Below are 72,089 nucleotides of genomic sequence, written 5' to 3'. Positions count from 1 at the left end.
CCTCGGGTACCCCCAATTAAAAAGCTGTTTCAGAGACCTCTGTGCTGTATATAATTAACCATTTACTGCTCAATAATCCCTGGGAGCAGGGGACAGGCAGTGTGGCCTCGGGAGCCCCCAATTAAAAAGCTGCTTCAGAGACCTCTGTGCTGTATATAGTTAACCATTTACTGCTCAATAATCCCTGGGAGCAGGGGTCAGGCAGTGTGGCCTCTGGAGCCCCCAATTAAAAAGCTGTTTCAGTGACCTCTGTGCCGTATATAGTTAACCATTTACTGCTCAATAATCCCTGGGAGCAGGGGACAGGCAGTGTGGCCTCGGGAGCCCCCAATTAAAATGCTGTGTCAGAGACCTCTGTGCTGTATATAGTTAACCATTTACTTCTCAATAATCCCTGGGAGCAGGGGACAGGCAGTGTGGCCTCGGGTGCCCCCAATTAAAAAGCTGTTTCAGAGGCCTCTGTGCTGTATATAGTTAACCATTTACTTCTCAATAATCCCTGGGAGCAGGGGACAGGCAGTGTGGCCTTGGGAACCCCCAATCAAAAAGCTGTTTCAGATACTCTGTGCTGTATATAGTTAACCATTTACTTCTCAATAATCCCTGGGAGCAGGGGACAGGCAGTGTGGCCTTGGGAACCCCCAATCAAAAAGCTGTTTCAGATACTCTGTGCTGTATATAGTTAACCATTTACTTCTCAATAATCCCTGGGAGGAGCGGCCGGATTGCAGAAGATCCTCTGGAGCAGCGGCAAGGAAGGGAAGCTCGAAGCAAGATGGCGTCGGAAGGTGGCCGCTTGTTATGGGGCCCGGAGCAACAAGAGTTCCTACGGCGCTGTGTGGAAGAGCTGAAGAAGGAGCTGAAGAAGGAGCTGTTGGCCCCGATATTACAGGCGATTGAAGGGCTAAAGGAGGAGCAGAGGACCCAGGAGCTGGAGCTTCGGGTCGTGAAGGCAAAGACTGCTGAAAATGAAGATGAAATACAGGGCCTGGTGGTGAAGACAGAGACGCACGAGGCACAGCACAAAATGTGTGTGGAGAGGTTGCAAGCACTGGAGAATAATTCGAGGAGGAAGAATGTAAGAGTCTTGGGTCTTCCCGAAGGCGCAGAGGGGGCGGACGTCGGGGCATATGTAAGCACGATGCTTCACTCGCTAATGGGATCGGAGGCCCCGACGGGCCCCTTGGAGGTGGAGGGAGCTTATCGAGTTCTGGCGCGAAGACCAAAGGCTGGAGAAATACCTCGAGCTATAGTGGTGAGGTTTCACCGCTACAACGACAGAGAGACGGTCCTAAGATGGGTCAAGAAAACTCGGGGCTGTAGGTGGGAGAATGCGGTGATCCGCGTATACCAGGATTGGAGTGCGGAGGTGGCGAGAAGGAGGGCAAGTTTCAATCGGGCTAAGGCGGTGCTTCACAAAAAGGTTCAATTTGGAATGTTGCAACCGGCGAGACTGTGGGTCACATACCAAGGGAAGCACCACTCCTTTGAGACGGCAGAAGAGGCGTGGACATTCATTGTGGACGAGAAGCTGGAATAGTCTGGCGAGAGAAAGAGCTTCTGGGATAAAGTGGTGGGGTGACTATGTGGGACAAGGAGGGGGAAGGGGGGGGATGATTTTTCAATTTGTTAATTCTTCGACCCTGTAACTTTTCTCTCTTCCCCTCGTTGGGGGGGGGGGTATGAGGAACTGTGGGTGCCATGGGAAGGAAAGGGGAAGGAGAAGGGAAATGCGCCAGTAGGGGCGGGGCCGAGTGTGAAACGCGGGCTTTGTTCCCGCGCTATGGTAATTGTGGCGGGAACGGGGACGCAGGAAGGAGGGGGCCTCGCACAGTGAGGGGCCGAGGACAAGGGGGGAAGCCGAGGTCAGCCAGAGTTCGCTGACTTCTGGGAGCAACATGGGGGGTGCAACTGCGCTAGAGGGGGATCTGGCGGAGGGGGGGGGTCAACTGGGTTGCTGCTGCTAAGGGGAAGGGGGAGCTGTTATGGGATGGGGTGGTCGAGGTGGGGGGGGCACCGTCGGGGGGATATACGGGTACGTGGGAACCGGGTGAGGAGCTGGGTTAAAAAAGGGGATGGCTAGTCGACAAGGGGGGGGGTAAAGAGCCCCCCAACCCGGCTGATCACGTGGAACGTGAGAGGGCTGAACGGGCCGATTAAAAGGGCACGGGTACTCGCACACCTAAAGAAATTAAAGGCAGATGTGGTTATGTTGCAGGAGACGCATCTGAAACTGATAGACCAGGTCAGACTTCGTAAAGGATGGGTGGGACAGGTCTTTCATTCGGGTTTAGATGCGAAGAACAGGGGGGTGGCTATCTTAGTGGGGAAACGGGTACTGTTTGAGGCAAAGACCATAGTGGCGGACAGTGGGGGTAGATACGTGATGGTGAGTGGCAGATTGCAAGGGGAGGCGGTGGTTCTGGTGAACGTATGCGTCCCGAACTGGGATGATGCAAACTTTATGAGCCGTATGTTGGGACGTATCCCGGACCTGGAGGCGGGAAAGTTGGTAATGGGGGGAGATTTCAATACGGTGCTTGATCCAGGGCTGGACCGATCGAGGTCCAGGACCGGAAGGAGGCCGGCAGCGGCCAGGGTGCTCAAGGACTTCATGGAGCAGATGGGAGGGGTAGACCCCTGGAGATTTAGTAGGCCTAGGAGTAAGGAGTTCTCATTTTTCTCCCATGTTCACAAGGTATACTCACGGATAGACTTTTTTGTCTTGGGAAGGGCACTGATTCCGAAGGTGACAGGGACGGAGTATACGGCCATAGCCATTTCGGACCACGCTCCACATTGGGTACACCTGGAGGTAGGAGAGGAAAAAGAACAGCACCCACTCTGGAGAATGGATATGGGCTTATTGGCGGATGAGGGGGTATGTCTAAGGGTGAGGGGGTGCATCGAAAGGTACTTAGAGCTTAACGACAATGGAGAGGTTCAGGTGGGAGTGGTCTGGGAGGCGTTGAAGGCGGTGGTCAGAGGGGAACTGATATCCATAAGGGCACATAAAGGGAAGCAAGAGGGTAAAGAAAGGGAGCGATTGCTGAAAGAACTTCTGAGGGTGGACAGGCAATATGCAGAGGCACCGGAGGAGGGACTGTACAGGGAAAGACAAAGGTTACATGTGGAATTTGACCTGCTGACCACGGGTAAGGCAGAGGCACAGTGGAGGAGGGCACAGGGTGTACAGTATGAGTATGGAGAGAAGGCGAGTCGGCTACTGGCCCACCAATTGAGGAAGAGGGGAGCGGCGAGGGAGATAGGTGGGGTGAGAGATGAGGAGGGAGAGATGGAACGGGGAGCGGAGAGAGTGAACGGGGTGTTCAAGGCATTCTATGAGAGGTTATATAAGGCTCAGCCCCCGGAAGGGAAGGAGGGAATGATGTGTTTCCCGGATCAGCTGGAATTCACGAAGGTGGAGGAGCAGGAGAGGGCGGGACTGGGAGCACAGATTGAGATGGAGGAGGTGGTAAAGGGGATTGGGAGCATGCAGGCGGGGAAGGCCCCGGGACCGGATGTGTTCCCGGTGGAATTTTATAGGAAATATATGGACCTACTGGCCCCGCTTTTGACGAGAACCTTTAATGAGGCCAGGGAAAGGGGGAAGTTGCCCCCGACTATGTCGGAGGCGACGATATCGCTCCTTTTGAAGAAGGAAAAAGACCCGCTGCAGTGTGGGTCCTACAGGCCCATTTCCCTTTTGAACGTAGATGCTAAGCTCCTGGCCAAGGTGATGGCGACGAGGATAGAGGATTGTGTCCCGGGGGTGGTCCACGAGGATCAAACTGGGTTCGTTAAGGGGAGACAGCTGAACACGAACATACGGAGGCTGCTAGGGGTGATGATGATGCCCCCACCAGAGGGGGAGGCGGAGATAGTGGTGGCAATGGACGCCGAGAAAGCATTCGACAGAGTGAAGTGGGACTGTCTGTGGGAAGTGTTGAGGAGATTTGGCTTTGGAGAAGGGTTTATTGGATGGGTACAGCTGCTCTCTAGGGCCCCGGTGGCAAGTTTGGTCACGAACAGGCAGAGATCTGACTACTTCCGTCTTTATAGAGGGACGAGGCAGGGGTGTCCCCTGTCTCCGTTACTGTTTGCATTGGCGATTGAGCCCCTGGCCATAGCACTGAGGGGCTCCAGGAAGTGGAGGGGAGCACTCGGGGGAGGGGAAGAACACCGGGTATCATTGTATGCAGATGATTTATTGCTGTATGTTGCGGACCCGGTGGAGGGGATGCCTGAGATAATGCAGACGCTCGGGGAGTTTGGGGAATTCTCAGGGTACAAATTGAATACGGGGAAGAGTGAGTTGTTTGTGGTGCATCCGGGGGAGCAGAGCGGGGGAATAGATGCTTTACCGCTGAGGAAGGTAACAAGAGATTTCCGGTACTTAGGGATTCAGATAGCCAGGAGTTGGGGAACCTTACATAGGCTTAATCTAACACGATTGGTGGAACAGATGGAGGAGGATTTTAAGCGATGGGACATGGTGCCCCTGTCACTGGTGGGTAGGGTGCAGGCGGTTAAAATGGTAGTCCTCCCGAGATTTCTTTTTGTGTTTCAGTGCCTCCCGGTGATGGTCACGAAGGCCTTTTTCAAGAAAATCGAGAAAAGTGTCATGAGTTTTGTGTGGGCTGGGAAGACCCTGAGAGTGAGGAGGGGGTTTTTGGAGCGTAGCAGGGATAGGGGGGGGGGGCTGGCACTACCGAGCCTAAGTGAATACTACTGGGCCGCCAATATCTCAATGGTGTGTAAGTGGATGGGAGAAGGGGAGGGAGCGGCGTGGAAGAGATTGGAGATGGTGTCCTGCAAAGGAACCAGCCTACAAGCACTGGCGACGGCGCCGTTGCCATTCTCCCCGAAGAAATACACCACAAGTCCAGTGGTGGTGGCAACACTGAAAATTTGGTGCCAGTGGAGACGGCATAGGGGAAGGACGGGAGCCTCGGTGCGGTCCCCGATAAGAAATAACCATAGGTTTGTCCCGGGGAGAATAGACGGGGGATTTGGAGCATGGCAGAGAGCTGGGATTGTACAACTGAGGGATCTGTTCCTGGACGGGACGTTTGCGAGTCTGGGAGCACTGACGGAAAAATATGGGTTGCCCCAAGGGAATGAATTTCGATACATGCAACTGAGGGCTTTTGCGAGGCAACAGGGGAGGGAATTTCTGCAGCTCCCGACGCAGGAGATTCAGGATAGAGTGATCTCAGAGACATGGGTGGGGGATGGTAGGGTGTCAGTTATATACAGGGAAATGAGAGATGAGGGGGAGATAATGGTGGATGAGCTGAAGGGGAAATGGGAAGAAGAGCTGGGGGAAGAGATTGAAGAGGGGCTGTGGGCAGATGCCCTACGTAGGGTAAACTCATCGTCCTCGTGCGCCAGGCTAAGCCTGATACAATTCAAGGTTTTGCACAGGGCGCATATGACCGGAGCAAGGCTCAGTAAATTTTTCGGGGTAGAGGATAGGTGTGGGAAATGCTCGAGAAGCCCAGCGAACCACACCCACATGTTCTGGTTATGTCCGGCACTGCAGGGGTTCTGGGTGGGGGTGGCGAATGTGCTTTCGAAGGTGGTGGGGGTCCGGGTCGAGCCAAGCTGGGGGTTGGCTATATTTGGGGTTGCAGAAGAGCCGGGAGTGCAGGAGGCGAGAGAGGCTGATGTTTTGGCCTTTGCGTCCCTAGTAGCCCGGCGCAGGATACTGTTAATGTGGAAGGAAGCCAAGCCCCCGGAGGTGGAGACCTGGATAAATGACATGGCAGGGTTTATAAAGCTGGAACGGATAAAGTTTGCACTAAGGGGTTCGGCTCAAGGGTTCACCAGGCGGTGGCAACCGTTCATTGACTACCTCGCAGAACGATAAAGGAAATGGGAAGGTAGCAGCAGCAACCCGGGGGGAAGGGGGGGGGGGGGGAAGGTTCGAGCGGGACCTCAGGGGTGTTTATGTATAGATATTTGTACTTGGTTATGTATATTGGATTGTTTGATTTTATTATTTGGGAGAGTTATTATTTTTATTATGGCAGTTGCCATTTAGTATATATCATATCTACTGATTTGTTAAAAAACGGTCGCTGTTATTTACATTGTTTTGTTGCTGTAAAAAGGGAAAAACCTTTGTACTGTTTTTGGCCGGAAAATTTGAATAAGATATATTTTTTTTTTTTAAATCCCTGGGAGCAGGGGACAGGCAGCGTGGCCTCAGGCGCCCCCATTTAAAAAGCAATTTCAGTGACCTCTGTGCTGTATATAGTTAACCATTTACTGCTCAATAATCCCTGGGAGCAGGGTACAGGCAGTGTGGCCTCAGGCTCCCCAATTAAAAAGCAGTTTCAGTGACCTCTGTGCTGTATATAGTTAACCATTTACTTCTCAATAATCCCTGGGAGCAGGGGACAGTCAGTGTGGTCCGGGAGCCCACAATTAAAAAGCTGTTTCAGAGACCTCTGTGCTGTATATAGTTAACCATTTACTGCTCAATAATCCCTGGGAGCAGGGGACAGGCAGTGTGGCCTCGGGAGCCCCCAATTAAAAAGCAGTTTCAGAGACCTCTGTGCCTGTATATAGTTAACCATTTACTGCTCAATAATCCCTGGGAGCAGGGGACAGGCAGTGTGGCCTCGGGAGCCCCCAATTAAAAAGCAGTTTCAGAGACCTCTGTGCCTGTATAGAGTTAACCATTTACTGCTCAATAATCCCTGGGAGCAGGGAACAGGCAGCGTGGCCTCAGGCGCCCCCAATTAAAAAGCAGTTTCAGTGAAATCTGTGTTGTATATAGTTAACCATTTACTTCTCAATAATCCCTGGGAGCAGGGGACAGTCAGTGTGGCTCCGGGAGCCCCCAATTAAAAAGCTGTTTCAGAGACCTCTGTGCTGTATATAGTTAACCATTTACTGCTCAATAATCCCTGGGAGCAGGGTACAGACAGTGTGGCATCAGGCGCCCCCAATTAAAAAGCTGTTTCAGAGACCTCTGTGCCTGAATATAGTTAACCATTTACTGCTCAATAATCCCTGGGAGCAGGGGACATGCAGTGCAGCCTCGGGAGCCCCCAATTAAAAAGCTGTTTCAGAGACCTCTGTGCTGTATATAGTTAACCATTTACTGCTCAATAATCCCTGGGAGCAGGGAACAGGCAGTGTGTCCTCGGGAGCCGCCAATTAAAAAGCTGTTTCAGTGACCTCTGTGCTGTATATAGTGAACCATTTACTGCTCAATAATCCCTGGGAGCAGGGGACAGGCAGTGTGGCCTCGTGAGCCCCCAATTAAAATGCTGTGTCAGAGACCTCTGTGCTGTATACAGTTAACCATTTACTGCTCAATAATCCCAGGGAGTAGGGGACAGGCAGTGTGGTCCGGGAGCCCCCAATTAAAAAGCTGTTTCAGAGGCCTCTGTGCTGTATGTAGTTAACCATTTACTGCTCAATAATCCCTGGGAGCAGGGGACAGGCAGTGTGGCCTCGGGAGCCCCCAATTAAAAAGCTGTTTCAGAGACCTCTGTGCTGTATATAGTTAACCATTAACTGCTCAATAATCCCTGGGAGCAGGGCACAGGCAGTGTGGCTCCGGGAGCCCCCAATTAAAAAGCTGTTTCAGAGGCCTCTGTGCTGTATGTAGTTAACCATTTACTGCTCAATAATCCCTGGGAGCAGGGGACAGGCAGTGTGGCTCCGGGAGCCCACAATTAAAAAGCTGTTTCAGAGACATCTGTGCCTGTATATAGTTAACCATTTACTGCTCAATAATCCCTGGGAGCAGGGGACAGGCATTGTGTTCAGGGAGCCCCAATTAAAAAGCTGTTTCGGAGACCTCTGTGCTGTATACAGTTAACCATTTACTGCTCAATAATCCCTGGGAGCAGGGGACAGGCAGTGTGGTCAGGGAGCCCCAATTAAAAAGCTGTTTCAGACACCTCTGTGTGGTGGTATGTATTAGGGGTATTGCGGTACCCTGTGATGTCGAGTGGCTATTGGTGGATAGACACTGTGTCCCGAGTGGATAAGCTGCCTACTGGCTCCACCCAGTAAGGCGGAGTATAAGAGCCCGGGTTCTCCCAGCAGCCGCATTCTGTAACTGTGCTGCTGGGGAACAAGTCTGCGTAATAAAGCCATCGATCGACTCCTTCTCTTCTCGTCTCGTGAGTGATTGATTGTGCTGCAATTTATTACGCAGACTTAAAGGACATGGAGCTCCGACTCACTCCGGAGTGTCTGCGAATCAGCCCCCACGCGGCAGACTCAGCGGGCACTTTTAAACACTGGCTAGCGTGGTTCGAAGGATACCTCCGAACGGCCCCTGGCATAGTTACAGAACCAGAAACTGCAGGTCCTGCCAGGGTGAGCCCGGAAATCTACACTCTCATAGAGGTCGCGGACGATTTCCCGACGGCGATCGCCATGCTGAGAGGAATCTACGTCAGCCCCGTCAACCAGGTCTACACACGCCACCAGCTCGCGGCGAGACAACAAATCCCCGGGGAATCGCTGGACGAATTCTACAGTGCGCTGTTAATACTGGGGAGAAACTGCAACTGCCCATCGGTTTCGGCTAACGTACACACAGAGCTGCTGGTCTGAGATGCGTTCGTGGCAGGTATGCTTTCGTCCCAAATTCGCCAGCGCTTGCTGGAAAAAGACACACTAGGCCTCAAAGAGCACGGGCCCTCGCGGCCTCGTTCGATGTGGCATCGCAGAACTCCCGTGCCTACGCCGCCGACCGCGCGGCAGCCCCCCCCCCCCCACAGGCCTGCGCTGCCAGAGCAGCAGATCACCCAGGGGGGCCCCGCTGCTACTTTTTGGGCAAGGGAAACACCCCCGAATGTGCTGCCCGGCCCGCTCGGCCCCCTGTAAAGGGTGCGGCAAATAGGGGCACTTTTTAGCAGTGTTCCAGGCCCGGGAGGTAGCCGCTATCTCCGGGGGAGAACCCCAAACTCAACCCCCCCCCCACCTCCCAGCAATCCATGTGCGGCCAACCGGCGCCGCCATCTTGGGTCCCGGACTCCATGCGGGAGGGATGGGCGCCGCCATTTTGTGCTCCTCTGGCAACGTGCGATCCATGGGCGGTGCCACCTTGTCCACCCCCGACCGTGTGCGACCCGTGGAAGCCGCCATCTTGGCTGTTGGCTAAGGACCCCGTGATGGACGGCCCCACGGGGCCTGAAGAAAACGCCCCAATGCAGCAACTACGACTGGCTTCTGTGACCCTGGACCAGTCGCGGCCCCGAAGGCTCCAAACAGCAACAACAACAGTATTTATAAACGGGTACGAGACCTGCCTGATCGACTCTGGGAGCACGGAGAGTTTTATACATCCCGATACGGTAAGACGCTGTTTCGATCCACCGAGTAATCAAAAAAATGTTCTGGCGGCAGGGTCCCATTCCATAGAGATCAAAGGGTTCTGCATCGCAAACCTCACGGTGCAGGGGTGGGAGTTCAAGAACTACCGGCTTTACGTCCTTCCCCACCTCTGCGCTGCCACACTCCTGGGGTTGGATTTTCAGTGTAACCTCCAGAGTTTAACGTTTAAATTCGGCGGCCCTATACCCCCACTCACTATCTGCGGCCTCGCGACCCTCAAGGTCGACCCACCGTCCCTGTTTGCGAACCTCACCCCGGATTGCAAACCAGTCGCCACTGGGAGCAGACGGTACAGCGCCCAGGACCGGACATTTATCCGGTCAGAGGCCCAGCGGCTGCTGAGGGAAGGCATAATCCAGGCCAGCAATAGTCCCTGGAGAGCCCAGGTGGTAGTTGTAAAGATCAGGAAGAAGCAGAGGATGGTCATAGACTATAGTCAAACCATCAATAGGTACACGCAGCTAGATACATACCCTCTCCCCCGCATATCCGACATGGTCAATCGGATTGCACAGTACAAGGTCTTTTCCACCGTGGACCTTAAGTCCGCCTACCACCAGCTCCCCATCCGCTCGAGCGACCGCAAATACACTGCTTTTGAAGCAGATGGGCGGCTCTATCACTTTTTAAGGGCTCTATTCGGAGTCACTAACAGGGTCGCGTTCTTCCAACGGGAGATGGACCGAATGGTTGACCGGGACGGTTTGCGGGCCATGTTCCCGTACCTCGACAACATCATTATCTGCGGCCACGGCCAGCAGGACTACGACACCAAACTCCGCAAATTCCTCCAGACCGCAAACGCCCTGAATCTCACATACAACAGGGAGAAACACCAGGTGTTAGATTTGGAGGTAGGTGAGCACTTTGGGGACAGTGACCATAATTCGGTGACGTTTACGTTAGTGATGGAAAGGGATAAGTATACCCCGCAGGGCAAGAGTTATAGCTGGGGGAAGCGCAATTATGATGCCATTAGACATGACTTGGGGGGTATAGGTTGGAGAAGTAGGCTGCAAGTGTTGGGCACACTGGATATGTGGAGCTTGTTCAAGGAACAGCTACTGCGTGTTCATGATAAGTATGTACCGATCAGGCAGGGAGGAAGGCATCGAGCGAGGGAAACGTGGTTTACCAAAGAAGTGGAATCTCTTGTTAAGAGGAAGAACGAGGCCTATGTGAAGATGAGGTGTGAAGTTTCAGTTGGGGCGCTTGATAGTTACAAGGTAGCGAGGAAGGATCTAAAGAGAGAGCTAAGACGAGCAAGGAGGGGACATGAGAAGTATTTGGCAGGTAGGATCAAGGGATACCCAAAAGCTTTCTATCGGTATGTCAGGAATAAAGGAATGACTAGGGTAAGAGTAGGGTCAGTCAAGGACAGGAGTGGGAAGTTGTGTGTGGAATCTGAAGAGATAGGAGCGATACTAAATGAATATTTTTCGTCAGTATTCACTCAGGAAAAAGATAATGTTGTGGAGGAGAATGCTGAGACCCAGGCTATTAGAATAGATGGCATTGAGGTACGTAGGGAAGAGGTGTTGGCAATTCTGGACAGGCTGAAAATAGGTAAGTCCCCGGGGCCTGATGGGATTTATCCTAGGATTGTCTGGGAGGCCAGGGAAGAGATTGCTGAGCCTTTGGCTTTGATTTTTATGTCATCATTGGCTACAGGAATAGTGCCAGAGGACTGGAGGATAGCAAAAGTGGTCCCTTTGTTCAAGAAGGGGAGTAGAGACAACCCCGGCAACTATAGACCGGTGAGCCTCACGTCTGTTGTGGGTAAAGTCTTGGAGGGGATTATAAGAGACAAGATTTATAATCATCTAGATAGGAATAATATGATTAGGGATAGTCAGCATGGCTTTGTGAAGGGTAGGTCATGCCTAACAAACCTTATCGAGTTCTTTGAGAAGGTGACTGAACTGGTACACGAGGGTAGAGCAGTTGATGTTGATTTCAGTAAAGCGTTTGATAAGGTTCCCCACGGTAGGCTATTGCATAAAATACGGAGGCTGGGGATTGAGGGTGATTTAGAGATGTGGATCAGAAATTGGCTAGCTGAAAGAAGACAGAGGGTGGTGGTTGATGGGAAATGTTCAGAATGGAGTACAGTCACACGTGGAGTACCACAAGGATGTGTTCTGGGGCCGTTGCTGTTTGTCATTTTTATAAATGACCTAGAGGAAGGTGCAGAAGGGTGGGTGAGTAAATTTGCAGACGATACTAAAGTCGGTGGTGTTGTCGATAGTGTGGAAGGATGTTGCAGGTTACAGAGGGACATAGATAAGCTGCAGAGCTGGGCTGAGAGGTGGCAAATGGAGTTTAATGTAGAGAAGTGTGAGGTGATTCACTTTGGAAGGAATAACAGGAGTGCGGAATATTTGGCTAATGGTAAAATTCTTGGAAATGTGGATGAGCAGAGGGATCTCGGTGTCCATGTACATAGATCCCTGAAAGTTGCCATCCAGGTTGATAGGGTTGTGAAGAAGGCCTGTGGAGTGTTGGCCTTTATTGGTAGAGGGATTGAGTTCCGGAGTCAGGAGGTCAAGTTGCAGCTGCACAAAACTCTGGTACGGCCGCATTTGGAGTATTGCGTACAGTTCTGGTCACCGCATTATAGGAAGGACGTGGAGGCTTTGGAGCGGGTGCAGAGGAGATTTACCAGGATGTTGCCTGGTATGGAGGGAAAATCTTATGAGGAAATGCTGATGGACTTGAGGTTGTTTTCGTTAGAGAGAAGGAGGTTAAGAGGAGACTTAATAGAGGCATACAAAATGATCAGAGGGTTAGATATGGTGGACAGTGAGAGCCTTCTCCCGCGGATGGAAATGGCTAGCACGAGGGGACATAGCCTTAAACTGAGGGGTAATAGATATAGGACAGAGGTCAGAGGTAGGTTCTTTACGCAAAGAGTGGTGAGGCCGTGGAATGCCCTACCTGCAACAGTAGTGAACTCGCCAACATTGAGGGCATTTAAAAGTTTATTGGATAAGCATATGGATGATAATGGCATAGTGTAGGTTAGATGGCTTTTGTTTTTTGATTTCCCATGTCAGTGCAACATCGTGGGCCGAAGGCCTGTACTGCGCTGTATCGTTCTATGTTCTATGTTCTAAATGCGTGTTTAGCCCCGACCGTCTAGCCATCCTCGGCTACGTAGTGCGAAATGGAGTGAGAGGCCCAGACCCCGAACGCATGCGCCCCCTCATGGAGATCCCCCTCCCTCACTGCTCCAAGGCCCTGAAACGCTGCCTGGGCTTTTTCTCTTATTACGCCCAGTGGGTCCTCAACTTCGCGGACAAGGCCCGTCCGCTAATCCAGTCCACGGTCTTTCCCCTGTCGACAGAGGCCCGCCAGGCCGTCAGCCGCATCAAAGCGGATATCGCAAAGGCCACGATGCACGCGATCGATGAGTCCCTCCCCTTCCAGGTCGAGAGCGACGCGTCCGACGTAGCTCTGGAGTCAACACTCAACAAGCGGGCAGACCCGTGGCCTTCTTTTCACGCACCCTCCACGCTTCCGAAATCCGCCACTCCTCAGTGGAAAAGGAGGCCCAGGCCATAGTGGAAGCTGTGCGGCATTATAGACATTACCTGGCCGGTAGGAGATTCACTCTCCTCACTGACCAACGTTCGGTGGCCTTCATGTTCGATAATGCACAGCGGGGCAAGATCAAGAACGATAAGATCCTGCGGTGGAGGATCGAACTCTCCACCTTTAACTCCGAGATCTTGTATCGTCCCGGAAAGCTGAACGAGCCTTCCGATGCCCTGTCCCGCGGCACATGTGCCAACGCACAAGTGAACCATCTCCGAACCCTCCACGAGGACCTCTGCCACCCGGGGGTCACTCGGTTCTATCACTTCGTAAAGACCCGCAACCTGCCCTACCCCATCGAGGAGGTCGGGACAGCCACCAGGAACTGCCAAATCTGCGCAGAGCGCAAACCGCACTTCTCCAGGCCAGATAAAGCACATGTGATAAAGGCTTCCCGTCCCTTTGAGCGCCTCAGTCTGGACTTCAAAGGCCCCCTCCCCTCTACCCACCGCAACACGTACTTCCTGAACGTGATTGACAAGTACTCCCTGTTACCATTAGCTATTCCCTGTCCCGAAATGACCGTGGCCACGGTCATTAGAGCCCTCGGCACCATCTTTACACTATTCGGTTTCCCCGCGGACAGACATAGCGATAGGGGCCCTCCTTCATGAGCAATGAACTGCGTCAATTCCTGCTCAGCAAGGGCATCGCCTCGAGCAGGACGACCAGTTACAACCCCCGGGGGAACGGTGAGGTAGAGAGGGAGAACGGAACAGTCTCGAAGACCGTCCTGCTGGCCCTAAGGTCCAGAGGTCTCACAGTTTCCCGCTGCAGGAAGTCCTCCCGGACGCCCGCCACTCCATCCGGTCGCTGCTGTGTACAACAACGAATCAAACAGCTCCCAAACGCCTCCTTGTCTTCCCGAGGAAGTCCTCCTCCGGAACGTCACTTCCAACCTGGCTGGCAGCCCCGGGACCCATCCTGCTCCGAAAACATGTGCGGGCGCACAAATCGGACCCGTTGGTCGAGAGGGTTCATCTCCTCAACGCGAATCCTCAATACGCCTGCGTGGCGTACCCCGACGGCCGACAGGACACGGTCTCCCTGCGGGACCTGGCACCCGCTGGAGCCCCACACAACCCCCCAACACCAGGCACCCCCTCTGGAGCTCCACCCCCCCCCCCACAACACCAATCACCCCTCCCTCCCACTGGCGCACCCCACAGCCGCCCCCTTCCCGGGTGGATCGGTCCTTCCCCCGGCTCCGAATAGGGATATTGGAGCGGGGAGAGGCATTGCGACGTTCCCAGAGACGACGGGGCCCGAACCAGCGCCTGCATCACCACCGGGGCTAAGCCGATCGGCGAGGACGACCAGGGCACCAATTCGACTCATCAAATCAGTATAGTAAAGCAAGAAATGTCTCTCGAAATAATTTTTTTTTGGTTGCCCAGTAAAAGCGACATTGTAAGTAGTACTAGTAGTTGATATCGGAGCATAGCCGCCGTGTTAGCGGCATCCTAGGTACCGACTCTGTAAACACCTACCACCATACGGCCCACGACCCCAACGTGTTCTTTTCCAACAAGGGGTGAATGTGGTGGTATGTATTAGGGGTATTAAGTTACCGTGTGAGGCCGAAAGGCTGTTGGTGGATAGACGCTGGGACCCGATTGGATCAGCCGCCTACTGGCTCCATCCAGTAAGGCGGAGTATAAGAGCCCGGGTTCTCCCAGAAGCCACATTCTGTAACTGTGCTGCTGGGGAACAAGTCTGCGTAATAAAGCCATCGATCGGCTCCTTCTCAGCTCGTCTCGTGAGTGATTGATTGTGCTACACCCTGTGACTGTATACAGTTAACCATTTACTGCTCAAAAATCCCTGGGAGCAGGGGTCAGGCAGTGTGGCTCTGGGAGCCCCCAATTAAAAAGCTGTTTCAGAGACCTCTGTGCTGTATATAGTTAACCATTTACTGTTTCTCAATATTCCCCTTCGTGTGATACAAGGAGCCCCTGCAGTGTTGCCTCAGACCCCCGCAGTGTAATGGTCACCATTACTGAGACGGGTTTTTAAATTCCGGGTACAGAAACGGACAATGGAACTGTGACGTTAACAGCCACTTACAGGCCCATCCACAGCCGGGTGTCAGGCTCCATGCCGTGCTGAAGGAGGCGACACCGTTCTCTAACCAGCACCTTGTTGTATCAGATTTGACAGGACCATCCACAGCCTGGTGTCAGGCTCCAGGCCGTGCTGAAGGAGGCGACACCGTTCTGTAAACAGCTCCTTGTTGTATCACATTTGACAGGACCATCCACAGCCTGGTGTCAGGCTCCAGACCGTGCTGAAGGAGGCGACACCGTTCTGTTACCAGCTCCTTGTTATATCAGATTTGACAGGACCATCCACAGCCTGGTGTCAGGCTCCAGGCCGTGCTGAAGGAGGCGACACCGTTCTCTAACCAGCACCTTGTTGTATCAGATTTGACAGGACCATCCACAGCCTGGTGTCAGGCTCCAGGCCGTGCTGAAGGAGGCGACACCGTTCTGTAAACAGCTCCTTGTTGTATCACATTTGACAGGACCATCCACAGCCTGGTGTCAGGCTCCAGACCGTGCTGAAGGAGGCGACACCGTTCTGTAACCAGCTCATTGTTATATCAGATTTGACAGGACCATCCACAGCCTGGTGTCAGGCTCCAGGCCGTGCTGAAGGAGGCGACACCGTTCTGTAACCAGCTGCTTGTTGTATCAGATTAGACAGGACCATCCACAGCCTGGTGTCAGGCTCCAGGCCGTGCTGAAGGAGGCGACACCGTTCTGTAACCAGCTCCTTGTTATATCAGATTTGACAGGACCATCCACAGCCTGGTGTCAGGCTCCAGACCGTGCTGAAGGAGGCGACACCGTTCTGTTACCAGCTCCTTGTTATATCAGATTTGACAGGACCATCCACAGCCTGGTGTCAGGCTCCAGGCCGTGCTGAAGGAGGTGACACCGTTCTGTAACCAGCACCTTGTTATATCAGATTTGACAGGACCATCCACAGCCTGGTGTCACGCTCCAGGCCGTGCTGAAGGAGGTGACACCGTTCTGTAACCAGCACCTTGTTATATCAGATTTGACAGGACCATCCACAGCCTGGTGTCACGCTCCAGGCCGTGCTGAAGGAGGCGACACCGTTCTCTAACCAGCACCTTGTTGTATCAGATTTGACAGGACCATCCACAGCCTGGTGTCAGGCTCTAGGCCGTGCTGAAGGAGGCGACACCGTTCTGTAAACAGCTCCTTGTTGTATCACATTTGACAGGACCATCCACAGCCTGGTGTCAGGCTCCAGACCGTGCTGAAGGAGGCGACACCGTTCTGTTACCAGCTCCTTGTTATATCAGATTTGACAGGACCATCCACAGCCTGGTGTCAGGCTCCAGGCCGTGCTGAAGGAGGCGACACCGTTCTCTAACCAGCACCTTGTTGTATCAGATTTGACAGGACCATCCACAGACTGGTGTCAGGCTCCAGGCCGTGCTGAAGGAGGCGACACCGTTCTGTAAACAGCTCATTGTTGTATCACATTTGACAGGACAATCCACAGCCTGGTGTCAGGCTCCAGACCGTGCTGAAGGAGGCGACACCGTTCTGTAACCAGCTCATTGTTATATCAGATTTGACAGGACCATCCACAGCCTGGTGTCAGGCTCCAGGCCGTGCTGAAGGAGGCGACACCGTTCTGTAACCAGCTGCTTGTTGTATCAGATTAGACAGGACCATCCACAGCCTGGTGTCAGGCTCCAGGCCGTGCTGAAGGAGGCGACACCGTTCTGTAACCAGCTCCTTGTTATATCAGATTTGACAGGACCATCCACAGCCTGGTGTCAGGCTCCAGACCGTGCTGAAGGAGGCGACACCGTTCTGTTACCAGCTCCTTGTTATATCAGATTTGACAGGACCATCCACAGCCTGGTGTCAGGCTCCAGGCCGTGCTGAAGGAGGTGACACCGTTCTGTAACCAGCACCTTGTTATATCAGATTTGACAGGACCATCCACAGCCTGGTGTCACGCTCCAGGCCGTGCTGAAGGAGGTGACACCGTTCTGTAACCAGCACCTTGTTATATCAGATTTGACAGGACCATCCACAGCCTGGTGTCAGGCTCCAGGCCGTGCTGAAGGAGGCGACACCGTTCTGTAACCAGCTCCTTGTTATATCAGATTTGACAGGACCATCCACAGCCTGGTGTCAGGCTCCAGGCTGTGCTGAAGGAGGCGACACCGTTCTGTAACCAGCTCCTTGTTATATCAGATTTGACAGGACCATCCACAGCCCGGTGTCAGGCTCCAGGCCGCGCTGAAGGAGGCGACACCGTTCTGTAACCAGCTCCTTGTTATATCAGTTTGACAGGACCATCCACAGCCGGGTGTCAGGCTCCAGGCCGTGCTGAAGGAGGCGACACCGTTCTGTACCCAGCACCTTGTTATATCAGATTTGACAGGCCCTTCCACAGCCTGGTGTCAGGCTCCAGGCCGTGCTGAAGGAGGCGACACCGTTCTGTAACCAGCTCCTTGTTATTTCAGATTTGACAGGACCATCCACAGCCTGGTGTCAGGCTCCAGGCCGTGCTGAAGGAAGCGACACCGTTCTGTAACCAGCTCCTTGTTATACCAGATTTGACAGGACCATCCACAGCCTGGTGTCAGGCTCCAGGCCGTGCTGAAGGAGGCGACACCGTTCTGTAACCAGCACCTTGTTATATCAGATTTGACAGGATCATCCACAGCCTGGTGTCAGGCTCCAGGCCGTGCTGAAGGAGGCGACACCGTTCTGTAACCAGCTACTTGTTATATCAGATTTGACAGGACCATCCACAGCCTGGTGTCAGGCTCCAGGCCGTGCTGAAGGAGGTGACACCGTTCTGTAACCAGCTCCTTGTTATATCAGATTTGACAGGACCATCCACAGCCTGGTATCAGGCTCCAGGCCGTGCTGAAGGAGGCGACACCGTTCTGTAACCAGCTCCTTGTTATTTCAGATTTGACAGGACCATCCACAGCCTGGTGTCAGGCTCCAGGCCGTGCTGAAGGAAGCGACACCGTTCTGTAACCAGCTCCTTGTTATACCAGATTTGACAGGACCATCCACAGCCTGGTGTCAGGCTCCAGGCCGTGCTGAAGGAGGCGACACCGTTCTGTAACCAGCACATGGTTATATCAGATTTGACAGGACCATCCACAGCCTGGTGTCAGGCTCCAGGCCGTGCTGAAGGAGGCGACACCGTTCTGTAACCAGCTCCTTGTTATATCAGATTTGACAGGACCATCCACAGCCTGGTGTCAGGCTCCAGGCCGTGCTGAAGGAGGCGACACCGTTCTATAACCAGCTCCTTGTTATATCAGATTTGACAGGACCATCCACAGCCTGGTATCAGGCTCCAGGCCGTGCTGAAGGAGGCGACACCGTTCTGTAACCAGCTCCTTGTTATATCAGATTTGACAGGACCATCCACATCCTGGTGTCAGGCTCCAGGCCGTGCTGAAGGAGGCGACACCGTTCTGTAACCAGCTCCTTGTTATATCAGAAACCCGTCCTCAGCATCTCCACTCACCCTCAATAACACAACCTGCAGACACCCATCCTCAGCATCTTCACTCAACTCCCAATAGCACAACCTGCAGAAACCCATCCTCAGCATCTCCACTCACCTCCCAATAGCACAACCTGCAGAAACCCATCCTCAGCATCTCCACTCACCTCCCAACAGCACAACCTGCAGAAACCCATCCTTAGCAACTCCACTCACCTCCCAATAGCACAACCTGCAGAAACCCATCCTCAGCATCTCCACTCACCTCCCAATAACACAACCTGCAGAAACCCATCCTCAGCATCTCCACTAACCTCCCAATAACACAACCTGCAGAAACCCATCCTCAGCATCTCCACTCACCTCCCAATAACACAACCTGCAGAAACCCATCCTCAGCATCTTCACTCACCTCCCAATAACACAACCTGCAGAAACCCTTCCTCAGCATCTTCACTCATCTCCCAATAACACAACCTCCAGAAACACATCCTCAACAACTCCACTCACCTTCCAATAACACAATCTGCAGGAACCCATCCTCAGCATCTCCACTCACCTTCCAATAACACAACCTGCAGAAACCAATCCTCAGCGTCTTCACTCACCTTCCAATAACACAACCTGCAGAAACCCATCCTCAGCATCTTCACTCACCTCCCAATATCACAACCTGCAGAAACCCATCCTCAGCATCTCCACTCACCGTCCAATAACACAACCTGCAGAAACCCATCCTCAGCGTCTTCACTCACCTCCCAATAACACAACCTGCAAAAACCCATCCTCAGCATCTCCACTCACCTCCCAATAACACAACCTGCAGAAACCCATCCTCAGCATCTCCACTCACCTCCCAATAACACAACCTGCAGAAACCCATCGTCAGCATCTTCACTCATCTCCCAATAACACAACCTGCAGAAACACATCCTCAGCATCTCCACTCACCTCCCAATAACACAACCTGCAGAAACCCATCCCCAGCATCGTCACTCACCTCCCAATAACACAACCTGCAGAAACCCATCCTCAGCATCTCCACTCACCTCCCAATGACACAACCTGCAGAAACACATCCTCAGCATCTCCACTCACCTCCCAATAACACAACCTGCAGAAACCCATACTCAGCATCTCCACTCACCTCCCAATAACACAACCTGCAGAAACACATCCTCAGCATCTCCACTCACCTTCCAGTAACACAACCTGTAGAAATCCATCCTCAGCATCTCCACTCACCGTCCAATAACACAACCTGCAGAAAATCATCCTCAACATCTCCACTCACCTCCCAATAACACAACCTGCAGAAACCCATCCTCAGCATCTCCACTCACCTCCCAATAACACAACCTGCAGAAACCCATCCTCAGCATCTCCACTCACCTCCCAATAACACAACCTGCAGAAACCCATCCTCAGCATCGTCACTCACCTCCCAATAACACAAACTGTAGAAACCCATCCTCAGCATCTCCACTAACCTTCCAATAACACAACCAGAGGGTGGCGGTTGATGGGAAATGTTCAGAATGGAGTTCAGTCACAAGTGGAGTACCACAAGGATTTGTTCTGGGGCCGTTGCTGTTTGTCATCTTTATGAATGACCTAGAGGAAGGCGCAGAAGGGTGGGTGAGTAAATTTGCAGTCGATACTAAAGTCGGTGGTGTTGTCGATAGTGTGGAAGGATGTAGCAGGTTACAGAGGGATATAGATAAGCTGCAGAGCTGGGCTGAGAGGTGGCAAATGGAGTTTACTGTCGAGAAGTGTGAGGTGATTCACTTCGGAAGGAATAACAGGAATGTGGAATATTTGGCTAATGGTAAAGTTCTTGAAAGTGTGGATGAGCAGAGGGATCTTGGTGTCCATGTACATAGATCCCTGAAAGTTGCCACCCAGGTTGATAGGGTTGTGAAGAAGGCCTCTGGAGTGTTGGCCTTTATTGGTAGAGGGATTGAGCTCCAGAGTCAGGAGGTCATGTTGCAGCTGTACAGAACTCTTGCTCGGCCGCATATGGAGAATTGCGTACAGTTCTGGTCACCGCATTATAGGAAGGACGTGGAGGCTTTGGAGCGGGTGCAGAGGAGATTTACCAGGATGTTGCCTGGTATGGAGGGAAAATCTTATGAGGAAAGGCTGATGGACTTGAGGTTGTTTTCGTTGGAGTGAAGAAGGTTGAGAGGAGACTTAATAGAGGCATACAAAATGATCAGGGGGTTGGATAGGGTCGACAGTGAGAGCCTTCTCCCGCGGATGGAAATGGCTGGCACGAGGGGACATAACTTTAAACTGAGGGGTAATAGATATAGGCAGAGGTCAGAGGTAGGTTCTTTACGCAAAGAGTAGTGAGGCCGTGGAATGCCCTACCTGCTACAGTAGTGAACTTGCCAACATTGAGGGCATTTAAAAGTTTATTGGATAAACATATGGATGATAATGGCACAGTGTAGGTTAGATGGCTTTTGTTTCGGTGCAACATCGTGGGCCGAAGGGCCTGTACTGCGCTGTATTGTTCTATGTTCTATGTTCTGTAAACCCATCCTCAGCATCTCCACTCACCTTCCAATAACACAACCTGCAGAAACCCATCCTCAGCATCTCCACTAATCTTCCAATAACACAACCTGCAGAAACCCATCCTCAGCGTCTCCACTCACCTTCCAATAACACAACCTGCAGAAAGCTATCCTCAGCATCTCCACTCACCTTCGAATAACACAACCTGCAGAAACCCATCCTCAGCATCTCCATCTCCTTCCAATAACAACCTGCAGAAACCCATCCTCAGCATCTCCACACACCTCCCAATAACACAAACTGCAGTAACCCATCCTCAGCATCTACACTCACCTCCCAATAACACAACCTGCAGAAACCCATCCTCAGCATCTCCACTCACCTCCTAAGAACACAACCTGCAGAAACCCATCCTCAGCATCTTCACTCACCTCCCAATAACACAACCTGCAAAAACTCATCCTCAGCATCTCCACTCACCTCCCAGTAACACAACCTGCAGAAACCCATCCTCAGCATCTCCACTCACCTCCCAATAACACAACCTGCAGAAACCCATCCTCAGCATCTTCACAAATCTTCCAAGAACACAACCTGCAGAACCCCATCCTCAGCATCTTCACAAATCTTCCAATAACACAACCTGCAGAACCCCATTCTCAGCATTTCCACTCATCTCCCAATAACACAACCTGCAGAAACCCATCCTCAGCATCTTCCCTAACCTCGCAATAACACAACCTGCACAAAATCATTCTCAGCATCTTCCCTAACCTCCCAATAACACAACCTGCAGAAACCCATCCTCAGCATCTCCACTCACCTCCCAATAACACAACCTGCAGAAACCCATCCTCAGCATCTTCACAAATCTTCCAAGAACACAACCTGCAGAACCCCATCCTCAGCATCTTCACAAATCTTCCAATAACACAACCTGCAGAACCCCATCCTCAGCATCTTCACTCACCTTCCAATAACACAACCTGCAGAAACCAATTCTCAGCATCTCCACTCACCTCCCAATAACACAACCTTCAGAAACCCATCCTCAGCATCTTCACACCTCCCAATAACACAACCTGCAGAAAACTATCCTCAGCACCTTCACGAACCTCCCAATAACACAACCTGCAGAAACCCATCCTCAGCATCTCCACTCACCTCCCAATAACACAACCTGCAGAAACCCATCCTCAGCATCTTCACTAACCTCCCAATAATACAACCTGCAGAAAACCATCCTCAGCATCTTCACTCACATTCCAATCACACAACCTGCAGATACCCATCCTCAGCATTTCCACTCATCTCCCAATAACACAACCTGCAGAAACCCATCCTCAGCATCTTCCCTAACCTCGCAATAACACAACCTGCAGAAACCCATCCTCAGCATCTCCACTCACCTCCCAATAACACAACCTGCAGATACCCATTCTCAGCATTTCCACTCATCTCCCAATAACACAATCTGCAGAAACCCATCCTCAGCATCTTCCCTAACCTCGCAATAACACAACCTGCAGAAACCCATCCTCAGCATCTCCACTCACCTCCCAATAACACAACCTGCAGAAACCCATCCTCAGCATCTTCACAAATCTTCGAATAACACAATCTGCAGAAACCCATCCTCAGCATCTTCACAAATCTTCCAAGAACACAACCTGCAGAACCCCATCCTCAGCATCTTCACTCACCTCCCAATAACACAACCTGCAGAAACCCATCCTCAGCATCTTCACTCACCTCCCAATAACACAACCTGCAGAAACCCATCCTCAGCATCTCCACGCACCTCCTAATAACACAACCTGCAGATACCCATTCTCAGCATTTCCACTCATCTCCCAATAACACAACCTGCAGAAACCCATCCTCAGCATCTTCCCTAACCTCGCAATAACACAACCTGCATAAACCCATCCTCAGCATCTCCACTCACCTCCCAATAACACAACCTGCAGAAACCCATCCTCAGCATCTTCACAAATCTTCCAATAACACAACCTGCAGAAACCCATCCTCAGCTTCTTCACAAATCTTCCAAGAACACAACCTGCAGAAACCCGTCCTCAGCATCTTCACAAATCTTCCAATAACACAACCTGCAGAAACCCATCCTCAGCATCTTCACAAATCTTCCAAGAACACAACCTGCAGAACCCCATCCTCAGCATCTTCACAAATCTTCCAATAACACAACCTGCAGAACCCCATTCTCAGCATTTCCACTCATCTCCCAATAAAACAACCTGCAGAAACCCATCCTCAGCATCTTCCCTAACCTCGCAATAACACAACCTGCACAAAATCATTCTCAGCATCTTCCCTAACCTCCCAATAACACAACCTGCAGAAACCCATCCTCAGCATCTCCACTCACCTCCAAATAACACAACCTGCAGAAACCCATCCTCAGCATCTTCACAAATCTTCCAAGAACACAACCTGCAGAACCCCATCCTCAGCATCTTCACAAATCTTCCAATAACACAACCTGCAGAACCCCATCCTCAGCATCTTCACTCACCTTCCAATAACACAACCTGCAGAAACCAATTCTCAGCATCTCCACTCACCTCCCAATAACACAACCTTCAGAAACCCATCCTCAGCATCTTCACACCTCCCAATAACACAACCTGCAGAAAACTATCCTCAGCACCTTCACGAACCTCCCAATAACACAACCTGCAGAAACCCATCCTCAGCATCTCCACTCACCTCCCAATAACACAACCTGCAGAAACCCATCCTCAGCATCTTCACTAACCTCCCAATAATACAACCTGCAGAAAACCATCCTCAGCATCTTCACTCACATTCCAATCACACAACCTGCAGATACCCATCCTCAGCATTTCCACTCATCTCCCAATAACACAACCTGCAGAAACCCATCCTCAGCATCTTCCCTAACCTCGCAATAACACAACCTGCAGAAACCCATCCTCAGCATCTCCACTCACCTCCCAATAACACAACCTGCAGATACCCATTCTCAGCATTTCCACTCATCTCCCAATAACACAATCTGCAGAAACCCATCCTCAGCATCTTCCCTAACCTCGCAATAACACAACCTGCAGAAACCCATCCTCAGCATCTCCACTCACCTCCCAATAACACAACCTGCAGAAACCCATCCTCAGCATCTTCACAAATCTTCCAATAACACAATCTGCAGAAACCCATCCTCAGCATCTTCACAAATCTTCCAAGAACACAACCTGCAGAACCCCATCCTCAGCATCTTCACTCACCTCCCAATAACACAACCTGCAGAAACCCATCCTCAGCATCTTCACTCACCTCCCAATAACACAACCTGCAGAAACCCATCCTCAGCATCTCCACGCACCTCCTAATAACACAACCTGCAGATACCCATTCTCAGCATTTCCACTCATCTCCCAATAACACAACCTGCAGAAACCCATCCTCAGCATCTTCCCTAACCTCGCAATAACACAACCTGCATAAACCCATCCTCAGCATCTCCACTCACCTCCCAATAACACAACCTGCAGAAACCCATCCTCAGCATCTTCACAAATCTTCCAATAACACAACCTGCAGAAACCCATCCTCAGCTTCTTCACAAATCTTCCAAGAACACAACCTGCACAAACCCGTCCTCAGCATCTTCACAAATCTTCCAATAACACAACCTGCATAAACCCATCCTCAGCATCTTCACTCACCTCCCAATAACACAACCTGCAGAACCCCATCCTCAGCATCTTCACTCACCTTCCAATAACACAACCTGCAGAAACCAATTCTCAGCATCTCCACTCACCTCCCAATAACACAACCTTCAGAAACCCATCCTCAGCATCTTCACTCACCTCCCAATAACACAACCTGCAGAAAACTATCCTCAGCACCTTCACGAACCTCCCAATAACACAACCTGCAGAAACCCATCCTCAGCATCTCCACTCACCTCCCAATAACACAACCTGCAGAAACCCATCCTCAGCATCTTCACTAACCTCCCAATAATACAACCTGCAGAAAACCATCCTCAGCATCTTCACTCACATTCCAATCACACAACCTGCAGATACCCATCCTCAGCATTTCCACTCATCTCCCAATAACACAACCTGCAGAAACCCATCCTCAGCATCTTCCCTAACCTCGCAATAACACAACCTGCAGAAACCCATCCTCAGCCTCTCCACTCACCTCCCAATAACACAACCTGCAGATACCCATTCTCAGCATTTCCACTCATCTCCCAATAACACACCCTGCAGAAACCCATCCTCAGCATCTTCCCTAACCTCGCAATAACACAACCTTCAGAAACCCATCCTCAGCATCTCCACTCACCTCCCAATAACACAACCTGCAGAAACCCATCCTCAGCATCTTCACAAATCTTCCAATAACACAATCTGCAGAAACCCATCCTCAGCATCTTCACAAATCTTCCAAGAACACAACCTGCAGAACCCCATCCTCAGCATCTTCACTCACCTCCCAATAACACAACCTGCAGAAACCCATCCTCAGCATCTTCACTCACCTCCCAATAACACAACCTGCAGAAACCCATCCTCAGCATCTCCACGCACCTCCTAATAACACAACCTGCAGATACCCATTCTCAGCATTTCCACTCATCTCCCAATAACACAACCTGCAGAAACCCATCCTCAGCATCTTCCCTAACCTCGCAATAACACAACCTGCATAAACACATCCTCAGCATCTCCACTCACCTCCCAATAACACAACCTGCAGAAACCCATCCTCAGCATCTTCACAAATCTTCCAATAACACAACCTGCAGAAACCCATCCTCAGCTTCTTCACAAATCTTCCAAGAACACAACCTGCAGAAACCCGTCCTCAGCATCTTCACAAATCTTCCAATAACACAACCTGCATAAACCCATCCTCAGCATCTTCACTCACCTCCCAATAACACAACCTGCAGAACCCCATCCTCAGCATCTTCACTCACCTTCCAATAACACAACCTGCAGAAACCCATCCTCAGCATCTCCACTCAGCTTCCAATAACACAACCTGCAGAAACCCATCCTCAGCATCTCCACTCAGCTTCCAATAACACAACCTGCAGAAACCCATCCTCAGCATCTCCACTCAGCTTCCAATAACACAACCTGCAGAAACCCATCCTCAGCATCTCCACTCAGCTTCCAATAACACAACCTGCAGAAACCCATCCTCAGCATCTTCACTCACATTCCAATCACACATCCTGCAGATACCCATTCTCAGCATTTCCACTCATCTCCCAATAACACAACCTGCAGAAACCCATCCTCAGCATCTCCACTCACCTCCCAATAACACAACCTGCAGAAACCCATCCTCAGCATCTTCCCTAACCTCGCAATAACACAACCTGCAGAAAGCCATCCTCAGCATCTCCACTCACCTCCCAATAACACAACCTGCAGAAACCCATCCTCAGCATCTTCACAACTCTTCCAATAACACAATCTGCAGAAACCCATCCTCAGCATCTTCACAAATCTTCCAAGAACACAACCTGCAGAACCCCATCCTCAGCATCTTCACTCACCTCCCAATAACACAGCCTGCAGAAACCCATCCTCAGCATCTCCACTCACCTCCCAATAACACAACCTGCAGATACCCATTCTCAGCATTTCCACTCATCTTCCAATAACACAACCTGCAGAAACCCATCCTCAGCATTTCCACTCATCTCCCAATAACACAACCTGCAGAAACCCATCCTCAGCATCTCCACTCACCTCCCAATAACACAACCTGCAGATACCCATTCTCAGCATTTCCACTCATCTTCCAAGAACACAACCTGCAGAACCCCATCCTCAGCATCTTCACTCACCTCCCAATAACACAGCCTGCAGAAACCCATCCTCAGCATCTCCACTCACCTCCCAATAACACAACCTGCAGATACCCATTCTCAGCATTTCCACTCATCTTCCAATAACACAACCTGCAGAAACCCATCCTCAGCATTTCCACTCATCTCCCAATAACATAACCTGGTGAAACCGATCCTCAGCATCTTCCCTAACCTCGCAATAACACAACCTGCAGAAACCCATCCTCAGCATCTCCACTCACCTCCCAATAACACAACCTGCAGATACCCATTCTCAGCATTTCCACTCATCTCCCAATAACACAACCTGCAGAAACCCATCCTCAGCATCTTCACTCACCTCCCAATAACACAACCTGCAGAAACCCATCCTCAGCATCTCCACTCACCTCCCAATAACACAACCTGCAGAAACCCATCCTCAGCATCTTCACAAATCTTCCAATAACACAACCTGCAGTAACCCATCCTCAGCATCTTCACAAATCTTCCAAGAACACAACCTGCAGTACCCCTTCCTCAGCATCTTCACTCACCTCCCAATAACACAACCTGCAGAACCCCATCCTCAGCATCTTCACTCACCTTCCAATAACACAACCTGCAGAAACCCATCCTCGGCATCTTCACTCACCTCCCAATAACACAACCTGCAGAAAACCATCCTCAGCATCTCCACTGTCCTTCCAATAACTCAATCTGCAGAAACCGATCCTCAGCATCTCCACTCACCTCCGAATAACACAACCTGCAGAAACCCATCCTCGGCATCTTCCCTAACCTTCCAATAACACAACCTGCAGAAACCCATCCTCAGCATCTCCACTCACCTCCCAATAACACAACCTGCAGAAACCCATCCTCAGCATCTCCACTCACCTCCCAATAACACAACCTGCAGAAAACCATCCTCAGCATCTCCACTCACCTCCCAATAACACAACCTGCAGAAACCCATCCTCAGCATCTTCACTCACCTCCCAATAACACAACCTGCAGAAACCCATCCTCAGCATCTTCACTCACCTCCCAATAACACAACCTGCAGAAACCCATCCTCAGCATCTCCACTCGCCTCCCAATAACACAACCTGCAGATACCCATTCTCAGCATTTCCACTCATCTCCCAATAACACAACCTGCAGAAACCCATCCTCAGCATCTTCCCTAACCTCGCAATAACACAACCTGCAGAAACCCATCCTCAGCATCTCCACTCACCTCCCAATAACACAACCTGCAGAAACCCATCCTCAGCATCTTCACAAATCTTCCAAGAAGACAACCTGCAGAACCCCATCCTCAGCATCTTCACTCACCTCCCAATAACACAACCTGCAGAAACCCATCCTCAGCATCTTCACTCACCTTCCAATAACACAACCTGCAGAAACCCATCCTCGGCATCTTCACTCACCTCCCAATAACACAACCTGCAGAACCCCATCCTCATCATCTCCACTCACCTTCCAATAATAAAACCTACAGAAACCCATCCTCAGCATCTTCACTAACCTCCCAATAACAAAACCTGCAGAAACCCATCCTCAGCATCTCCACTCGCCTCCCAATAACACAACCTGCAGAAACCCATCCTCAGCATCTCCACTCACCTCCCAATTACACAACCTGCAGAAACCTATCCTCAGCATCTCAACTTACCTCCCAATAACACAACCTGCAGAAACCCATCCTCAGCATCTCCACTCACGTCCCAATAACACAACCTGCAGAAACCATCCTCAGCATCTTCACTAACCTTCCAATAACACAACCTGCAGAACCCCATCCACAGCATCTCCACTCATCTCCCAGTTACACAACCTGCAGAAACACATCCTCAGCATCTTCACAAATCTTCCAATAACACAACCTGCAGAAACCCATCCTCAGCATCTTCACTAACCTTCCAATAACGCAACCTGCAGAAACCCATCCTCAGCATCTCCACTCACCTCCCAATAACACAACCTGCAGAAACCCATCCTCAGCATCTCCACTCACCTCCCAATAACACAACCTGCAGATACCCATCCTCAGCATCTTCACTCAACTTCCAATAACACAACCTGCAGAAACCCATCCTCAGCATCTCCACTCACCACCCAATAACACAACCTGCAGAAACCCATCCTCAGCATCTTCACTAACCTCCCAATAACACAACCTGCAGATACCCAGCCTCAGCATCTTCACTAACCTTCTAATAACACTACCTGCAGAAACCCATCCTCAGCATCTTCACTAACCTCCCAATAACACAACCTGCAGAAACACATCCTCAGCATCTTCACTAACCTTCCAATTACACAACCTGCAGAAACACATCCTCAGCATCTTCACTAATCTTCCAGTAACACAACCTGCAGAAACCCATCCTCAACATCTTCACAAATCTTCCAAAAACACAACCTGCTGAAACCCATCCTCAGCATCTCCACTCACCTCCCAATAACACAACCTGCAGAAACCCATTCTCAGCATCTTCACAAATCTTCCAATAACACAACATGCAGAAACCCATCCTCAGCATCTCCCCTCACCTCCCAATAACACAACCTGCAGAAACCCATCCTCAGCATCTCCACTCACCTCCCAATAACACAACCTGCAGAAACCCATGCTCATCATCTCCACTCACCTTCCAATAATAAAACCTACAGAAACCCATCCTCAGCATCTTCACTAACCTCCCAATAACAAAACCTGCAGAAACCCATCCTCAGCATCTCCACTCGCCTCCCAATAACTCAACCTGCAGAAACCCATCCACAACATATTCAGTAACATTCCAATAACACAACCTGCAGAGCCCCATCCTCAGCATCTCCACTCACCTCCCAATAACACAACCTGCAGAAACCCATCCTCAGCATCTCCACTCACCTCCCAATAACACAACCTGCAGAAACCTATCCTCAGCATCTCAACTTACCTCCCAATAACACAACCTGCAGAAACCCATCCACAGCATCTCCACTCACGTCCCAATAACACAACCTGCAGAAACCATCCTCAGCATCTTCACTAACCTTCCAATAACACAACCTGCAGAACCCCATCCTCAGCATCTCCACTCATCTCCCAGTTACACAACCTGCAGAAACCCATCCTCAGCATCTTCACAAATCTTCCAATAACACAACCTGCAGAAACCCATCCTCAGCATCTTCACTAACCTTCCAATAACACAACCTGCAGAAACCCATCCTCAGCATCTCCACTCACCTCCCAATAACACAACCTGCAGAAACCCATCCTCAGCATCTCCACTCACCTCCCAATAACACAACCTGCAGAAACCCATCCTCAGCATCATCACTCAATTTCCAATAACACAACCTGCAGAAACCCATCCTCAGCATCTCCACTAACCTCCCAATAACACAACCTGCAGAAACCCATCCTCAGCATCTTCACTAACCTCCCAATAACACAACCTGCAGATACCCAGCCTCAGCATCTTCACTAACCTTCCAATAACACAACCTGCAGAAACCCATCCTCAGCATCTTCACTAACCTCCCAATAACACAACCTGCAGAAACACATCCTCAGCATCTTCACTAACCTTCCAATTACACAACCTGCAGAAACACATCCTCAGCATCTTCACTAACCTTCCAATAACACAACCTGCAGAAACCCATCCTCAGCATCTTCACAAATCTTCCAATAACACAACCTGCAGAAAGCCATCCTCAGCAACTCCACTCACCCCCCAACAACACAACCTGCAGAAACCATCCTCAGCATCTTCACTAACCTTCCAATAACACAACCTGCAGAAACACATCCTCAGCATCTTCACTAACCTTCCAATAACACAACCTGCAGAACCCCATCCTCATCATCTTCACAAATCTTCCAATAACACAACCTGCAGAAACACATCCTCAGCATATTCACTCACCTCCCAAGAACCCAACCTGCAGAAACCCATCCTCAGCATCTTCACTCACCTTTAAATAACACAACCTGCAGAACCCCATCCTCAGCATCTTCACAAATCTTCCAATAACACAATCTGCAGAAACCATCCTCAGCATCTTCACTAACCTTCCAATAACACAACCTGCAGGAACCCATCCACAACATATTCGCTATCCTTCCAATAACAAAAACTGCAGATCCCCATCCTCAGCATCTCCACTAACCTCCCAATAACACAACCTGCAGAAACCCATCCTCAGCATCTCCACTAACCTCCCAATAACACAACCTGCAGAAACCCATCCTCAGCATCTTCACTCACCTCCCAATAACACAACCTGCAGAAACCCATCCTCAGCATCTTCACTAACCTCCCAATAACACAACCTGCAGAAACCCATCCTCAGCATCTTCACTCGCCTCCCAATAATACAACCTGCAGAAACCCGTCCTCAGCATCTACACTCACCTCCCAATAACACAACCTGCAGAAAACCATCCTCAGCAGCTTCACTAACCTTCGAATAATCAACCTGCAGAAACCCATTTTCAGCATCTTCACTCACCTCCCAAGAACACAACCTGCAGAAACCCATCCTCAGCATCTTCACTCACCTCCCAGTAACACAACCTTCAGAAACCCATTCTCAACATCTTCACTGACCTTCCAATAACACAACCTGCAGAAACCCATCCTCAGCATCTCCACTCACCTCCCAATAACACAAACTGCATAAACCCATCCTCAGCATCTCCACTCACCTCCCAATAACACAACCTGCAGAATCCCATCCTCAGCATCTTCACCCACCTCCCAATAACACAACCTGCAGAAACCCATCCTAAGCGTCTTCACTCACCTCCCAATAACACAACCTGCAGATACCCATTCTCAGCATTTCCACTCATCTCCCAATAACACAACCTGCAGAAACCCATCCTCGGCATCTTCCCTAACCTCGCAATAACACAACCTGCACACAATCATTCTCAGCATCTTCCCTAACCTCACAATAACACAACCTGCAGATACCCATCCTCAGCATCTCCACTCACCTCCCAATAACACAACCTGCAGAAACCCATCCTCAGCATCTCCACTCACCTCCCAATAACACAACCTGCAGAAACCCATCCTCAGCATCTTCACAAATCTTCCAAGAACACAACCTGCAGAACCCCATCCTCAGCATCTTCACAAATCTTCCAATAACACAACCTGCAGAACCCCATCCTCAGCATCTTCACTCACCTTCCAATAACACAACCTGCAGAAACCAATTCTCAGCATCTCCACTCACCTCCCAATAACACAACCTGCAGAAACCCATCCTCAGCATCTTCACTCACCTCCCAATAACACAACCTGCAGAAAACTATCCTCAGCATCTTCACTAACCTCCCATTAACACAACCTGCAGAAACCCATCCTCAGCATCTCCACTCACCTCCCAATAACACAACCTGCAGATACCTATTCTCAGCATTTCCACTCATCTCCCAATAACACAACCTGCAGAAACCCATCCTCAGCATCTTCCCTAACCTCGCAATAACACAACCTGCAGAAACCCATCCTCAGCATCTCCACTCACCTCCCAATAACACAACCTGCAGATACCCTTTCTCAGCATTTCCACTCATCTCCCAATAACACAACCTGCAGAAACCCATCCTCAGCATCTTCCCTAACCTCGCAATAACACAACCTGCAGAAACCCATCCTCAGCATCTACACTCACCTCCCAATAACACAACCTGCAGAAAACCATCCTCAGCAGCTTCACTAACCTTCGAATAATCAACCTGCAGAAACCCATTTTCAGCATCTTCACTCACCTCCCAAGAACACAACCTGCAGAAACCCATCCTCAGCATCTTCACTCACCTCCCAGTAACACAACCTTCAGAAACCCATTCTCAACATCTTCACTGACCTTCCAATAACACAACCTGCAGAAACCCATCCTCAGCATCTCCACTCACCTCGCAATAACACAAACTGCATAAACCCATCCTCAGCATCTCCACTCACCTCCCAATAACACAACCTGCAGAATCCCATCCTCAGCATCTTCACCCACCTCCCAATAACACAACCTGCAGAAACCCATCCTAAGCGTCTTCACTCACCTCCCAATAACACAACCTGCAGATACCCATTCTCAGCATTTCCACTCATCTCCCAATAACACAACCTGCAGAAACCCATCCTCGGCATCTTTCCTAACCTCGCAATAACACAACCTGCACACAATCATTCTCAGCATCTTCCCTAACCTCCCAATAACACAACCTGCAGATACCCATCCTCAGCATCTCCACTCACCTCCCAATAACACAACCTGCAGAAACCCATCCTCAGCATCTCCACTCACCTCCCAATAACACAACCTGCAGAAACCCATCCTCAGCATCTTCACAAATCTTCCAAGAACACAACCTGCAGAACCCCATCCTCAGCATCTTCACAAAACTTCCAATAACACAACCTGCAGAAACCCATCCTCAGCATCTTCACTCACCTCCCAATAACACAACCTGCAGAAAATTATCCTCAGCATCTTCACTAACCTCCCATTAACACAACCTGCAGAAACCCATCCTCAGCATCTCCACTCACCTCCCAATAACACAACCTGCAGAAACCCATCCTCAGCATCTTCACTAACCTCCCAATAACACAACCTGCAGAAACCCATCCTCAGCATCTTCACTCACCTCCCAATAAAACAACCTTCAGAAAACCATCCTCAGCATCTTCACTCACATTCCAATCACACAACCTGCAGATACCCATTCTCAGCATTTCCACTCATCTCCCAATAACACAACCTGCAGAAACCCATCCTCAGCATCTTCCCTAACCTCGCAATAACACAACCTGCAGAAACCCATCCTCAGCATCTCCACTCACCTCCCAATAACACAACCTGCAGATACCCATTCTCAGCATTTCCACTCATCTCCCAATAACACAACCTGCAGAAACCCATCCTCAGAATCTCCACTCACCTCCCCATAACACAACCTGCAGAAACTCATCCTCAGCATCTTCACAAATCTTCCAATAACACAACCTGCAGAAACCCATCCTCAGCATCTTCACTCACCTCCCAATAACACAACCTGCAGAACCCCATCCTCAGCATCTTCACTATCCTTCCAATAACACAACCTGCAGAAACCCATCCTCAGCATCTTTACTCATCTCCGAATAACACAACCTGCAGAAACACATCATCAGCTTCTTCACTCACCTCCCAATAACACAACCTGCAGAAACCCATCCTCAGCATCTTCACTCACCTTCCAATAACACAATCTGCAGAAACCCATCCTCAGCTTCTCCACTCTCCTCCCAATAACACAACCTGCAGAAACCCATCCTCAGCATCTCAACTCACCTCCCAGTAACACAATCTGCAGAAAACCATCCACAGCATCTTCACTCACCTCCCAATAACACAACCAGCAGAAACCCATCCTCAGCATCTCCACTCACCTCCTAATAAAACAACCGGCAGAAACCCATCCTCAGCATCTCCACTCACCTCCCAATAACACAACCTGCAGATACCCATTCTCAGCATTTCCACTCACCTCCCAATAACACAACCTGCAGAAACCCATCCTCAGCATCTCCACTCACCTCCCAATAACACAACCTGCAGAAACCCATGCTCATCATCTCCATTCACCTTCCAATAATCCAACCTACAGAAACCCATCCTCAGCATCTTCACTAACCTCCCAATAACAAAACCTGCAGAAACCCATCCTCAGCATCTCCACTCGCCTCCCAATAACACATCCTGCAGAAACCCATCCACAACATATTCACTAACCTTCCAATAACACAACCTGCAGAACCCCATCCTCAGCATCTCCACTCACCTCCCAATAACACAACCTGGAGAAACCCATCCTCAGCATCTCCACTCACCTCCCAATAACACAACCTGCAGAAACCTATCCTCAGCATCTCAACTCAACTCCCAATAACACAACCTGCAGAAACCCATCCTCAGCATCACCACTCACCTCCCAATAACATAACCTGCAGAAACAATCCTCAGCATCTTCACTAACCTTCCAATAACACAACCTGCAGAACCCCATCCTCAGCATCTCCACTCATCTCCCAATTACACAACCTGCAGAAACCCATCCTCAGCATCTTCACAAATCTTCCAATAACACAACCTGCAGAAACCCATCCTCAGCATCTTCACTAACCTCCCAATAACACAACCTGCAGAAACCCAGCCTCAGCATCTTCACTAACCTTCCAATAACACAACCTGCAGAAACACATCCTCAGCCTCTTCACTAACCTTCCAATAACACAACCTGCAGAACCCCATCCTCAGCATCTTCACAAATCTTCCAATAACACAACCTGCAGAAACACATCCTCAGCATCTTCACTCACCTCCCAAGAACACAACCTGCAGAAACCCATCCTCAGCATCTTCACTCACCTTCCAATAACACAACCTGCAGAACCCCATCCTCAGCATCTTCACAAATCTTCCAATAACACAACCTGCAGAAACCCATCCTCAGCATCTTCACTAACCTTCCAATAACACAACATGCAGAAACCCATCCACAACATATTCGCTAACCTTCCAATAACAAAAACTGCAGAACCCCATCCTCAGCATCTCCACTAACCTCCCAATAACACAACCTGCAGAAACCCATCCTCAGCATCGTCACTCACCTCCCAATAACACAACCTGCAGAAACGCATCCTCAGCATCTCCACTGACCTCCCAATAACACCACCTGCAGAAACCCATCCTCAGCATCTTCACTCACCTCCCAATAACACAACCTGCAGAAACCCATCCTCAGCATCCTCACTAACCTCCCAATAACACAACCTGCAGAAACCCATCCTCAGCAACTTCACTATCCTCAAATTAACACAACCTGCAGAATTCCATCCGCAGCATCTCCACTCACCTCCTAATAACACAACCTGCAGAAACCATCCTCAGCATCTTCACTCACCTCCCAATAACACAACCTGCAGGAACCCATCCTCACCATCTACACTCACCTCCCAATAACACAACCTGCAGAAAACCATCCTCAGCATCTTCACTAACCTTCGAATAACCAACCTGCAGAAACCCATTTTCAGCATCTTCACTCACCTCCCAAGAACACAACCTGCAGAAACCCATCCTCAGCATCTTCACTCACCTCCCAGTAACACAACCTGCAGAAACCCATTCTCAACATCTTCACTGACCTTCCAATAACACAACCTGCAGAAACCCATCCTCAGCATCTCCACTCACCTCCCAATAACACAAACTGCAGAAACCCATCCTCAGCATCTCCACTCACCTCCCAATAACACAACCTGCTGAAACCCATCCTCAGCATCTCCACTCACCTTCCAATAACACAACCTGCAGAAACCCATCCTCAGCATCTTCACCCACCTCCCAATAACACAACCTGCAGAAACCCATCCTCAGCATCTCCACTCACCTTCCAATAACACAACCTGCAGAAACCCATCCTCAGCATCTTCACTCACCTCCCAATAACACAACCTGCAGAAACCCATCCTCAGCATCTCCACTCACCTCCCAACAACACAACCTGCAGAAACCCATCCTAAGCGTCTTCACTCACCTCCCAATAACACACCCTGCAGAAACCCATCCTCAGCATCTTCATTCACCTCCCAATAACACAACCTGCAGAAACCCATCCTCAGCATCTCTGCTAACATTCCAATAACACAACCTGCAGAAACCCATCCTCAGCATCTTCCCTAACCTCCCAATAACACAACCTGCAGAATCCCATCCTCAGCATCTCCACTCACCTCCAAAAACACAATCTGCAGAAACTCATCCTCAGCATCTCCACTCACCTTCCAATAACAGAACCTGCAGAAACCCATCCTCAGCATCTCCACTCACCTCCCAATAACACAACCTGCAGAAACCCATCCTCAGCATCTCCACTCACCTCCCAATATCACAACCTGCAGAAACCCATCCTCAGCATCTCCACTCACCTCCCAATAACACAACCTGCAGAAACCCATCCTCAGCATCTCCACTCACCTCCCAGTAACACAACCTGCAGAAACCCATCCTCAGCATCTCCACTTACCTTCCAATAACACAACCTGCAGAAACCCATCCTCAGCATCTTCACTAATCTTCCAATAACACAACCTGCAGAACCCATCCTCAGCATCTTCACTAATCTTCCAATAACACAACCTGCAGAACCCATCCTCAGCATCTCCACTTACCTCCCAATAACACAACCTGCAGAAAACAATCCTCAGCATTTCCACACACCTTCCAATAAAACAACCTGCAGAAAACCCATCCTCAGCATCTTCACTCACCTCCCAATAACACAACCTGCAGAAACCCATCCTCAGCATCTTCACTCACCTCCCAATAACACAACCTACAGAAACCCATCCTCAGCCTCTTCACTCACCTTCCAATAACACAACCTGCAGAAACCCATTCTCAGCATCTTCACTCACCTGCCAATAACACAACCTGCAGAAACCCATCCTCAGCACCTTCACTCACCTCCCAATAACACAACCTGCAGAAACCCATCCTCAGCATCTCCACTCATCTCCCAATAACACAACATGCAGAAACCCATCCTCAGCATCTCCACTCACCTCCCAATAACACAACCTGCAGAAACCCATCCTCAGCATCTCCACTCACCTCCCAATAACACAACCTGCAGAAACCCATCCTCAGCATCTCCACTCACCTCCCAATAACACAACCTGCAGAAACCCATCCTCAGCATCTTCACTCACCTCCCAATTACACAACCTGCAGAAACCCATCCTCAGCATCTCCACTGACCTCCCAATAACACAACCTTCAGAAACCCATCCTCAGCATCTTCACTCACCTCCCAATAACACAACATGCAGACACCCATCCTCAGCATCTCCACTCACCTCCCAATAACACAACCTGCAGAAACCCATCCTCAGCATCTCCACTCACCTTCCAATAACACAACCTGCAGAAACCCATCCTCAGCATCTCCACTCACCTCCCAATAACACAACCTGCAGAAACCCATCCTCAGCATCTCCACTCACCTCCCAATAACACAACCTGCAGAAACCCATCCACAACATATTCACTAACCTTCCAATAACACAACCTGCAGAACCCCATCCTCAGCATCTCCACTCACCTCCCAATAACACAACCTGCAGAAACCCATCCTCAGCATCTCCACTCACCTCCCAATAACACAAACTGCAGAAACCTATCCTCAGCATCTCAACTCACCTCCCAATAACACAACCTGCAGAAACCCATCCTCAGCATCTCCACTCACCTCCCAATAACACAACCTGCAGAAACCATCCTCAGCATCTTCACTAACCTTCCAATAACACAACCTGCAGAACCCCATCCTCAGCATCTCCACTCATCTCCCAATTACACAACCTGCAGAAACCCATCCTCAGCATCTTCACAAATCTTCCAATAACACAACCTGCAGAAACCCATCCTCAGCATCTTCACTAACCTCCCAATAACACAACCTGCAGAAACCCAGCCTCAGCATCTTCACTAACCTTCCAATAACACAACCTGCAGAAACCCATCCTCAGCATCTTCACTAACCTTCCAATAACACAACCTGCAGAAACCCATCCTCAGCATCTTCACAAATCTTCCAATAACACAACCTGCAGAAACCCATCCTCAGCATCTTCACTAACCTTCCAATTACACAACCTGCAGAAATACATCCTCAGCATCTTCACTAACCTTCCAATTACACAACCTGCAGAAACACATCCTCAGCATCTTCACTAACCTTCCAATAACACAACCTGCAGAAACCCATCCTCAGCATCTTCACAAATCTTCCAATAACACAACCTGCAGAAACCCATCCTCAGCATCTCCACTCACCTCCCAATAACACAACCTGCAGAAACCATCCTCAGCATCTTCACTAACCTTCCAATAACACAACCTGCAGAAACACATCCTCAGCCTCTTCACTAACCTTCCAATAACACAACCTGCAGAACCCCTTTCCTCAGTATCTTCACAAATCTTCCAATAACACAACCTGCAGAAACACATCCTCAGCATCTTCACTCACCTCCCAAGAACACAACCTGCAGAAACCCATCCTCAGCATCTTCACTCACCTTCCAATAACACAACCTGCAGAACCCCATCCTCAGCATCTTCACAAATCTTCCAATAACACAACCTGCAGAAACCATCCTCAGCATCTTCACTAACCTTCCAATAACACAACCTGCAGAAACCCATCCACAACATATTCGCTAACCTTCCAATAACAAAAACTGCAGAACCCCATCCTCAGCATCTCCACTCACCTCCCAATAACACAACCTGCAGAAACCCTTCCTCAGCATCGTCACTCACCTCCCAATAACACAACCTGCAGAAACCCATCCTCAGCATCTCCACTAACCTCCCAATAACACCACCTGCAGAAACCCATCCTCAGCATCTTCACTCACCTCCCAATAACACAACCTGCTGAAACCCATCCTCAGCACCTTCACTAACCTCCCAATAACACAACCTGCAGAAACCCATCCTCAGCAACTTCACTAACCTCAAATTAACACAACCAGCAGAATCCCATCCGCAGCATCTCCACTCACCTCCTAATAACACAACCTGCAGAAACCATCCTCAGCATCTTCACTCACCTCCCAATAACACAACCTGCAGGAACCCATCCTCACCATCTACACTCACCTCCCAATAACACAACCTGCAGAAAACCATCCTCAGCATCTTCACTAACCTTCGAATAACCAACCTGCAGAAACCCATTTTCAGCATCTTCACTCACCTCCCAAGAACACAACCTGCAGAAACCCATCCTCAGCATCTTCACTCACCTCCCAGTAACACAACCTGCAGAAACCCATTCTCAACATCTTCACTGACCTTCCAATAACACAACCTGCAGAAACCCATCCTCAGCATCTCCACTCACCTCCCAATAACACAAACTGCAGAAACCCATCCTCAGCATCTCCACTCACCTCCCAATAACACAACCTGCTGAAACCCATCCTCAGCATCTCCACTCACCTTCCAATAACACAACCTGCAGAAACCCATCCTCAGCATCTTCACCCACCTCCCAATAACACAACCTGCAGAAACCCATCCTCAGCATCTCCACTCACCTTCCAATAACACAACCTGCAGAAACCCATCCTCAGCATCTTCACTCACCTCCCAATAACACAACCTGCAGAAACCCATCCTCAGCATCTCCACTCACCTCCCAATAACACAACCTGCAGAAACCCATCCTAAGCGTCTTCACTCACCTCCCAATAACACAACCTGCAGAAACCCATCCTCAGCATCTTCACTCACCTCCCAATAACACAACCTGCAGAAACCCATCCTCAGCATCTCTGCTAACATTCCAATAACACAACCTGCAGAAACCCATCCTCAGCATCTTCCCTAACCTCCCAATAACACAACCTGCAGAATTCCATCCTCAGCATCTCCACTCACCTCCAAAAACACAATCTGCAGAAACCCATCCTCAGCATCTCCACTCACCTTCCAATAACAGAACCTGCAGAAACCCATCCTCAGCATCTCCACTCACCTCCCAATAACACAACCTGCAGAAACCCATCCTCAGCATCTCCACTCACCTCCCAATATCACAACCTGCAGAAACCCATCCTCAGCATCTCCACTCACCTCCCAATAACACAACCTGCAGAAACCCATCCTCAGCATCTCCACTCACCTCCCTGTAACACAACCTGCAGAAACCCATCATCAGCATCTCCACTCAGCTTCCAATAACACAACCTGCAGAAACCCATCCTCAGTATCTTCACTAATCTTCCAATAACACAACCTGCAGAACCCATCCTCAGCATCTTCACTAATCTTCCAATAACACAACCTGCAGAACCCATCCTCAGCATCTTCACTAATCTTCCAATAACACAACCTGCAGAACCCATCCTCAGCATCTCCACTCACCTCCCAATAACACAACCTGCAGAAAACAATCCTCTGCATTTCCACACACCTTCCAATAAAACAACCTGCAGAAAACCCATCCTCAGCATCTTCACTCACCTCCCAATAACACAACCTGCAGAAACCCATCCTCAGCATCTTCACTCACCTCCCAATAACACAACCTGCAGAAACCCATCCTCAGCCTCTTCACTCACCTTCCAATAACACAACCTGCAGAAACCCATTCTCAGCATCTTCACTCATCTCCCAATAACACAACCTGCAGAAACCCATCCTCAGCACCTTCACTCACCTCCCAATAACACAACCTGCAGAAACCCATCCTCAGCATCTCCACTCACCTCCCAATAACACAACATGCAGAAACCCATCCTCAGCATCTCCACTCACCTCCCAAGAACACAACCTGCAGAAACCCATCCTCAGCATCTCCACTCACCTCCCAATAACACAACCTGCAGAAACCCATCCTCAGCATCTCCACTCACCTCCCAATAACACAACCTGCAGAACCCCATCCTCAGCATCTTCACTCACCTCCCAATTACACAACCTGCAGAAACCCATCCTCAGCATCTCCACTGACCTCCCAATAACACAACCTGCAGAAACCCATCCTCAGCATCTTCACTCACCTCCCAATAACACAACATGAAGAAACCCATCCTCAGCATCTCCACTCACCTCCCAATAACACAACCTGCAGAAACCCATCCTCAGCATCTCCACTCACCTTCCAATAACACAACCTGCAGAAACCCATCCTCAGCATCTCCACTCACCTCCCAATAACACAAACTGCAGAAACCCATCCTCAGCATCTCCACTCACCTTCCAATAACACAACCTGCATAAACCCATGCTCAGCATCTCCACTCACCTCCCAATAACACAACCTGCAGAAACCCATCCTCAGCATCTTCACTAACCTCCCAATAACAAAACCTGCAGAAACCCATCCTCAGCATCTCCACTTACCTTCCAATAACACAACCTGCAGAAACCCATCCTCAGTATCTTCACTAATCATCCAATAACACAACCTGCAGAACCCATTCTCAGCATCTTCACTCACCTCCCAATAACACAACCTGCAGAACCCCATCCTCAGCACCTTCACTAACCTCCCAATAACAAAACCTGCAGAAACCCATCCTCAGCATCTCCACTTACCTCCCAATAACACAACCTGCAGAAACCCATCCTCAGCCTCTTCACTCACCTTCCAATAACACAACCTGCAGAAACCCATTCTCAGCATCTTCACTCACCTCCCAATAACACAACCTGCAGAACCCCATCCTCAGCACCTTCACTAACCTCCCAATAACAAAACCTGCAGAAACCCATCCTCAGCATCTCCACTCCCCTCCCAATAACACAACCTGCAGAAACCCATCCTCAGCATCTCCACTCACCTCCCAATAACACAACCTGCAGAAACCCATCCTCAGCATCTCCACTCACCTCCCAATAACACAACCTGCAGAAACCCATCCTCAGCATCTCCACTCACCTCCCAATAACACAACCTGCAGAAACCCATCCTCAGCATCTTCACTCACCTCCCAATTCCACAACCTGCAGAAACCCATCCTCAGCATCTCCACTGACCTCCCAATAACACAACCTGCAGAAACCCATCCTCAGCATCTTCACTCACCTCCCAATAACACAACCTGCAGAAACCCATCCTCAGCATCTCCACTCACCTCCCAATAACACAACCTGCAGAAACCCATCCTCAGGATCTCCAGTCACCTTCCAATAACACAACCTGCAGAAACCCATACTCAGCATCTCCACTCACCTCCCAATAACACAAACTGCAGAAACCCATCCTCAGCATCTCCACTCACCTTCCAATAACACAACCTGCAGAAACCCATCCTCAGCATCTCCACTCACCTTCCAATAACACAACCTGCAGAAACCCATCCTCAGCATCTCCACTCACGTCCCAATAACACAACCTGCAGAAACCCATCCTCAGCACCTCCACTCACCTCCCAATAACACAACCTGCAGAAACCCATCCTCAGCATCTCCACTCACCTCCCAATAACACAACCTGCAGAAACCCATCCTAAGCGTCTTCACTCACCTCCCAATAACACAACCTGCAGAAACCCATCCTCAGCATCTTCACTCACCTCCCAATAACACAACCTGCAGAAACCCATCCTCAGCATCTCCGCTAACATTCCAATAACACAACCTGCAGAAACCCATCCTCAGCATCTTCCCTAACCTCCCAATAACACAACCTGCAGAATCCCATCCTCAGCATCTCCACTCACCTCCCAATATCACAACCTGCAGAAACCCATCCTCAGCATCTCCACTCACCTCCCAATAACACAACCTGCAGAAACCCATCCTCAGCATCTCCACTCACCTCCCAGTAACACAACCTGCAGAACCCCATCCTCAGCATCTCCACTCAGCTTCCAATAACACAACCTGCAGAAACCCATCCTCAGCATCTCCACTTACCTTCCAATAACACAACCTGCAGAAACCCATCCTCAGTATCTTCACTAATCTTCCAATAAGACAACCTGCAGAACCCATTCTCAGCATCTTCACTAATCTTCCAATAACACAACCTGCAGAACCCATCCTCAGCATCTTCACTAATCTTCCAATAACACAACCTGCAGAACCCATCCTCAGCATCTCCACTTACCTCCCAATAACACAACCTGCAGAAAACAATCCTCAGCATTTCCATACACCTTCCAATAAAACAACCTGCAGAAAACCCATCCTCAGCATCTTCACTCACCTCCCAATAACACAACCTGCAGAAACCCATCCTCAGCATCTTCACTCACCTCCCAATAACACAACCTGCAGAAACCCATCCTCAGCCTCTTCACTCACCTTCCAATAACACAACCTGCAGAAACCCATTCTCAGCATCTTCACTCACCTCCCAATAACACAACCTGCAGAAACCCATCCTCAGCACCTTCACTCACCTCCCAATAACACAACCTGCAGAAACCCATCCTCAGCATCTCCACTCCCCTCCCAATAACACAACCTGCAGAAACCCATCCTCAGCATCTCCACTCACCTCCCAATAACACAACCTGCAGAAACCCATCCTCAGCATCTCCACTCACCTCCCAATAACACAACCTGCAGAAACCCATCCACAACATCTCCACTCACCTCCCAATAACACAACCTGCAGAAACCCATCCTCAGCATCTTCACTCACCTCCCAATTACACAACCTGCAGAAACCCATCCTCAGCATCTCCACTGACCTCCCAATAACACAACCTGCAGAAACCCATCCTCAGCATCTTCACTCACCTCCCAATAACACAACCTGCAGAAACCCATCCTCAGCATCTCCACTCACCTCCCAATAACACAACCTGCAGAAACCCATCCTCGGCATCTCCACTCACCTTCCAATAACACAACCTGCAGAAACCCATCCTCAGCATCTCCACTCACCTCCCAATAACACAAACTGCAGAAACCCATCCTCAGCATCTCCACTCACCTTCCAATAACACAACCTGCAGAAACCCATCCTCAGCATCTCCACTCACCTTCCAATAACACAACCTGCAGAAACCCATCCTCAGCATCTCCACTCACCTCCCAATAACACAACCTGCAGAAACCCATCCTCAGCATCTTCACTAACCTCCCAATAACAAAACCTGCAGAAACCCATCCTCAGCATCTCCACTTACCTTCCAATAACACAACCTGCAGAAACCCATCCTCAGTATCTTCACTAATCTTCCAATAACACAACCTGCAGAACCCATCCTCAGCATCTTCACTAATCTTCCAATAACACACCTGCAGAACCCATCCTCAGCATCTTCACTAATCTTCAAATAACACAACCTGCAGAACCCATCCTCAGCATTTCCACTTACCTCCCAATAACACAACCTGCAGAAAACAATCCTCAGCATTTCCATACACCTTCCAATAAAACAAACTGCAGAAAACCCATCCTCAGCATCTTCACTCACCTCCCAATAACACAACCTGCAGAAACCCATCCTCAGCATCTTCACTCACCTCCCAATAACACAACCTGCAGAAACCCATCCTCAGCCTCTTCACTCACCTTCCAATAACACAACCTGCAGAAACCCAATCTCAGCATCTTCTCTCACCTCCCAATAACACAACCTGCAGAAACCCATCCTCAGCACCTTCACTCACCTCCCAATAACACAACCTGCAGAAGCCCATCCTCAGCATCTCCACTCCCCTCCCAATAACACAACCTGCAGAAACCCATCCTCAGCATCTCCACGCACGTCCCAATAACACAACCTGCAGAAACCCATCCTCAGCATCTCCACTCACCTCCCAATAACACAACCTGCAGAAACCCATCCTCAACATCTCCACTCACCTCCCAATAACACAGCCTGCAGAAACCCATCCTCAGCATCTTCACTCACCTCCCAATTACACAACCTGCAGAAACCCATCCTCAGCGTCTACACTGACCTCCCAATAACACAACCTGCAGAAACCCATCCTCAGCATCTTCACTCACGTCCCAATAACACAACCTGCAGAAACCCATCCTCAGCATCTCCACTCACCTCCCAATAACACAACCTGCAGAAACCCATCCTCGGCATCTCCACTCACCTTCCAATAACACAACCTGCAGAAACCCATCCTCAGCATCTCCACTCACCTCCCAATAACACAAACTGCAGAAACCCATCCTCAGCATCTCCACTCACCTTCCAATAACACAACCTGCAGAAACCCATCCTCAGCATCTCCACTCACCTTCCAATAACACAACCTGCAGAAACCCATCCTCAGCATCTCCACTCACCTCCCTATAACACAACCTGCAGAAACCCATCCTCAGCATCTTCACTAACCTCCCAATAACAAAACCTGCAGAAACCCATCCTCAGCATCTCCACTTACATTCCAATAACACAACCTGCAGAAACCCATCCTCAGTATCTTCACTAATCTTCCAATAACACAACCTGCAGAACCCATCCTCAGCATCTTCACTAATCTTCCAATAACACAACCTGCAGAACCCATCCTCAGCATCTTCACTAATCTTCCAATAAATCAACCTGCAGAACCCATCCTCAGCATCTCCAGTTACCTCCCAATAACACAACCTGCAGAAAACAATCCTCAGCATTTCCACACACCTTCCAATATAACAACCTGCAGAAAACCCATCCTCAGCATCTTCACTCACCTCCCAATAACACAACCTGCAGAAAACCCATCCTCAGCATCTTCACTCACCTCCCAATAACACAACCTGCAGAAACCCATCCTCAGCATCTTCACTCACCTCCCAATAACACAACCTGCAGAAACCCATCCTCAGCCTCTTCACTCACCTTCCAATAACACAACCTGCAGAAACCCATTCTCAGCATCTTCACTCACCTCCCAATAACACAACCTGCAGAAACCCATCCTCAGCACCTTCACTAACCTCCCAATAACACAACCTGCAGAAACCCATCCTCAGCATCTCCACTCACCTCCCAATAACACAACCTGCAGAAACCCATCCTCAGCATCTCCACTCACCTCCCAATAACACAACCTGCAGAAACCCATCCTCAGCATCTTCACTCACCTCCCAATAACACAAACTGCAGAAACCCATCCACAGCATCTCCACTAACATCCCAATAACACAACCTGCAGAAACCCATCCTCAGCATCTTCACTCACCTTCCAATAACATAACCTGCAGAAACCCATACTTAGCAACTCCACTCACCTCCCAATAACACAACCTGCAGAAACCCTCCTCAGCATCTTCAATAACCTCCCAATAACACAACCTGCAGAAACCCATCCTCAGCATCTTCACTCACCTTCCAGTAACACAACCTGCAGAAACCCATCCTCAGCATCTCCCCACACCTCCCAGTAACACAACCTGCAGAACCCCATCCTCAGCATCTCCACTCAGCTTCCAATAACACAACCTGCAGAAACCCATCCTCAGCATCTCCACTCACCTTCCAATAACAGAACCTGCAGAAACCCTCCTCAGCATCTTCAAAAACCTTCCAATAACAAAACATGTAGAAATTCATCCTCAACATCTCCACTCACCTCCCAATAACACAACCTGCAGAAAACCCTTCTCAGCATCTTAACTCACCTCCCAATAACACAACCTGCAGAAACACATACTCAGCATCTCCACTCACCTTCCGATGACAGAACCTGCAGAAACCCATCCTCAGCATCTCCACTCACCTTCCAATAACACAACCTGCAGAAACCCTCCTCAGCATCTTCAATAACCTCCCAATAACACAACCTGCAGAAACCCATCCTCAGCATCTCCACTCACCTCCCAATTACACAACCTGCAGAAACCCATCCTCAGCATCTCCACTCACCTCCCAATAACACAACCTGCAGAATCCATCCTGAGCATCTCCACTTACCTCCCAATAACACAACTTGCAGAAAACAATCCTCAGCATCTTCACTCACCTTCCAATAAAACAACCTGCAGAAACCCATCCTCGGCCTCTTCACTCACCTCCCAATAACACAACCTGCAGAATTCCATCCTCAGCATCTCCTCTCACCTTCCAATAACACAACCTGCAGAAACCCATCCTCAGCAGCTTCACTCACCTCCCAATAACACAAACTGCTGAAGCCCATCCACAGCATCTCCACTAACCTCCCAATAACACAACCTGCAGAAACCCAGCCTCAGCATCTTCACTCACCTTCCAATAAAACAACCTGCAGAAGCCCATCCTCAGCATCTCTTCTCACCTTCCAATAACACAACCTGCAGAAACCCATCCTCAGCATCTCCACTCACCTCCCAATAACACAACCTGCAGAAACCCATCCTCAGCATCTTCACTAACCTCCCAATAACAAAACCTGCAGAAACCCATCCTCAGCACCTCCAATCACCTCCCAATAACACAACCTGCAGAAACCCATCCTCAGCATCTCCACTCACCTTCCAATAACACAACCTGCAGGAACCCATCCTCAGCATCTCCACTCACCTCCCAATAACACAACCTGCAGAAACCCATCCTCAGCATCTCCACTCATCTTCCAATAACAAAACCTGCAGAAACCCATACTCAGCATCCCCACTCACCTTCCCATGACAGAACCTGCAGAAACCCATCCTCATCATCTCCACTCACCTCCCAATAACACAACCTGCAGAAACCCATCCTCAGCATCTCCACTCACCTTCCAATGACAGAACCTGCAGAAACCCATCCTCAGCATCTTCACTCACCTCCCAATAACACAACCTGCAGAAACCCATCCTCAGCATCTTCACTCACCTCCCAATAACACAAACTGCAGAAACCCATCCACAGCATCTCCACTAACATCCCAATAACACAACCTGCAGAAACCCATCCTCAGCATATTCACTCACCTTCCAATAACAAAACCTGCAGAAACCCATCCTCAGCATCTCCACTTACCTTCCAATAACACAACCTGCAGAAACCCATCCTCAGTATCTTCACTAATCTTCCAATAACACAACCTGCAGAACCCATCCTCAGCATCTTCACTAATCTTCCAATAACACACCTGCAGAACCCATCCTCAGCATCTTCACTAATCTTCCAATAACACAACCTGCAGAACCCATCCTCAGCATTTCCACTTACCTCCCAATAACACAACCTGCAGAAAACAATCCTCAGCATTTCCATACACCTTCCAATAAAACAAACTGCAGAAAACCCATCCTCAGCATCTTCACTCACCTCCCAATAACACAACCTGCAGAAACCCATCCTCAGCATCTTCACTCACCTCCCAATAACACAACCTGCAGAAACCCATCCTCAGCCTCTTCACTCACCTTCCAATAACACAACCTGCAGAAACCCAATCTCAGCATCTTCTCTCACCTCCCAATAACACAACCTGCAGAAACCCATCCTCAGCACCTTCACTCACCTCCCAATAACACAACCTGCAGAAGCCCATCCTCAGCATCTCCACTCCCCTCCCAATAACACAACCTGCAGAAACCCATCCTCAGCATCTCCACGCACCTCCCAATAACACAACCTGCAGAAACCCATCCTCAGCATCTCCACTCACCTCCCAATAACACAACCTGCAGAAACCCATCCTCAACATCTCCACTCACCTCCCAATAACACAGCCTGCAGAAACCCATCCTCAGCATCTTCACTCACCTCCCAATTACACAACCTGCAGAAACCCATCCTCAGCGTCTACACTGACCTCCCAATAACACAACCTGCAGAAACCCATCCTCAGCATCTTCACTCACGTCCCAATAACACAACCTGCAGAAACCCATCCTCAGCATCTCCACTCACCTCCCAATAACACAACCTGCAGAAACCCATCCTCGGCATCTCCACTCACCTTCCAATAACACAACCTGCAGAAACCCATCCTCAGCATCTCCACTCACCTCCCAATAACACAAACTGCAGAAACCCATCCTCAGCATCTCCACTCACCTTCCAATAACACAACCTGCAGAAACCCATCCTCAGCATCTCCACTCACCTTCCAATAACACAACCTGCAGAAACCCATCCTCAGCATCTCCACTCACCTCCCTATAACACAACCTGCAGAAACCCATCCTCAGCATCTTCACTAACCTCCCAATAACAAAACCTGCAGAAACCCATCCTCAGCATCTCCACTTACATTCCAATAACACAACCTGCAGAAACCCATCCTCAGTATCTTCACTAATCTTCCAATAACACAACCTGCAGAACCCATCCTCAGCATCTTCACTAATCTTCCAATAACACAACCTGCAGAACCCATCCTCAGCATCTTCACTAATCTTCCAATAAATCAACCTGCAGAACCCATCCTCAGCATCTCCAGTTACCTCCCAATAACACAACCTGCAGAAAACAATCCTCAGCATTTCCACACACCTTCCAATAAAACAACCTGCAGAAAACCCATCCTCAGCATCTTCACTCACCTCCCAATAACACAACCTGCAGAAAACCCATCCTCAGCATCTTCACTCACCTCCCAATAACACAACCTGCAGAAACCCATCCTCAGCATCTTCACTCACCTCCCAATAACACAACCTGCAGAAACCCATCCTCAGCCTCTTCACTCACCTTCCAATAACACAACCTGCAGAAACCCATTCTCAGCATCTTCACTCACCTCCCAATAACACAACCTGCAGAAACCCATCCTCAGCACCTTCACTAACCTCCCAATAACACAAACTGCAGAAACCCATCCTCAGCATCTCCACTCACCTCCCAATAACACAACCTGCAGAAACCCATCCTCAGCATCTCCACTCACCTCCCAATAACACAACCTGCAGAAACCCATCCTCAGCATCTTCACTCACCTCCCAATAACACAAACTGCAGAAACCCATCCACAGCATCTCCACTAACATCCCAATAACACAACCTGCAGAAACCCATCCTCAGCATCTTCACTCACCTTCCAATAACATAACCTGCAGAAACCCATACTTAGCAACTCCACTCACCTCCCAATAACACAACCTGCAGAAACCCTCCTCAGCATCTTCAATAACCTCCCAATAACACAACCTGCAGAAACCCATCCTCAGCATCTTCACTCACCTTCCAGTAACACAACCTGCAGAAACCCATCCTCAGCATCTCCACTCACCTCCCAGTAACACAACCTGCAGAACCCCATCCTCAGCATCTCCACTCAGCTTCCAATAACACAACCTGCAGAAACCCATCCTCAGCATCTCCACTCACCTTCCAATAACAGAACCTGCAGAAACCCTCCTCAGCATCTTCAAAAACCTTCCAATAACAAAACATGTAGAAATTCATCCTCAACATCTCCACTCACCTCCCAATAACACAACCTGCAGAAAACCCTTCTCAGCATCTTAACTCACCTCCCAATAACACAACCTGCAGAAACACATACTCAGCATCTCCACTCACCTTCCGATGACAGAACCTGCAGAAACCCATCCTCAGCATCTCCACTCACCTTCCAATAACACAACCTGCAGAAACCCTCCTCAGCATCTTCAATAACCTCCCAATAACACAACCTGCAGAAACCCATCCTCAGCATCTCCACTCACCTCCCAATTACACAACCTGCAGAAACCCATCCTCAGCATCTCCACTCACCTCCCAATAACACAACCTGCAGAATCCATCCTGAGCATCTCCACTTACCTCCCAATAACACAACTTGCAGAAAACAATCCTCAGCATCTTCACTCACCTTCCAATAAAACAACCTGCAGAAACCCATCCTCGGCCTCTTCACTCACCTCCCAATAACACAACCTGCAGAATTCCATCCTCAGCATCCCCTCTCACCTTCCAATAACACAACCTGCAGAAACCCATCCTCAGCAGCTTCACTCACCTCCCAATAACACAAACTGCTGAAGCCCATCCACAGCATCTCCACTAACCTCCCAATAACACAACCTGCAGAAACCCAGCCTCAGCATCTTCACTCACCTTCCAATAACACAACCTGCAGAAGCCCATCCTCAGCATCTCTTCTCACCTTCCAATAACTCAACCTGCAGAAACCCATCCTCAGCATCTCCACTCACCTCCCAATAACACAACCTGCAGAAACCCATCCTCAGCATCTTCACTAACCTCCCAATAACAAAACCTGCAGAAACCCATCCTCAGCACCTCCACTCACCTCCCAATAACACAACCTGCAGAAACCCATCCTCAGCATCTCCACTCACCTTCCAATAACACAACCTGCAGGAACCCATCCTCAGCATCTCCACTCACCTCCCAATAACACAACCTGCAGAAACCCATCCTCAGCATCTCCACTCATCTTCCAATAACAAAACCTGCAGAAACCCATACTCAGCATCCCCACTCACCTTCCCATGACAGAACCTGCAGAAACCCATCCTCATCATCTCCACTCACCTCCCAATAACACAACCTGCAGAAACCCATCCTCAGCATCTCCACTCACCTTCCAATGACAGAACCTGCAGAAACCCATCCTCAGCATCTTCACTCACCTCCCAATAACACAACCTGCAGAAACCCATCCTCAGCATCTTCACTCACCTCCCAATAACACAAACTGCAGAAACCCATCCACAGCATCTCCACTAACATCCCAATAACACAACCTGCAGAAACCCATCCTCAGCATATTCACTCACCTTCCAATAACATAACCTGCAGAAACCCATCCTTAGCAACTCCACTCACCTCCCAATAACACAACCTGCAGAAACCCTCCTCAGCATCTTCAATAACCTCCCAATAACACAACCTGCAGAAACCCATCCTCAGCATCTTCACTCACCTTCCAGTAACACAACCTGCAGAAACCCATCCTGAGCATCTCCACTCACCTCCCAATAACACAACCTGCAGAAACCCATCCTCAGCATCTCCACTCACCTTCCAATAACAGAACCTGCAGAAACCCTCCTCAGCATCTTCAATAACCTTCCAATAACAAAACATGTAGAAATTCATCCTCAACATCTCCACTCACCTCCCAATAACACAACCTGCAGAAAACCCTTCTCAGCATCTTAACTCACCTCCCAATAACACAACCTGCAGAAACACATACTCAGCATCTCCACTCACCTTCCGATGACAGAACCTGCAGAAACCCATCCTCAGCATCTCCACTCACCTTCCAATAACACAACCTGCAGAAACCCTCCTCAGCATCTTCAATAACCTCCCAATAACACAACCTGCAGAAACCCGTCCTCAGCATCTCCACTCACCTCCCAATTACACAACCTGCAGAAACCCATCCTCAGCATCTCCAGTCACCTCCCAATAACACAACCTGCAGAATCCATCCTGAGCATCTCCACTTACCTCCCAATAACACAACTTGCAGAAAACAATCCTCAGCATCTTCACTCACCTTCCAATAAAACAACCTGCAGAAACCCATCCTCGGCCTCTTCACTCACCTCCCAATAACACAACCTGCAGAATTCCATCCTCAGCATCTCCTCTCACCTTCCAATAACACAACCTGCAGAAACCCATCCTCAGCAGCTTCACTCACCTCCCAATAACACAAACTGCTGAAGCCCATCCACAGCATCTCCACTAACCTCCCAATAACACAACCTGCAGAAACCCAGCCTCAGCATCTTCACTCACCTTCCAATAACACAACCTGCAGAAACCCATCATTAGCAACTCCACTCACCTCCCAATAAGACAACCTGCAGAAACCCTCCTCAGCATCTTCAATAACCTCCCAATAACACAACCTGCAGAAACCCATCCTCAGCATCTTCACTCACCTTCCAGTAACACAACCTGCAGAAACCCATACTCAGCATCTCCACTCACCTTCCAATGACAGAACCTGCAGAAACCCATCCTCAGCATCTCCACTCACCTTCCAATAACACAACCTGCAGAAACCCATCCGCAGCATCTTCACTCACCTCCCAATAACACAACCTGCAGAAACCCATCCTCAGCATCTCCACTCACCTTCCAATAACACAACCTGCAGAAACCCATCCTCAGCATCTTCACTCACCTCCCAATAACACAACCTGCAGAAACCCATCCTCAGCATCTCCACTAACCTCCCAACAACACAACCTGCAGAAACCCATCCTCAGCATCTCCACTCACCTTCCAATAACACAACCTGCAGAAACCAATCCTCAGCATCTCCACTAACCTCCCAATAACACAACCTGCAGAAACCCATCCTCAGCATCTCCACTCACCTTCCAATAACACTACCTGCAGAAACCCATCCTCAGCATCTTCACTCACCTCCCAATAACACAACCTGCAGAAACCCATCCTCGGCATCTCCACTCACCTTCCAATAACACAACCTGCAGAAACCCAGCCTCAGCATCTTCACTAACCTTCCAATAACACAACCTGAAGAAGTCCATCCTCAGCATCTCCACTCACCTCCCAATAACACCACCTGCAGAAACCCATCCTCAGCATCTCCACTCACCCCCCAATAACACAACCTGCAGAAACCTATCCTCAGCATCTTCACTCACCTCCCAATAACACAACCTGCAGAAACCCATCCTCAGCATCTTCACTAACCTTCCAATAACACAACCTGCAGAAACCCATCCTCAGCATCTCCACTCACCCCCCAATAACACAACCTGCAGGAACCCATCCTCAGCATCTCCACTAACCCCCTAATAACACAACCTGCAGAAACCCATCCTCAGCATCTTCACTCACCTCCCAATTACTCAACCTGCAGAAACCCATCCTCAGCATCTCCACTCACCTCCCAATAACACAACCTGCAGAAACCCATCCTCAGCATCTTCACTCACCTCCCAATTACACAACCTGCAGAAACCCATCCTCAGCATCTCCACTCACCCCCCAATAACACAACCTGCAGAAACCCCTTCTCAACATATTCTCTAACCTTCCAATAACACAGTCTGCAGAAACCCATCCTCAGCATCTCCACTCACCTCCCAGTAACACAACCTGCAGAAACACATCCTCAGCATCTCCACTCACCTCCCAATAACACAACCTGCAGAAACCCACCCTCGGCCTCTTCACTCACCTCCCAATAACACAACCTGCAGAACTCCATCCTCAGCATCTCCTCTCACCTTCCAATAACACAACCTGCAGAAACCCATCCTCAGCAGCTTCACTCACCTCCCAATAACACAAACTGCAGAAGCCCATCCACAGCATCTCCACTAATCTCCCAATAACACAACCTGCAGAAACCCATCCTCAGCATCTTCACTCACCTTCCAATAACACAACCTGCAGAAACCCATCATTAGCAACTCCACTCACCTCCCAATAAGACAACCTGCAGAAACCCTCCTCAGCATCTTCAATAACCTCCCAATAACACAACCTGCAGAAACCCATCTTCAGCATCTTCACTCACCTTCCAGTAACACAACCTGCAGAAACCCATCCTGGGCATCTCCACTCACCTCCCAATAACACAACCTGCAGAAACCCATCCTCAGCATCTCCACTCACCTTTCAATAACACAACCTGCAGAAACCCATCCTCAGCATCTTCACTCACCTCCCAATAACACAACCTGCAGAAACCCATCCTCAGCATCTCCACTAACCTCCCAACAACACAACCTGCAGAAACCCATCCTCATCATCTCCACTCACCTTCCAATAACACTACCTGCAGAAACCCATCCTCAGCATCTTCACTCACCTCCCAATAACACAACCTGCAGAAACCCATCCTCGGCATCTCCACTCACCTTCCAATAACACAACCTGCAGAAACCCAGCCTCAGCATCTTCACTAACCTTCCAATAACACAACCTGAAGAAGTCCATCCTCAGCATCTCCACTCACCTCCCAATAACACCACCTGCAGAAACCCATCCTCAGCACCTCCACTCACCCCCCAATAACACAACCTGCAGAAACCTATCCTCAGCATCTTCACTCACCTCCCAATAACACAACCTGCAGAAACCCATCCTCAGCATCTTCACTAACCTTCCAATAACACAACCTGCAGAAACCCATCCTCAGCATCTCCACTCACCCCCCAATAACACAACCTGCAGGAACCCATCCTCAGCATCTCCACTAACCACCTAATAACACAACCTGCAGAAACCCATCCTCAGCATCTTCACTCACCTCCCAATTACACAACCTGCAGAAACCCATCCTCAGCATCTCCACTCACCTCCCAATAACACAACCTGCAGAAACCCATCCTCAGCATCTTCACTCACCTCCCAATTACACAACCTGCAGAAACCCATCCTCAGCATCTCCACTCACCCCCCAATAACACAACCTGCAGAAACCCCTTCTCAACATATTCTCTAACCTTCCAATAACACAGTCTGCAGAAACCCATCCTCAGCATCTCCACTCACCTCCCAGTAACACAACCTGCAGAAACACATCCTCAGCATCTCCACTCACCTCCCAATAACACAACCTGCAGAAACCCACCCTCGGCCTCTTCACTCACCTCCCAATAACACAACCTGCAGAACTCCATCCTCAGCATCTCCTCTCACCTTCCAATAACACAACCTGCAGAAACCCATCCTCAGCAGCTTCACTCACCTCCCAATAACACAAACTGCAGAAGCCCATCCACAGCATCTCCACTAATCTCCCAATAACACAACCTGCAGAAACCCATCCTCAGCATCTTCACTCACCTTCCAATAACACAACCTGCAGAAACCCATCATTAGCAACTCCACTCACCTCCCAATAAGACAACCTGCAGAAACCCTCCTCAGCATCTTCAATAACCTCCCAATAACACAACCTGCAGAAACCCATCTTCAGCATCTTCACTCACCTTCCAGTAACACAACCTGCAGAAACCCATCCTGGGCATCTCCACTCACCTCCCAATAACACAACCTGCAGAAACCCATCCTCAGCATCTCCACTCACCTTTCAATAACACAACCTGCAGAAACCCATCCTCAGCATCTTCACTCACCTCCCAATAACACAACCTGCAGAAACCCATCCTCAGCATCTCCACTAACCTCCCAACAACACAACCTGCAGAAACCCACCCTCAGCATCTCCACTCACCTTCCAATAACACAACCTGCAGAAACCAATCCTCAGCATCTCCACTAACCTCCCAATAACACAACCTGCAGAAACCCATCCTCAGCATCTCCACTCACCTTCCAATAACACTACCTGCAGAAACCCATCCTCAGGATCTTCACTCACCTCCCAATAACACAACCTGCAGAAACCCATCCTCGGCATCTCCACTCACCTTCCAATAACACAACCTGCAGAAACCCAGCCTCAGCATCTTCACTAACCTTCCAATAACACAACCTGCAGAAGCCCATCCTCAGCATCTCCACTCACCTCCCAATAACACAACCTGCAGAAACCCATCCTCAGCATCTCCACTCACCCCCCAATAACACAACCTTCAGAAACTCAGCCTCAGCATCTTCACTCACATTCCAATAACACAACCTGCAGGAACCCATCCTCAGCATCTTCACTAACCTTCCAATAACACAACCTGCAGAAACCCATCCTCAGCATCTCCACTCACCCCCCAATAACACAACCTGCAGGAACCCATCCTCAGCATCTCCACTCACCCCCTAATAACACAACCTGCAGAAACCCATCCTCAGCATCTTCACTCACCTCCCAATAACACAACCTGCAGAAACCCCTTCTCAACATATTCTCTAACCTTCCAATAACACAGTCTGCAGAAACCCATCCTCAGCATCTCCACTCACCTCCCAGTAACACAACCTGCAGAAACACATCCTCAGCATCTCCACACACCTCCCAATAACACAACCTGCAGAAACCCATCCTCGGCCTCTTCACTCACCTCCCAATAACACAACCTGCAAAACTCCATCCTCAGCATCTCCTCTCACCTTCCAATAACACAACCTGCAGAAACCCATCCTCAGCAGCTTCACTCACCTCCCAATAACACAAACTGCAGAAGCCCATCCACAGCATCTCCACTAACCTCCCAATAACACAACCTGCAGAAACCCATCCTCAGCATCTTCACTCACCTTCCAATAACACAACCTGCAGAAACCCATCATTAGCAACTCCACTCACCTCCCAATAAGACAACCTGCAGAAACCCTCCTCAGCATCTTCAATAACCTCCCAATAACACAACTTGCAGAAACCAATCTTCAGCATCTTCACTCACCTTCCAGTAACACAACCTGCAGAAACCCATCCTGGGCATCTCCACTCACCTCCCAATAACACAACCTGCAGTAACCCATCCTCAGCATCTCCACTCACCTTCCAATAACACAACCTGCAGAAACCCATCCTCAGCATCTCCACTAACCTCCCAACAACACAACCTGCAGAAACCCATCCTCAGCATCTCCACTCACCTTCCAATAACACAACCTGCAGAAACCAATCATCAGCATCTCCACTAACCTCCCAATAACACAACCTGCAGAAACCCATCCTCAGCATCTCCACTCACCTTCCAATAACACTACCTGCAGAAACCCATCCTCAGCATCTCCACTAACCTCCCAACAACACAACCTGCAGAAACCCATCCTCAGCATCTCCACTCACCTTCCAATAACACAACCTGCAGAAACCAATCCTCAGCATCTCCACTAACCTCCCAATAACACAACCTGCAGAAACCCATCCTCAGCATCTCCACTCACCTCCCAATAACACAACCTGCAGAAACCCATCCTCAGCATCTCCACTCACCTCCCAACAACACAACCTGCAGAAACCCATCCTCAGCATCTCCACTCACCTTCCAATAACACAACCTGCAGAAACCAATCCTCAGCATCTCCACTAACCTCCCAATAACACAACCTGCAGAAACCCATCCTCAGCATCTCCACTCACCTTCCAATAACACTACCTGCAGAAACCCATCCTCAGCATCTTCACTCACCTCCCAATAACACAACCTGCAGAAACCCATCCTCGGCATCTCCACTCACCTTCCAATAACACAACCTGCAGAAACCCAGCCTCAGCATCTTCACTAACCTTCCAATAACACAACCTGCAGAAGCCCATCCTCAGCATCTCCACTCACCTCCCAATAACACAACCTGCAGAAACCCATCCTCAGCATTTCCACTCACCCCCCAATAACACAACCTGCAGAAACTCAGCCTCAGCATCTTTACTCACCTCCCAATAACACAACCTGCAGAAACCCATCCTCAGCATCTTCACTAACCTTCCAATAACACAACCTGCAGAAACCCATCCTCAGCATCTCCACTCACCCCCCAATAACACAACCTGCAGGAACCCATCCTCAGCATCTCCACTCGCCCCCTAATAACACAACCTGCAGAAACCCATCCTCAGCATCTTCACTCACCTCCCAATAACACAACCTGCAGAAACCCATCCTCAGCATCTCCACTCACCTCCCAATAACACAACCTGCAGAAACCCATCCTCAGCATCTTCACTCACCTCCCAATAACACAACCTGCAGAAACCCATCCTCAGCATCTCCACTCACCTCCCAATAACACAACCTGCATAAACCCCTTCTCAACATATTCACTAACCTTCCAATAACACAGTCTGCAGAAACCCATCCTCAGCATCTCCACTCACCTCCCAGTAACACAACCTGCAGAAACACATCCTCAGCATCTCCACTCACCTCCCAATAACACAACCTGCAGAAACCCATCCTCAGCATCTTCACTCACCTCCCAATAACACAAACTGCAGAACCCCATTCTCAGCATCTCCACTCACCTCCCAGTAACACAACCTGCAGATACCCATCCTCAGCATCTCCACTCACCTCCCAATAACACAACCTGCAGAAACCCATCCTCAGCATCTTTACTCATCTCCGAATAACACAACCTGCAGAAACACATCCTCAGCATCTTCACTCACCTCCCAATAACACAACCTGCAGAAACCCATCCTCAGCATCTTCACTCACCTTCCAATAACACAACCTGCAGAAACCCATCCTCAGCATCTCCACTCACCTCTCAATAACACAACCTGCAGAAACCCATCCTCAGCATCTTCACTAACCTCCCAATAACACAACCTGCAAAAACCCATCCTCAGCACCTCCACTCACCTCCCAATAACACAACCTGCAGAAACCCATCCTCAGCATCTCCACTCACCTCCCAATAACACAACCTGCAGAAACCCATCCTCAGCATCTCCACTCACCTCCCAATAACACAACCTGCAGAAACCCATCCTCAGCACCTCCACTCACTTTCCAATAACACAACCTGCAGAAACCCATACTCAGCATCTCCACTCACCTTCCAATGACAGAACATGCAGAAACCCATCCTCAGCATCTCCACTCACCTTCCAATAACACAACCTGCAGAAACCCTCCTCAGCATCTTCAATAACCTCCCAATAACACAACCTGCAGAAACCCATCCTCAGCATCTCCACTCACCTCCCAATTACACAACCTGCAGAAACCCATCCTCAGCATCCCCACTCACCTCCCAATAACACAACCTGCAGAATCCATCCTGAGCATCTCCACTTACCTCCCAATAACACATCTTGCAGAAAACAATCCTCAGCATCTTCACTCACCTTCCAATAATACAACCTGCAGAAACCCATCCTCGGCCTCTTCACTCACCTCCCAATAACACAACCTGCAGAACTCCATCCTCAGCATCTCCTCTCACCTTCCAATAACACAACCTGCAGAAACCCATCCTCAGCAGCTTCACTCACCTCCCAATAACACAAACTGCAGAAACCCATCCACAGCATCTCCACTAACCTCCCAATAACACAACCTGCAGAAACCCATCCTCAGCATCTTCACTCACCTTCCAATAACACAACCTGCAGAAACCCATCATTAGCAACTCCACTCACCTCCCAATAAGACAACCTGCAGAAACCCTCCTCAGCATCTTCAATAACCTCCCAATAACACAACCTGCAGAAACCCATCCTCAGAATCTTCACTCACCTTCCAGTAACACAACCTGCAGAAACCCATCCTGAGCTTCTCCACTCACCTCCCAATAACACAACCTGCAGAAACCCATCCTCAGCATCTCCACTCACCTTCCAATAACACAACCTGCAGAAACCCATCCTCAGCATCTTCACTCACTTCCCAAAAACACAACCTGAAGAAACCCGTCCTCAGCATCTCCACTAACCTCCCAACAACACAACCTGCAGAAACCCATCCTCAGCATCTCCACTCACCTTCCAATAACACAACCTGCAGAAACCAATCCTCAGCATCTCCACTAACCTCCCAATAACACAACCTGCAGAAACCCATCCTCAGCATCTCCACTCACCTCCCAATAACACAACCTGCAGAAACCCATCCTCAGCATTTCCACTCACCCCCCAATAACACAACCTGCAGAAACTCAGCCTCATCATCTTCACTCACCTCCCAATAACACAACCTGCAGAAACCCATCCTCAGCATCTTCACTAACCTTCCAATAACACAACCTGCAGAAACCCATCCTCAGCATCTCCACTCACCCCCCAATAACACAACCTGCAGGAACCCATCCTCAGCATCTCCACTCACCCCCTAATAACACAACCTGCAGAAACCCATCCTCAGCATCTTCACTCACCTCCCAATAACACAACCTGCAGAAACCCATCCTCAGCATCTCCACTCACCTCCCAATAACACAACCTGCAGAAACCCATCCTCAGCATCTTCACTCACCTCCCAATAACACAACCTGCAGAAACCCATCCTCAGCATCTCCACTCACCTCCCAATAACACAACCTGCAGAAACCCCTTCTCAACATATTCACTAACCTTCCAATAACACAGTCTGCAGAAACCCATCCTCAGCATCTCCACTCACCTCCCAGTAACACAACCTGCAGAAACACATCCTCAGCTTCTCCACTCACCTCCCAATAACACAACCTGCAGAAACCCATCCTCAGCATCTTCACTCACCTCCCAATAACACAAACTGCAGAACCCCATTCTCAGCATCTCCACTCACCTCCCAGTAACACAACCTGCAGATACCCATCCTCAGCATCTCCACTCACCTCCCAATAACACAACCTGCAGAAACCCATCCTCAGCATCTTTACTCATCTCCGAATAACACAACCTGCAGAAACACATCCTCAGCATCTTCACTCACCTCCCAATAACACAACCTGCAGAAACCCATCCTCAGCATCTTCACTCACCTTCCAATAACACAACCTGCAGAAACCCATCCTCAGCATCTCCACTCACCTCTCAATAACACAACCTGCAGAAACCCATCCTCAGCATCTTCACTAACCTCCCAATAACACAACCTGCAAAAACCCATCCTCAGCACCTCCACTCACCTCCCAATAACACAACCTGCAGAAACCCATCCTCAGCATCTCCACTCACCTCCCAATAACACAACCTGCAGAAACCCATCCTCAGCATCTCCACTCACCTCCCAATAACACAACCTGCAGAAACCCATCCTCAGCACCTCCACTCACTTTCCAATAACACAACCTGCAGAAACCCATACTCAGCATCTCCACTCACCTTCCAATGACAGAACATGCAGAAACCCATCCTCAGCATCTCCACTCACCTTCCAATAACACAACCTGCAGAAACCCTCCTCAGCATCTTCAATAACCTCCCAATAACACAACCTGCAGAAACCCATCCTCAGCATCTCCACTCACCTCCCAATTACACAACCTGCAGAAACCCATCCTCAGCATCCCCACTCACCTCCCAATAACACAACCTGCAGAATCCATCCTGAGCATCTCCACTTACCTCCCAATAACACATCTTGCAGAAAACAATCCTCAGCATCTTCACTCACCTTCCAATAATACAACCTGCAGAAACCCATCCTCGGCCTCTTCACTCACCTCCCAATAACACAACCTGCAGAACTCCATCCTCAGCATCTCCTCTCACCTTCCAATAACACAACCTGCAGAAACCCATCCTCAGCAGCTTCACTCACCTCCCAATAACACAAACTGCAGAAACCCATCCACAGCATCTCCACTAACCTCCCAATAACACAACCTGCAGAAACCCATCCTCAGCATCTTCACTCACCTTCCAATAACACAACCTGCAGAAACCCATCATTAGCAACTCCACTCACCTCCCAATAAGACAACCTGCAGAAACCCTCCTCAGCATCTTCAATAACCTCCCAATAACACAACCTGCAGAAACCCATCCTCAGCATCTTCACTCACCTTCCAGTAACACAACCTGCAGAAACCCATACTCAGCATCTCCACTCACCTTCCAATGACAGAACCTGCAGAAACCCATCCTCAGCATCTCCACTCACCTTCCAATAACACAACCTGCAGAAACCCATCCGCAGCATCTTCACTCACCTCCCAATAACACAACCTGCAGAAACCCATCCTCAGCATCTCCACTCACCTTCCAATAACACAACCTGCAGAAACCCATCCTCAGCATCTTCACTCACCTCCCAATAACACAACCTGCAGAAACCCATCCTCAGCATCTCCACTAACCTCCCAACAACACAACCTGCAGAAACCCATCCCCAGCATCTCCACTAACCTCCCAATAACACAACCTGCAGAAACCCATCCTCAGCATCTCCACTCACCTTCCAATAACACTACCTGCAGAAACCCATCCTCAGCATCTTCGCTCACCTCCCAATAACACAACCTGCAGAAACCCATCCTCGGCATCTCCACTCACCTTCCAATAACACAACCTGCAGAAACACAGCCTCAGCATCTTCACTAACCTTCCAATAACACAACCTGAAGAAGTCCATCCTCAGCATCTTCACTCACCTCCCAATAACACAACCTGCAGAAACCCATCCTCGGCATGTCCACTTACCTCCCAATAACACATCTTGCAGAAAACAATCCTCAGCATCTTCACTCACCTTCCAATAATACAACCTGCAGAAACCCATCCTCGGCCTCTTCACTCACCTCCCAATAACACAACCTGCAGAACTCCATCCTCAGCATCTCCTCTCACCTTCCAATAACACAACCTGCAGAAACCCATCCTCAGCAGCTTCACTCACCTCCCAATAACACAAACTGCAGAAACCCATCCACAGCATCTCCACTAACCTCCCAATAACACAACCTGCAGAAACCCATCCTCAGCATCTTCACTCACCTTCCAATAACACAACCTGCAGAAACCCATCATTAGTAACTCCACTCACCTCCCAATAAGACAACCTGCAGAAACCCTCCTCAGCATCTTCAATAACCTCCCAATAACACAACCTGCAGAAACCCATCCTCAGAATCTTCACTCACCTTCCAGTAACACAACCTGCAGAAACCCATCCTGAGCTTCTCCACTCACCTCCCAATAACACAACCTGCAGAAACCCATCCTCAGCATCTCCACTCACCTTCCAATAACACAACCTGCAGAAACCCATCCTCAGCATCTTCACTCACTTCCCAAAAACACAACCTGAAGAAACCCGTCCTCAGCATCTCCACTAACCTCCCAACAACACAACCTGCAGAAACCCATCCTCAGCATCTCCACTCACCTTCCAATAACACAACCTGCAGAAACCAATCCTCAGCATCTCCACTAACCTCCCAATAACACAACCTGCAGAAACCCATCCTCAGCATCTCCACTCACCTCCCAATAACACAACCTGCAGAAACCCATCCTCAGCATTTCCACTCACCCCCCAATAACACAACCTGCAGAAACTCAGCCTCAGCATCTTCACTCACCTCCCAATAACACAACCTGCAGAAACCCATCCTCAGCATCTTCACTAACCTTCCAATAACACAACCTGCAGAAACCCATCCTCAGCATCTCCACTCACCCCCCAATAACACAACCTGCAGGAACCCATCCTCAGCATCTCCACTCACCCCCTAATAACACAACCTGCAGAAACCCATCCTCAGCATCTTCACTCACCTCCCAATAACACAACCTGCAGAAACCCATCCTCAGCATCTCCACTCACCTCCCAATAACACAACCTGCAGAAACCCATCCTCAGCATCTTCACTCACCTCCCAATAACACAACCTGCAGAAACCCATCCTCAGCATCTCCACTCACCTCCCAATAACACAACCTGCAGAAACCCCTTCTCAACATATTCACTAACCTTCCAATAACACAGTCTGCAGAAACCCATCCTCAGCATCTCCACTCACCTCCCAGTAACACAACCTGCAGAAACACATCCTCAGCATCTCCACTCACCTCCCAATAACACAACCTGCAGAAACCCATCCTCAGCATCTTCACTCACCTCCCAATAACACAAACTGCAGAACCCCATTCTCAGCATCTCCACTCACCTCCCAGTAACACAACCTGCAGATACCCATCCTCAGCATCTCCACTCACCTCCCAATAACACAACCTGCAGAAACCCATCCTCAGCATCTTTACTCATCTCCGAATAACACAACCTGCAGAAACACATCCTCAGCATCTTCACTCACCTCCCAATAACACAACCTGCAGAAACCCATCCTCAGCATCTTCACTCACCTTCCAATAACACAACATGCAGAAACCCATCCTCAGCATCTCCACTCACCTCTCAATAACACAACCTGCAGAAACCCATCCTCAGCATCTTCACTAACCTCCCAATAACACAACCTGCAAAAACCCATCCTCAGCACCTCCACTCACCTCCCAATAACACAACCTGCAGAAACCCATCCTCAGCATCTCCACTCACCTCCCAATAACACAACCTGCAGAAACCCATCCTCAGCATCTCCACTCACCTCCCAATAACACAACCTGCAGAAACCCATCCTCAGCACCTCCACTCACTTTCCAATAACACAACCTGCAGAAACCCATACTCAGCATCTCCACTCACCTTCCAATGACAGAACATGCAGAAACCCATCCTCAGCATCTCCACTCACCTTCCAATAACACAACCTGCAGAAACCCTCCTCAGCATCTTCAATAACCTCCCAATAACACAACCTGCAGAAACCCATCCTCAGCATCTCCACTCACCTCCCCATTACACAACCTGCAGAAACCCATCCTCAGCATCCCCACTCACCTCCCAATAACACAACCTGCAGAATCCATCCTGAGCATCTCCACTTACCTCCCAATAACACATCTTGCAGAAAACAATCCTCAGCATCTTCACTCACCTTCCAATAATACAACCTGCAGAAACCCATCCTCGGCCTCTTCACTCACCTCCCAATAACACAACCTGCAGAACTCCATCCTCAGCATCTCCTCTCACCTTCCAATAACACAACCTGCAGAAACCCATCCTCAGCAGCTTCACTCACCTCCCAATAACACAAACTGCAGAAACCCATCCACAGCATCTCCACTAACCTCCCAATAACACAACCTGCAGAAACCCATCCTCAGCATCTTCACTCACCTTCCAATAACACAACCTGCAGAAACCCATCATTAGCAACTCCACTCACCTCCCAATAAGACAACCTGCAGAAACCCTCCTCAGCATCTTCAATAACCTCCCAATAACACAACCTGCAGAAACCCATCCTCAGCATCTTCACTCACCTTCCAGTAACACAACCTGCAGAAACCCATACTCAGCATCTCCACTCACCTTCCAATGACAGAACCTGCAGAAACCCATCCTCAGCATCTCCACTCACCTTCCAATAACACAACCTGCAGAAACCCATCCGCAGCATCTTCACTCACCTCCCAATAACACAACCTGCAGAAACCCATCCTCAGCATCTCCACTCACCTTCCAATAACACAACCTGCAGAAACCCATCATCAGCATCTTCACTCACCTCCCAATAACACAACCTGCAGAAACCCATCCTCAGCATCTCCACTAACCTCCCAACAACACAACCTGCAGAAACCCATCCTCAGCATCTCCACTCACCTTCCAATAACACAACCTGCAGAAACCAATCCTCAGCATCTCCACTAACCTCCCAATAACACAACCTGCAGAAACCCATCCTCAGCATCTCCACTCACCTTCCAATAACACTACCTGCAGAAACCCATCCTCAGCATCTTCACTCACCTCCCAATAACACAACCTGCAGAAACCCATCCTCGGCATCTCCACTCACCTTCCAATAACACAACCTGCAGAAACCCAGCCTCAGCATCTTCACTAACCTTCCAATAACACAACCTGAAGAAGTCCATCCTCAGCATCTCCACTCACCTCCCAATAACACCACCTGCAGAAACCCATCCTCAGCATCTCCACTCACCCCCCAATAACACAACCTGCAGAAACCTATCCTCAGCATCTTCACTCACCTCCCAATAACACAACCTGCAGAAACCCATCCTCAGCATCTTCACTAACCTTCCAATAACACAACCTGCAGAAACCCATCCTCAGCATCTCCACTCACCCCCCAATAACACAACCTGCAGGAACCCATCCTCAGCATCTCCACTAACCCCCTAATAACACAACCTGCAGAAACCCATCCTCAGCATCTTCACTCACCTCCCAATTACACAACCTGCAGAAACCCATCCTCAGCATCTCCACTCACCTCCCAATAACACAACCTGCAGAAACCCATCCTCAGCATCTTCACTCACCTCCCAATTACACAACCTGCAGAAACCCATCCTCAGCATCTCCACTCACCTCCCAATAACACAACCTGCAGAAACCCCTTCTCAACATATTCTCTAACCTTCCAATAACACAGTCTGCAGAAACCCATCCTCAGCATCTCCACTCACCTCCCAGTAACACAACCTGCAGAAACACATCCTCAGCATCTCCACTCACCTCCCAATAACACAACCTGCAGAAACCCACCCTCGGCCTCTTCACTCACCTCCCAATAACACAACCTGCAGAACTCCATCCTCAGCATCTCCTCTCACCTTCCAATAACACAACCTGCAGAAACCCATCCTCAGCAGCTTCACTCACCTCCCAATAACACAAACTGCAGAAGCCCATCCACAGCATCTCCACTAATCTCCCAATAACACAACCTGCAGAAACCCATCCTCAGCATCTTCACTCACCTTCCAATAACACAACCTGCAGAAACCCATCATTAGCAACTCCACTCACCTCCCAATAAGACAACCTGCAGAAACCCTCCTCAGCATCTTCAATAACCTCCCAATAACACAACCTGCAGAAACCCATCTTCAGCATCTTCACTCACCTTCCAGTAACACAACCTGCAGAAACCCATCCTGGGCATCTCCACTCACCTCCCAATAACACAACCTGCAGAAACCCATCCTCAGCATCTCCACTCACCTTCCAATAACACAACCTGCAGAAACCCATCCTCAGCATCTTCACTCACCTCCCAATAACACAACCTGCAGAAACCCATCCTCAGCATCTCCACTAACCTCCCAACAACACAACCTGCAGAAACCCATCCTCAGCATCTCCACTCACCTTCCAATAACACAACCTGCAGAAACCAATCCTCAGCATCTCCACTAACCTCCCAATAACACAACCTGCAGAAACCCATCCTCAGCATCTCCACTCACCTTCCAATAACACTACCTGCAGAAACCCATCCTCAGGATCTTCACTCACCTCCCAATAACACAACCTGCAGAAACCCATCCTCGGCATCTCCACTCACCTTCCAATAACACAACCTGCAGAAACCCAGCCTCAGCATCTTCACTAACCTTCCAATAACACAACCTGCAGAAGCCCATCCTCAGCATCTCCACTCACCTCCCAATAACACAACCTGCAGAAACCCATCCTCAGCATCTCCACTCACCCCCCAATAACACAACCTGCAGAAACTCAGCCTCAGCATCTTCACTCACCTCCCAATAACACAACCTGCAGGAACCCATCCTCAGCATCTTCACTAACCTTCCAATAACACAACCTGCAGAAACCCATCCTCAGCATCTCCACTCACCCCCCAATAACACAACCTGCAGGAACCCATCCTCAGCATCTCCACTCACCCCCTAATAACACAACCTGCAGAAACCCATCCTCAGCATCTTCACTCACCTCCCAATAACACAACCTGCAGAAACCCCTTCTCAACATATTCTCTAACCTTCCAATAACACAGTCTGCAGAAACCCATCCTCAGCATCTCCACTCACCTCCCAGTAACACAACCTGCAGAAACACATCCTCAGCATCTCCACTCACCTCCCAATAACACAACCTGCAGAAACCCATCCTCGGCCTCTTCACTCACCTCCCAATAACACAACCTGCAGAACTCCATCCTCAGCATCTCCTCTCACCTTCCAATAACACAACCTGCAGAAACCCATCCTCAGCAGCTTCACTCACCTCCCAATAACACAAACTGCAGAAGCCCATCCACAGCATCTCCACTAACCTCCCAATAACACAACCTGCAGAAACCCATCCTCAGCATCTTCACTCACCTTCCAATAACACAACCTGCAGAAACCCATCATTAGCAACTCCACTCACCTCCCAATAAGACAACCTGCAGAAACCCTCCTCAGCATCTTCAATAACCTCCCAATAACACAACTTGCAGAAACCAATCTTCAGCATCTTCACTCACCTTCCAGTAACACAACCTGCAGAAACCCATCCTGGGCATCTCCACTCACCTCCCAATAACACAACCTGCAGAAACCCATCCTCAGCATCTCCACTCACCTTCCAATAACACAACCTGCAGAAACCCATCCTCAGCATCTTCACTCACCTCCCAATAACACAACCTGCAGAAACCCATCCTCAGCATCTCCACTAACCTCCCAACAACACAACCTGCAGAAACCCATCCTCAGCATCTCCACTCACCTTCCAATAACACAACCTGCAGAAACCAATCCTCAGCATCTCCACTAACCTCCCCATAACACAACCTGCAGAAACCCATCCTCAGCATCTCCACTCACCTTCCAATAACACTACCTGCAGAAACCCATCCTCAGCATCTTCACTCACCTCCCAATAACACAACCTGCAGAAACCCATCCTCGGCATCTCCACTCACCTTCCAATAACACAACCTGCAGAAACCCAGCCTCAGCATCTTCACTAACCTTCCAATAACACAACCTGCAGAAGCCCATCCTCAGCATCTCCACTCACCTCATAATAACACAACCTGCAGAAACCCATCCTCAGCATTTCCACTCACCCCCCAATAACACAACCTGCAGAAACTCAGCCTCAGCATCTTCACTCACCTCCCAATAACACAACCTGCAGAAACCCATCCTCAGCATCTTCACTAACCTTCCAATAACACAACCTGCAGAAACCCATCCTCAGCATCTCCACTCACCCCCCAATAACACAACCTGCAGGAACCCATCCTCAGCATCTCCACTCACCCCCTAATAACACAACCTGCAGAAACCCATCCTCAGCATCTTCACTCACCTCCCAATAACACAACCTGCAGAAACCCATCCTCAGCATCTCCACTCACCTCCCAATAACACAACCTACAGAAACCCATCCTCAGCATCTTCGCTCACCTCCCAATAACACAACCTGCAGAAACCCATCCTCAGCATCTCCACTCACCTCCCAATAACACAACCTGCAGAAACCCCTTCTCAACATATTCACTAACCTTCCAATAACACAGTCTGCAGAAACCCATCCTCAGCATCTCCACTCACCTCCCAGTAACACAACCTGCAGAAACACATCCTCAGCATCTCCACTCACCTCCCAATAACACAACCTGCAGAAACCCATCCTCAGCATCTTCACTCACCTCCCAATAACACAAACTGCAGAACCCCATTCTCAGCATCTCCACTCACCTCCCAGTAACACAACCTGCAGATACCCATCCTCAGCATCTCCACTCACCTCCCAATAACACAACCTGCAGAAACCCATCCTCAGCATCTTTACTCATCTCCGAATAACACAACCTGCAGAAACACATCCTCAGCATCTTCACTCACCTCCCAATAACACAACCTGCAGAAACCCATCCTCAGCATCTTCACTCACCTTCCAATAACACAACCTGCAGAAACCCATCCTCAGCATCTCCACTCACCTCTCAATAACACAACCTGCAGAAACCCATCCTCAGCATCTTCACTAACCTCCCAATAACACAACCTGCAAAAACCCATCCTCAGCACCTCCACTCACCTCCCAATAACACAACCTGCAGAAACCCATCCTCAGCATCTCCACTCACCTCCCAATAACACAACCTGCAGAAACCCATCCTCAGCATCTCCACTCACCTCCCAATAACACAACCTGCAGAAACCCATCCTCAGCACCTCCACTCACTTTCCAATAACACAACCTGCAGAAACCCATACTCAGCATCTCAACTCACCTTCCAATGACAGAACATGCAGAAACCCATCCTCAGCATCTCCACTCACCTTCCAATAACACAACCTGCAGAAACCCTCCTCAGCATCTTCAATAACCTCCCAATAACACAACCTGCAGAAACCCATCCTCAGCATCTCCACTCACCTCCCAATTACACAACCTGCAGAAACCCATCCTCAGCATCCCCACTCACCTCCCAATAACACAACCTGCAGAATCCATCCTGAGCATCTCCACTTACCTCCCAATAACACATCTTGCAGAAAACAATCCTCAGCATCTTCACTCACCTTCCAATAATACAACCTGCAGAAACCCATCCTCGGCCTCTTCACTCACCTCCCAATAACACAACCTGCAGAACTCCATCCTCAGCATCTCCTCTCACCTTCCAATACCACAACCTGCAGAAACCCATCCTCAGCAGCTTCACTCACCTCCCAATAACACAAACTGCAGAAACCCATCCACAGCATCTCCACTAACCTCCCAATAACACAACCTGCAGAAACCCATCCTCAGCATCTTCACTCACCTTCCAATAACACAACCTGCAGAAACCCATCATTAGCAACTCCACTCACCTCCCAATAAGACAACCTGCAGAAACCCTCCTCAGCATCTTCAATAACCTCCCAATAACACAACCTGCAGAAACCCATCCTCAGAATCTTCACTCACCTTCCAGTAACACAACCTGCAGAAACCCATCCTGAGCTTCTCCACTCACCTCCCAATAACACAACCTGCAGAAACCCATCCTCAGCATCTCCACTCACCTTCCAATAACACAACCTGCAGAAACCCATCCTCAGCATCTTCACTCACTTCCCAAAAACACAACCTGAAGAAACCCGTCCTCAGCATCTCCACTAACCTCCCAACAACACAACCTGCAGAAACCCATCCTCAGCATCTCCACTCACCTTCCAATAACACAACCTGCAGAAACCAATCCTCAGCATCTCCACTAACCTCCCAATAACACAACCTGCAGAAACCCATCCTCAGCATCTCCACTCACCTCCCAATAACACAACCTGCAGAAACCCATCCTCAGCATTTCCACTCACCCCCCAATAACACAACCTGCAGAAACTCAGCCTCAGCATCTTCACTCACCTCCCAATAACACAACCTGCAGAAACCCATCCTCAGCATCTTCACTAACCTTCCAATAACACAACCTGCAGAAACCCATCCTCAGCATCTCCACTCACCCCCCAATAACACAACCTGCAGGAACCCATCCTCAGCATCTCCACTCACCCCCTAATAACACAACCTGCAGAAACCCATCCTCAGCATCTTCACTCACCTCCCAATAACACAACCTGCAGAAACCCATCCTCAGCATCTGCA

The sequence above is a fragment of the Scyliorhinus torazame genome, chromosome 5 (genome assembly GCF_047496885.1).
Source record: "Scyliorhinus torazame isolate Kashiwa2021f chromosome 5, sScyTor2.1, whole genome shotgun sequence".
In the NCBI taxonomy this organism is placed as follows: Eukaryota; Metazoa; Chordata; class Chondrichthyes; order Carcharhiniformes; family Scyliorhinidae; genus Scyliorhinus; species Scyliorhinus torazame.
The sequence above is the reverse complement of the archived record's forward strand: the minus strand, read 5'-3'. Positions refer to the sequence as shown.